The following is a 72,089-nucleotide window of genomic DNA, read 5'->3' on the forward strand; positions in this document are numbered from 1 at the left end:
AGGTTTATGGGGAAGAGTGGATGGATGTGAGTGGTAAAGTAGTGATAGGGAAGAGAGATTGAGGTGATTGGTGAAGAGTTTTGGGGAAGAGTGTTTATGGGATTGTGTGAAAAAGGGGTAAGAAGAAGTGAGTGGAGGTAGGTGGGGATCCTGTGGGGTCCACAGATCCTGAGGTGTTCAAGGAATTACAACCTTGCACCAAATTAGGCATGCAAAATGCCCTTGCACGCAACTCTGGGCGTTCAGCGCCAGATTGGTGCTTGTTCTGGGCGTTGAACGCCCATTTGTTGCCCATTTCTGGCGTTGAACGCCAGAACCATGCTTGTTTTGGGCGTTCAGCGCCAGCTCTTCTCCAGGGTGCAATTTTGGCGTTCAAACGCCCAGATGCTGCCCATTTTGGGCATTCAGCGCTAGAACCATGCTCTGTTCTGGCGTTGAACGCCAGTAAGGTCTTCCTCCAGGGTGTGATTTTTCTTCTGCTGTTTTTGATTCCATTTTCAATTTTTATATTTATTTTGTGACTCCACATGATCATGAACCTATAAAGACATATAACTAAGAAAAATATAGTTAGATAAATAAAAATTGGGTTGCCTTCCAACAAGCGCTTCTTTAATGTCAATAGCTTGACAGTGGGCTCTCATGGAGCCTCACAGATGTTCAGAGCATTGTTGATACTCTCCAACGCCAAACTTAGAGTTTGGATATGGGAGTTAAACACCAAACTTAGAGTTTGGTTGTGGCCTCCCTACACCAAACTTAGAGTTTGACTGTGGGGGCTCTGGTTGACTCTGCAATGAGAGAAGCTTACTGTGCTTCCTCTCCATGGGTACAGAGAGAGATCCTTGAGTTTTAAACATAAGGTTGTCCTTATTTAATTGAAGGATCAATTCTCCTCTGTCCACATCAATCACAGCTCTTGCTGTGGCTAGGAAGGGTCTTCCAAGGATGATGAATTCATCCTCATCCTTCCCAGTATCTAGGACTATGAAATCAGCAGGGATGTAAAGGCCTTCAACCTTTACTAACACGTCCTCTACTTGTCCATAAGCCTGTTTTCTTGAACTGTCTGCCATCTCTAATGAGATTTTAGTGGCTTGCACCCCATAGATTCCCAGTTTCTCTATTACAGAGAGGGGCATGAGGTTTATCCCTGAACCAAGGTCACACAAAGCCTTTTCAAAGGTCATGATGCCTATGGTACAAGGTATTAAGAACTTTTCAGGATCCTGTTTCTTCTGAGGCAATCTCAGTTGATCCAGATCACTTAGTTCATTGGTGAACAAGGGAGGTTCATCTTCCCAAGTCTCAATACCAAATAATTTGGCATTCAGCTTCATGATTGCACCAAGGTACTTGGTAACTTGCTCTTCAGTAACATCCTCATTCTCTTCAGAAGAAGAATACTCATCAGAGCTCATGAATGGCATAAGGAGGTTCAATGGAATCTCTATGGTCTCTAGATGAGTCTCAGATTCCTTTGGTTCCTTAGAGGGAAGCTCCTTATTGATCACTGGACGTCCCAGGAGGTCTTCCTCCTTGGGATTCACGTCTTCAACCTTCCTCCCAGGTTCGGCCATGGTAATCAATTCAATGGCCTTGCACTCTCCTTTTGGATTTTCTTCTGTATTGCTTGGAAGAGTACTAGGAGGGATTTCAGTGATCTTTTTACTCAGCTGGCCCACTTGTGCCTCCAAATTTCTAATGGATGACCTTGTTTCATTCATGAAACTCATAGTGGCCTTAGATAGATCAGAGACTAAGTTTGCTAAATTAGAGGTATTTTGTTTAGAGTTCTCTGTCTGTTGTTGAGTGGATGATGGAAAAGGTTTACTATTGTTAAACCTATTTCTTCCACCATTATTAAAGCCTTGTTGAGGCTTTTGATCATTCCATGAGAAATTTGGATGATTTCTCCATGATGGGTTATAGGTGTTTCCATAAGGTTCACCCATATAATTTACCTCTGCTATTGCAGGGTTTTCAGGATCATAAGCTTTTTCTTCAGAAGATGCCTCTTGAGTACTGTTTGATGCAGCTTGCATTCCATTCAGACTCTGAGAAATTATATTGACTTGCTGAGTCAATATTTTGTTCTGAGCCAATATGGCATTCAGAGTATCAATTTCAAGAACTCCTTTCTTCATAGGCATCCCATTACTCACAGGATTCCTCTCAGAAGTGTACATGAACTGGTTATTAGCAACCATGTCAATGAGTTCTTGAGCTTCTGCAGGCGTTTTCTTTAGGTGAATGGATCCACCTGCAGAAGTATCCAATGACATCTTAGCCAATTCAGATAGACCATCATAGAATATATCCAGGATGGTCCATTCTGAAAGCATGTCAGAAGGACACTTTTTGGTCAGTTGCTTGTATCTTTCCCAAGCTTCATAGAGGGATTCGCCTTCTTTCTGTCTGAAGGTTTGAACATCCACTCTAAGCTTGCTCAGCTTTTGAGGAGGAAAGAACTTGGCTAAGAAAGCCGTGACCAGCTTGTCCCAAGAGTTCAGGCTATCTCTGGGTTGAGAGTCCAACCACACTCTAGCTCTGTCTCTTACAGCAAAAGGGAAAAGCATGAGCCTGTAGACTTCAGGATCTACTCCATTAGTCTTAACAGTATCACATATCTGCAAGAATTCAGTTAAGAACTGAAAATGATCTTCAGATGGAAGTCCATGAAACTTGCAGTTCTGCTACATCAGAGAAACTAGCTGAGGTTTCAGCTCAAAGTTGTTTGCTCCAATGGCAGGAATGGAGATGCTTCTTCCATGTAAATTGGAATTAGGTGCAGTAAAGTCACCAAGCATTCTCCTTGCATTATTGTTGTTGGGTTCGGCTGCCATCTCCTTTACTTGTTCGAAATTTTCAATAAGGTTGTCTCTGGATTGTTGTAATTTAGCTTCTCTTAGTTTCCTCTTCAGAGTCCTTTCAGGTTCTGGATCAGCTTCAACAAGAATGCCTTTTTCCTTGTTCCTGCTCATAAGAAAGAGAAGAGAACAAGAAAAGAAGAGGAATCCTCTATGTCACAGTAAAGAGGTTCCTTATTGTTAGTAGAAGAAGAATGAAGAATCCAAACACAAGGGTAAGGATAGGAGCAGTGATGTGAGATGAAGAGAAGTGTTAGTAGATGAATAAATAATTAGAAGGAGATGAGGGAGAAGGATTTTCGAAAATTATTTTTTAAAAAGGGTTAGTGATTTTCGAAAATAGTTTTTGAAAAAAGGTTAGTTTTCAAAAATTAAAATCAAAAATTAAAATAATTAGTTAATTAAAAAGAAATTTTTGAAAAAGAGGGAAGATATTTTCGAAAATTAGAGAGAGAGAGAGAGTAAGTTAGGTAGTTTTGAAAAAGATAAGAAACAAACAAAAAGTTAGTTAGTTAGTTGAAACAAATTTGAAGACCAATTTTTGAAAAGATAAGAAGATATTTTTGAAAAGATATGATTGAAGTTAGTTTTGAAAAAGATTTGATTTTTAAAATCACAATTAATGACTTGATTTACAAGAAATCATAAGATATGATTCTGGAACTCAAAGTTTGAATCTTTCTTAACAAGCAAGTAACAAACTTGAAATTTTTGAATCAAAACATTAATTGATGATGTTATTTTCGAAAATTAGGAGACAAAGATAAGAAAAAGATTTTTGAAAAATATTTTTAAAATTTTTGAAAATAAATAAGAAAAATGAAGAAGATTTGATTTTTGAAAAAGATTTTGAAAAAGATAAGATTTTTAAATTGAAAATTTGATTTGACTCATAAAAACAACTAGATTTTAAAAATTTTTGAAAAAGTCAACTCAAATCTTCGAATTTGATGAGAGAAAAAGGGAAAGATATTTTTTTGATTTTTGAATTTTTAATGATGAGAGGGAAAAACATGAAAAAGACTCAATGCATGAAAATTTTGGATCAAAACAATGAATGCATGCAAAAATGCTATGAATGTCAAGATGAACACCAAGAATACTTTGAATGTCAAGATGAACATCAAGAACTTATTTTTGAAAAATTTTTAATGCAAAGAAAACATGCAAGACACCAAACTTAGAAATCTTTCAGTTTAGACTCTATGGATGCAAGGATGCATATGAAAAACAAGAAAAGACACAAAACATGAAAATATCAAGATCAAACAAGAAGACTTACCAAGAACAACTTGAAGATCATGAAGAACACCATGAATGCATGAATTTTTCGAAAAATGCAAGATGAACATGCAATTGACACCAAACTTTAAATCTGACTCAAGACTCAAACAAGAAACATGAAATATTTTTGAAATTTTATGATTTTATGATTTTTTTGTATTTTTATTTTATATTTTTCAAAAATCATTTGAAAAAGAAAAATAAGGATTCCAAAATTTTTAATATGAATTCCAGGAATCTTACAATCTTAATCTAAAGCTCCAATCTGAGGGTTAGACATGGCTTAATAGCCAGTCAAGCTTTAGCATGAATATGCGTGTAATTCATTCAATTTTTAGGCCAAAACCTTAGTCCAAAAGAATTTAGACATGGCTTTATAGCCAGCCATGCTTCATGAAACACTAGAATTCATTCTTAAAAATTCTGAAGAAAAATATATTTTTGAAAACATTTTTATTTTAAAATATTTTTTTTCGAAAACAAAGTAAAAATTTTTGAAAGATTTTTAAAAATTTTTTGAAAAGAAAACAAAAAGAAAATTACCTAATCTGAGCAACAGGATGTCAGTTGTCCAAACTCGAACAATCCCCGGCAACGGCGCCAAAAACTTGGTGCACGAAATTGTGATCATCAATGGTGCCATCAACATGGTACGCTCAATTGTAATCTCAACTTTTTATCACAACTTCGCACAACTAACCAGCAAGTGCACTGGGTCGTCCAAGTAATAAACCTTACGCGAGTAAGGGTCGATCCCACGGAGATTGTTGGTATGAAGCAAGCTATGGTCATCTTGTAAATCTCAATCAGGCGGATATAGAATGGTTATGGAGTTTTCGAATATTAATAATAAAATAGGGATAGAAATACTTATGTAAATCCTTGGTGAGAATTTCAGATAAATACATGGAGATGCTTTCGTCCCTCTAAACCTCTGCTTTTCTGCTGTCTTCATCCAATCAGTCTTACTCCTTTCTATGGCTGGCTTTATGTAAGGACATCACCGTTGTCAATGGCTACTTTTGATCCTCTCTGGAAAATGGTCCGATGCGCTGTCACTGCATGGCTAATCGTCTGGAGGCGTCACCCTTGCCAATGGCTGCATCCTATCCTCTTGTGAAAATGGTCCAAATGCTCTGTCACAGCATGGCTAATCATCTGAGGTTCTCGATCATACTGGAATAGGATTCACCCTCCTTTTGCGTCTGTCACTACGCCCAGAACTCGCGATTTTGAAGTCCGTCACAGTCATTCAATCCCAGAATCCTACTCGGAATACCACAGACAAGGTTTAGACTTTCCGGACTCTCATGAATGCCGCCATCAATCTAGCTTATACCACGAAGATTCTGATTAAGAGATCCAAGAGATACTCATTCAATCTAAAGTAGAACGAAAGTGGTTGTCAGGCACGTGTTCATAGGGAATGATGATGATTGTCACGTTCATCACATTCAGGTTGAAGTGCGAATGAATATCTTAGAAGCGGAATAAGTTGATTTGAATAGAAAAATAGTAGTACTTTGCATTAATCTTTGAGGAACAGCAGAGCTCCACACCTTAATCTATGGAGTGCAGAAACTCTACCGTTAAAAATACATAAGTGAAAGGTCCAGGCATGGCCGAATGGCCAGCCCCCATGATCTAAGAACTAGGTGTCCAAAGATAATCAAAGATGAACAATACAATAGTAAAAAGTTCTATTTATAATAAACTAGCTACTAGGGTTTACAGAAGTAAGTAATTGATGCATAAATCCACTTTCGGGGCCCACTTGGTGTGTGCATGGGCTGAGCTTGAATGTTACACGTGCAGAGGCTCTTTCTGGAGTTAAACGCTAGGTTGTAATGTATTTCTGGCGTTCAACTATGGTTTGTGACTTGTTTCTGGCGTTTAACTCTAGACAGCAGCGTAGAACTGGCGTTCAACGCCCTTTTACATCGTCTAAACGCGTTCAAAGTATAGACTATTATACATTGCTTGAAAGCCCTGGATGTCTGCTGTCCAACGCAATTGGAAGCGCGCCATTTTGAGTTTTGTAGCTCCAGAAAATCCACTTTGAGTGCAGGGAGGTCAGAATCTAACAGCATCAGCAGTCCTTCTTCAACCTCTGAATCTGATTTTTGCTCAAGTCCCTCAATTTCAGCCAGAAAATACCTGAAATCACAGAAAAACACACAAACTCATAGTAAAGTCCAGAAATATGAATTTAGCATAAAAGCTAATGAAAATATCCCTAAAAGTAACTAGATTATACTAAAAACATACTAAAAACAATGCCAAAAAGCGTATAAATTATCCGCTCATCAGCTATCCTGGCCTTGACTGCATCCCAATCAGATTTCATGAAGCGCATATCCTCCTCAGCTCTTTGATAGCCATCCAGCTGATCATATTTAGGCAGAAGCTTCAGAACATCCTCTATGGCCTCTTCAGTGACCAGAATCTGCTTCCCCCTAAGGTTCACTGCATCTAGGGAAGTTTTGAAGTAATTGCAGTAGAATTCCCTTACCCAAGATGCATTGACCTCAGTCAGGTTTCTCTCCAAGAAGAACCAGCCTCTTTGTTTGATTTGCTCAGAGGTGTATTGTTGGAGTTCTTCTGGGATTTTCAAAGTCCTCTCCAGGTACAGGTTCCTGGAGGTTGCAAACACCGGATATTTCAGCTCACAGTATCGGTTTGCAAATCTAAGGGGATCAGTGGCAGGGAGTAGCTGGTCAGCCTTCTCCTGCGGGATAAAGTGTTTCTCCCGCCAGGAGTCATCATGCATGATATCCAAGATGGACATGGAGGATTCTCCTCTTTTACGTTTGCCAGTAGTTGCCTTTGCTTTTCCTTTTCTTTGGCTGGCAGACATCCTGAAAAATAGAAAACCAGGATATAATAAAAACAGGAAAACAAATAGGCAAATAATCAAAAGAAACACAAGGTGGCAAATGAGCAATAGAAGAGGAAATTGAGTTAAGTAAATTTTGCATTTAAGGATTGTATAAGAGTTAGAATACTGAGAAAAAAAATGTAACAATCCAAAATGTACTTCCATTCAAGTTGATTAGAAAAAGTATCATTATGCCTTGGTTAGAATGTTAAAAAGAAAGTGAAAAACCAGAAGAGATGTTTTTAAGGGTTAGGTTTGGTTAGAATTAAAAAAAAAGAGTTTAGGAAGTTAAAATTAGGGAATAAAAATGGATTAGAGTAAGTGACATGAGGATCGATTTCTAAATAACGAGAATTCACAAATTAAAGCAACAGATAACTCAAATTCAAACAAGGAAGTTAGGGATGACTCAAATGAAAATAGCAAAAAGTGGAATTGAATCATCCAAGATGCAATTTATAAACCAGGAAATTAAAAAGAATAAGAAAGCTTGCCCTGTCATTCAGCAATTGATTTGGTAAAAGCTGATTAAAGCGGAGTTCAAGTTTGTCAAAACCAAAACAGGAATGAAAATCAAAACAATGTACAGAAATTTGGGCAGCATTCCGGCTAAAATTGGATGTTCCCAGAAAATAAATAGCAATTAGAATAGTTCATATGAATTAAAACAGATTCCAATTAAAGAGTATGAACAAGAAAGAACATTTGCAATAGTAGCATGAACTTGAAGAACAGCATATGAACATTACTAACACACAGCAACTGCAAAATTGCGAAAATTATAAAACAAGAAACACGAACAGCGCAATTAAACAGGCTTAAATCCACTAATCACATCCTAGGCTACCTAACAACCTAAAATCCACTACAACATGCATATCTAACTAGCCTAAATATGAACATAAACAGAAAAATATGAATTAACTACAAATGGATAGAAGGGTAGTGTTCGTCGGAACCTGGTAGGCGAATTAAGGAGAGTGGGGGCAGAGAGGTGGCTGGGGGATGGTGGCGGTTGCAGCTGGCGCGGCGGTTGGCGGTGGCACGGCGGGTGCTGTTCGGAGGCAGGGGCTTTGGGAAAGATAATGGGGGTAGAGGGGAGAGAAAGGGGAGGAAGGGAAGGGGGGCGTGGGTGGCGGATAGGGGGGCGCAGCTGGGACGGGGCGGCGGCGGTGGGTGGTGGTCGCAGAGGGGGGCAGTGGCGGTGGAGGGAGGAGGAAGAAGGAAGAAGAAGAAAGAAGGGGAAAGAGGAAGGGGGTGGCGTGGTGGCGGGGTCTGGGTGGTCGGCGGGATGGCGGCAGTAGGTGATGGTGGCTGGGTGGTGGTTGGGTGGTTGGAGAAGAAGAGAGGAAGGAGAAGGGGTTGGGGGGCGCGAATGGTAGGGTTCGCGTGACTGGGGGGGTTATAAATTTGAATCCACGCGATTGCGTGGGGCACGCAGTCGCGTGGTTGGGCTGAAATGGTTGTTGACGCGATCGCGTGAGTGGTGCGATCGCATGGAATAGCTAAAAGAGTGAATGACGCGATCGCCTGGGGCATGCAATTGCGTTGCTGGAAATTATGCTAAACGCACGATTCCAGCGTCGTTTCAGCGCAACTCTCTGTCTCCTTTTGGGATGTTGTGTAATCCATGCGACGCGATCGCGTCGCTCACGCTGTCGTGTGGGATTGATGTTGTGCAAGTGACGCGATCTCGTCAGGGACGCGATCGCGTGGGCATTTTGTGCAAAATACACAATGGCCGCACGATTCCAGCATAACTTTCTGGACGTTGGATGTTTACGCCGATCTCCAGATCACGCGGCCGCGTGAATGACGCGGGCGCGTGGGAAGTATTTTTTGCAACTTGACACGATCGCATGAATGATGCGGTCGCGTCGCGCACCCCTTTTTTTTTTTAACTGGTATGCAATTATGCAGTATGCAATGCGAATGAAGAATATTCAGGTTCAATTGAAAAGGAAATAAAAATAAATAACATGAAATAAAACTGAAAAAGAAACGACCATACCATGGTGGGTTGTCTCCCACCTAGCACTTTTAGTTAAAGTCCTTAAGTTGGACATTGGATGAGCTTCCTGCTATAGCGGTTTATGCTTAAACTCGTCCATAAATCTCCACCAATGCTTAGAATGCCAATAGCCTCCGGGATCCCAAACTAGGCATGTAAAGCTTCTGAGCAGCTTCAAATAGATTCTCAGGCTCCCGGGGTGACGAATGTCAGAATAGATTCCAGGATCCCAAACTTGGCTTTTAAATCCACCTTCGTCTTGATCTATATTTTTCCATCCGGGTGGTTTAGAAATTAGATTCTCACCAGAATAACCAAACATTTTTCGAGATCCATTTGATAGATTATGATGCCAATCCGCACACTTCGAGTTGAAGCATGGAACCTTATTGAACTTTGTGCACCAGCTCTGAGCACGAGCCATTTCCCTCTTACTCTTAAAGCCGCAGAGAGCTCTAAGCTGGCCATCTGTTTCAAGCAAAAAATATTCAAGTGGAAAAATAAAGCTAAAGGTTAAGGATTGTATCCACTTGAAGCTTGTATTGGGTGGTAATGGCCTTGGGATAGGTGGTTCCAGTGGTTCTATGAGTTCTACTCCCTTGTGCTCTTCTGTGAAATTCTTCACTTCTTTGAAAGATTCTTCAAATGTATCCATGTACTGATCAAAGCCTTCTATGTCTTCCTCATCACTTAAGTCATAAACTGGAGGTTGAGAAAAATCTACCTCCGTATCATCTTCGTACTCGCTTAGGGAAGATTCTTCGATCTCAGAGAATTCACTCGCGGATGCAAGTTCATTGCTTAGGGATTGTGCACTATCCTCCTTAGCATCAGTTGTAACGTCCTCGACAGAATTCTCCACAACTCTGGGTTCCCATGGAAGTTCAGCGTCTCCTAAGTCTTCAACCAACTCTTCTTCTTGTATAATGACAGCTTCCTCTACTTGTTCTAATACGAAGTCATGCTCTGTCTTGTCCACTGGAGTTTCTAATATCTCCTTCATGCTACGCCCTTCATTAGATTGTCCACATGGGGCTCTGGGAGGCCCTTGAATGTTCGAACGTCTAGAAGATAATTGACTTATTGCTTGCTCCAGTTGATGAAGGGTTGTTTGAAGTTGATCTACTGTTCCCTTGAGGCGAACTTCTGATTCTCGGTGTGATGGATTTGGACGTGGTACATTGGGAAGTGGTGGTGTTTGGGAGTAATTGGATTGGAATCGGGGTAAATAAGGATCATATGGTGGCGATTGATGAAAGGGAGCTTGTGAGTGTGGTGGTTCAAGGTTGCGTTGAGAGGATGGCCTATAAGCATAGGGTGGGGCTTGTTGGTAACTACAAGGTTGTCCACCATGTCTATTGCCTTGGTATGCATTGTAGAATGGTCTTTGTCCATGATATCTTGGAGGGTGTTGCTGCCTAAAGGGTTGATCAGATCCTCTTGGCTCCATCCATCTTTGATTGCTCTGACCTTGATGCATGTTCCTGTTATAACTTTCATTCCTTTCAACAATATTAGAACCAAACTCAAAGCGAGAGGGGTGAGAATTCATAGTAGCTAATGAAGATAAAATAAGAAAATAAAAACAAATAAACACGTAAAAGAAAAATATTTACAATAACCAATAATAAGGCACACGATTGCAATTCCCCACCAACGGCGCCATTTTGATGAGAGAACTTTTGCGTGGTCTAGAAATTTGCAGATAAATCCTCGTTGCAAGTATAGTTTCTAAACCAAAAAAAGTCCTTTCATACAAACGTTTTGGTTGTCACAAGTAACAAACCCCTTTAAAATTGATAACCGAGTATTTAAACCTCGGGTCGTCTTCTCAAGGAACTGCAGGGAAGTATATTCTTATTATTGGTTATGAAGATTGTAAATTGGGATTTTGAAGATGAGGAACAAGTGATTTAAATTGCAATTAAAGTAAGTAAAAGACTGTAAATTAAATAAACAACTGTAAAACACACTTTTGGCAAGGTATGAGAAATTAGAAGTCCTATCCTAGTTATCCTTATCAATGATAATGAAAATTGAATCTTAATTCCACTTAGTTAACCTTTTCTAGAGCAAAGGAAAGTCAAGTGACTAATTAGTTAGATCCTCAAATCCTAGTTAATCCCTAAGGAAAGATTGGGATTATTGAAGTTCAATTCAATTAGTAAAGATAACGATTATCAATCATGTTGAGTTTGATAACTCCTGAGTTACTGATTTCTTAACCAAGACCAAAAGGGGAAAAGTAAATCTACTGGAATAAAAATGTCTTCAGATTGGGGATAAAAGTAACATAAATAAAAGAAAGCAATATTAAACTAAAATACCTCAAATAACATTGATTCAATGAGTAATCTGTAACAGAGAAGAATTCATAATTAAATTGAGAACAAAATAAAAAGGAATATTGAACCTGGTAAAGAGATAATCCGGAAAGCGAATAAAATCCTAAATCTAAATCCTAAACCTAAAGAGAGAGGAGAGAATCTCCCTCTCAAAACTAAATCTAAATCATGAATACTAACTAATTGGAGACTCTCTTTTTGGATGCATTCCCCCACTTCATAAACTCTGGTCTATGCCTGCTGGGAGCGTTTTCTGCAATTTCTGGCGCGTGGCCTCTGTCACGCGTCCGTGTGGGTCACGCGGTCGCGTCATTCGGAGTTTTCCTTGTCACGCGATTGCTTCAGTCATGCGGCCGCGTCATATGTGTTCTGCTTGTGGCGCGCGATCGCGTCAGTCATGCGGTCGCGTCGCTGTTGATTCGCGCTGGCATGCGATTGTGTCGCCCATGCGATCGCGTGGATGCCAGTTTCTTCAAAAACTCCGTTTTGTGCTTTCCTTCCATTTTTGTATGTTTCCTTTCCATCCTTTAAGTCATTCTTGCCTTAGAAGATCTGAAACTACCCAACACACGAATCACGGCTTCGAATGGAAATAAAGGGTAATCAAAATAATTATTTTTAAGCATAGGAAACATGTTTTTCACATACATCACATAATAAGGAAGGGAAAGTAAAACCATGCAATTAATATGAATAAGTGGGTGAAGGATTGAATAAATCACTCAGATTAAGCACAAAATATATCATAAAATATGGGTTTATCAAACCCCCCTCCATAAAGTTGATGATCCTTGTGCCCATCCCATACTAAACCCCATCCACACCTTTCATCTACTCACCATTTCTATATATAAGAGATTCTTATTCTATACTCCCTTTCACATTCTAATTTCCATCCGTTACACTTCCCACTCTCGGCACCCAACTCCCTTTTTTTACCCATCAAAGACACACTCCCCACCTTCACATATCAACTCCTACTCATGGCGTCATCGAGCTCCAAGAGGCAAAAGAGGAAGGAACCGGTGGAGAGCATCCCTTTCGATGAAGGGAAATTCAAAACTGCATTCCATGAACTCGAATTCGAACAGATAAAACTCAAAAAGATATTGCCTGAGTTAACATTTCAGTTTAACGAGGATGAGTGCCCACAGATTTGAGAGAAGATTGAACAAAGAGGCTGGCAAAGGCTCACGAACCCAGAAGCAAGGATAAATGCAAACCTCATCAAAGAGTTCTATGCAAATGTGGTTAGAGAAGACAAAACCAAGGCCCCCACCTTCAAAAGTTATGTGAGAGGAACAGAGGTGGACTTTAGCCCCAATGCCATAACAAGGACTCTTCAGCTGAAATCGCCACATTTTGATGAGCCCAGTTATCATGTAAGAATAAGTAATGGCCCGGACAATGATGAACTTGAAGAAATTGTGAACGATATGTGTGTTATAGGATCTGACTGGGAAAGGTATTCGGATAGGAGACCCCGGTTCATCAGGAGAGGAGACCTCATCCCGGAAGCCAAGGGATGGTTTGAGCTCGTGAGGAGATCTATCCTCCCAGCCGTGAATAATTCGGAGGTTAACACTACTCGAGCTACTATGGTACATTGCTTAATAAAGGGTGGAGGCATCAATGTGCATGAGATTATAGCTGAGGGGATTCAAGAGTCAGCCGAGAAGAATGATCCAGGTGCTAGACTTTGGTACCCCAGCACCATCCTTAGACTGTGTATAAAAGCCAAGGTAGTCTTCGAGGACAGCAATCCAAGTTGGGTGAACCCTGGAAGGTCAGTCACGCTACAGCGAATAACTTATGTGGCATCTGCCCAACAACAAAGAAGGCCTCAAATAGGGAAAAGAACAGCACAAGAGGGACCTCACCGAGAAGAATCTCATCAAGAAGAATACCAGCAAGAAGAGTACTATGATCTAACCAACATCAACTTGAATCACATTTACGGAGCCATTGAGGAGCTAGCAAGAAGTTATATGGAGGGACAAGAACAACAACTACACATTCAAGCCCAAAGGATGGATCGTCAAGAAGAACTGCTTTCTAATTGGATGAATCAACAAGGGGAGTGGCAGAAACAGCAAATGGAACATTACTCCCAGCTCACTCAAGCCATCAATCAAGTGACTGAAAGGCAAGAGCGTCAAGACAAACGCCTTCAAGATCTCAACCAACGACAGCTAGCTCAGATAAAGGCATTCAATGAATTCAGCATTCTGAATGAAGGACGGCAACTACATAGGAAGGAGTTCAACATAAACACTCAACCCAAGTTGAACTATATGTCTGGTCATATGCATAATCTGCACTCTGCAATCCCTAGGTATGATGAAGTCCAAAAAGAGCTAACAGAACAAGAGGAAAGAAAGGTGAAACAGCAGAAGGACACATTGAAAAAGAAGATGGAAGATGCTGGCTTCTGGAAAAAGTTGATTGGAAAAGTCAAGGGAAGTGGGAGTTCAAGCACTCAAGAAAAACACAAAGGGGACAAAGAAGAGGGAGAACATGAGCACTCCCATGAGTAAAAGGTGGTGGAGTTCCCTCTTTGATGCACGGAAAACTTGTCTCTCAACAATTCTCCCTTCGGCAAGTGTACCGAATTTGTCGTCAAGTAAAAACTCACAATAGAGTGAGGTCGAATCCCACAGGGATTGATTGATCAAGCAACTTTAATTAGAAGAATGTTCTAGTTGAGCGAATCCAGAATTTGGGTTGAGAGTTGCAGAAAATAAAATGGCGGGAATGTAAATAACAGAAAAGTAAATGCTAGAATTAAAGGACTGGAAGTAAATGACTGAAAATAAATTGCAGAATTGTAAATGGAAATGGGGGATTTGCTCATAAAAGTAAATGGTAGAAATTAAAGAGAATGGGTAAGATTAGAGATAGGGAGTTCATTGGGCTTAGGAGATGTAGCAATTCTCCGGATCAAGTTCATTTTCATCTCTTCCTCAATCAATGCACTCATTGATCTCCTTGGCAATCTTAAGTGATTGAATTACAATTTCTTGCAATTCAGTCTCTTAAATCTTGATCAATAGCCAATTCTTTGGTCAATTGCTCATGAGAAGAGATGAAGTATGGTCACTGATTATACCACATGCATTTCCCAAATCAAGTATTGAGAGGGTTATAGTCAGATACCCATCCAAACCCAATTTGGTCCAGCATGAGAAAGCATTTCTAGCTTGATCACTTCATTCCTCTTTCAAGGTTCAAAAGAGATCCAAGTTTGAGTAGCTTCTCTTCCAAGATAACTACTCAATTGGATGAAGATCGAAAGCTTTCAAGTAAAATCAAGTGGAAAGATAGAAGAAGAATAATGAAAATTAGTATTGATCCATCAAATTACAACAGAGCTCCCTAACCTAATGAAAGGGGTTTAGTTGTTCATAGTTCTTGAAAATGAAAACAAAGATGGAGAATACATCATAAAACTAGAAATTGCAAAGAAAGTAAAATACAGAGAGTAGTTCTCTTTTTCCCAGCCTCCAGAACTCTTTCTCAATTCAAACCTACTCCTATATATACTACTCTTCTCAGCTTCTAGTATGATTCTTCAAGTCTTGGGCCTTTGGATCTTGAGTTTGAAGCAGTTCCTTTCTTTATTTGGGCTTGGCTTTACTTGCAGAGATAAAGTGCGAAGTGGGCGGAAACTTTAGTTCAGGACGTTAGGGGTGTTAATATTTAGTGAGAATATAAGTTCGAGAACGTTAGTGACATTTAACATTGTCACTAACGTTCCAATGCACCCCTTTGCCTCACGTTAAAACCCACGTTAACTAGGTTAACGTGGCTTTTAACGTTGCCTTGTTAACATTCGACAACGTTAGTGACACTCAACATTGTCACTAACGTTCCAATGTGCCCCTTCTTGCTTCACGTTAAAGCCCACGTTAACTATGTTAACGTGGCTTCTAACGTGGCCCTTGCCATCCTTCGAGAATGTTAGTGACATTCAACATTGTCACTAACGTTCCAATGTGCCCCTAGGTCTCACGTTAGAGTCCACGTTAACCTAGTTAACGTGGCCATCTTTAGCCATCCCAACGTTAGTGACAATGTTGAGTGTCACTAACGTTGGCTCATCCTTCATTCCTCATCGTTAGCTTCCACGTTAACCAAGTTAACGTGGAAGTTAACGTGACTCTTGGGGGTTGTGTGGTTGCTTCAACGTTAGTGACAATGTTGAGTGTCACTAACGTTGTCGACAACTCTTTATCCCTTACGTTAGTTCCCACGTTAACCAAGTTAACGTGGGAGTTAACGTGGTACTTTGCACCAAAGGCCAACGTTAGTGACAATGTTGAGTGTCACTAATGTTGGCTTCTCTTCCCCCTTTAACGTTAGAGGCCACGTTAACTAGGTTAACATGGCTTCTAACGTGGCCACTTATGAGTAATTGCCAACGTTAGTGATAATGTTAAGTGTCACTAACGTTGGCTCAACTTCTCTTCTCCATGTTAGAGTTCACGTTAACTTAGTTAACGTGACTCTCTAACGTGGGCATTGATGGCTTTTTGAGAGTGTTATTGGAAATCACTTTTCTCATCAATCTTGCAAGTTACCTCCCCTTTTCTTGCTTCCTTTTGGTCCTGAAATCAAGCAATAAAGTGCATCAAAACTCTAGTCCAAGTCATGAGTAATGCAACATAATATTTGTCACTAAACTTATGCAAAATCCTCAAGAAATTATGTAAAATGCAAAATGTATGCTTGAATCAAGGCATAAGTGAATATCTACCCAAAACTAGCTTATTTCCTAAAGAAATGCATGAAACTAACCTAAAAACAGTAAAGAAAAGGTCAGTGAAACTGGCCAAGATGCCCTGGCATCACATGCATGGAAAACTTGTCTCTCAACAATTCTCCCTTCGGCAAGTGTACCAAATTTGTCGTCAAGTAAAAACTCACAATAGAGTAAGGTCGAATCCCACAGGGATTGATTGATCAAGAAACTTTAATTAGAAGAATGTTCTAGTTGAGCGAATCCAGAATTTGGGTTGAGAGTTGCAGAAAATAAAATGGCGGGAATGTAAATAACAGAAAAGTAAATGCTAGAATTAAAGGACTGGAAGTAAATGACTGAAAATAAATTACAGAATTGTAAATAGGAATGGGGGATTTGCTCATAAAAGTAAATGGCAGAAATTAAAGAGAATGGGTAAGATTAGAGATGGGGAGTTCATTGGGCTTAGGAGATGTAGCAATTCTCCGGATCAAGTTCGTTTTCATCTCTTCCTCAATCAATGCACTCATTGATCTCCTTGGCAATCTTAAGTGATTGAATTACAATTTCTTGCAATTCAATCTCTCAAATCTTGATCAATATCCAATTCCTTGGTCAATTGCTCATGAGAAGAGATGAAGTATGGTCACTGATTATACCACATGCATTTCCCAAATCAAGTATTGAGAGGGTTATAGTCACATACCCATCCAAACCCAATTTGGTCCAGCATGAGAAAGCATTTCTAGCTTGATCTCTTCATTCCTCTTTCAAGGTTCAAAAGAGATCCAAGTTTGAGTAGCTTCTCTTCCAGGATAACTACTCAATTGGATGAAGATCGAAAGCTTTCAAGTAAAATCAAGAGGAAAGATAGAAGAAGAATAATGAAAATTAGTATTGATCCATCAAATTACAACAGAGCTCCCTAACCCAATGAAAGGGGTTTAGTTGTTCATAGCTCTTGAAAATGAAAACAAAGATGGAGAATACATCATAAAACTAGAAATTGCAAAGAAAGTAAAATACAGAGAGTAGTTATCTTTTTCCCAGCCTCCAAAACTCTTTCTCAATTCAAACCTACTCCTATATATACTACTCTTCTCAGCTTCTAGTATGATTCTTCAAGTCTTGGGCCTTTGGATCTTGAGTTTGAAGCAGTTCCTTTCTTTATTTGGGCTTGGCTTTACTTGCAGAGATAAAGTGCGAAGTGGGCGGAAACTTTAGTTCAGGACGTTAGGGGTGTTAATATTTAGTGAGAATATAAGTTCGAGAACGTTAGTGACATTTAACATTGTCACTAACGTTCCAATGGACCCCTTTGCCTCACGTTAAAACCCACGTTAACTAGGTTAACGTGGCTTTTAACGTTGCCTTGTTAACCTTCGAGAACGTTAGTGACACTCAACATTGTCACTAACGTTCCAATGTGCCCCTTCTTGCTTCACGTTAAAGCCCACGTTAACTAGGTTAACGTGGCTTCTAACGTGGCCCTTGCCATCCTTCGAGAACGTTAGTGACATTCAACATTGTCACTAATGTTCCAATGTGCCCCTAGGTCTCACGTTAGAGTCCACGTTAACCTAGTTAACGTGGCTTCTAACGTGGCCATCTTTAGCCATCCCAACGTTAGTGACAATGTTGAGTGTCACTAACGTTGGCTCATCCTTCGTTCCTCATCGTTAGCTTCCACGTTAACCAAGTTAACGTGGAAGTTAACGTGACTCTTGGGGGTTGTGTGGTTGCTTCAACGTTAGTGACAATGTTGAGTGTCAGTAACGTTGTTGACAACTCTTTATCCCTTACGTTAGTTCCCACGTTAACCAAGTTAACGTGGGAGTTAACGTGGTACTTTGCACCATAGGCCAACGTTAGTGACAATGTTGAGTGTCACTAACGTTGGCTTCTCTTCCCCCTTTAACGTTAGAGGCCACGTTAACTAGGTTAGAGGCCATGTTAACTAGGTTAACGTGGCTTCTAACGTGGCCACTTATGAGTAATTGCCAACGTTAGTGACAATGTTAAGTGTCACTAACGTTGGCTCAACTTCTCTTCTCCACGTTAGAGTTCACGTTAACTTAGTTAATGTGACTCTCTAACGTGGGCATTGATGGCTTTTTGAGAGTGTTATTGGCAATCACTTTTCTCATCAATCTTGCAAGTTACCTCCCCTTTTCTTGCTTCCTTTTGGTCCTTAAATCAAGCAATAAAGTGCATCAAAGCTCTAGTCCAAGTCATGAGTAATGCAACATAATATTTGTCACTAAACTTATGCAAAATCCTCATGAAATTATGTAAAATACACAATGTATGCTTGAATCAAGGCATAAGTGAATATCTACCCAAAACTAGCTTATTTCCTAAAGAAATGCATGAAACTAACCTAAAAACAGTAAAGAAAAGGTCAGTGAAACTGGCCAAGATGCCCTGGCATCACAACACCAAACTTAAAGCTTGCTTGTCCCTAAGCAAGTACTGGAACAAGAGAATGATGAATGGAATATCCAGAGAAGTGAGTCATTCACTACAAGAAAAATACCCATTCAACCACACTTTTTTTAAACTACATTTGAAAAGCGTAGCCTATTCTCTGTGTTGCCTTTTTATATGAGAAAAGGATACACAATTGTGGCATCATTTAAAAAGTGTAGCCTTAGGTATTTTAGAAATCACTAATAAAGCGTAGCCGTAGGTTAATATCTATAGGTTCACTTTTTGTATCAAAGGGGACGCTTTTAGAGAGTAGCCTATTCATTAAGTTTTGGGTGCGTTTTAAAAGCGATGCCTAATGTATGAGACCAAATCCTAAATTCCTAACACTTAGTGAAATTTTTATTCCTCTTTCAATTCTCTCCAAAAGCACACACACACACAGCACCTTCAATTGGAGGAACCCTCACCTTCGCCAATCCACCAGGCACACAATCCTCACCTTCGCCATTCTCACCTTCAACACACATCACCTACGACACTCATCACCTTCGCCTTCTCACCGTCGCTGTTGACCGTCGCCACCCAGTCACCACTCACCACATGGCTGCGCCACTCACCAGTCACCAGCTCACCACTCACAAGCTCACACTCTCATCCTCACTCACACACACACAAAAGAGGGAAAAATCAGAAAAGGGGAGAACAGGAAGAAGAAGAAAAGAAGAGAGGAGAGGGGAAGGAAGGAGAGGACGACACTGGCTAGGGCTCTGCCGCGCGGACCATCGTCGTTGCGTGCGCTGACCGTCGCCTCGCATTGCCATCTCGTGCACTCACCGTCGCCGCTCAGCATCATCGTCGCATGTGCTCACTCTCGCTGCTCAGCATCTTCGTCGTCGCTCAGCATCCTCATCGTCGCTCACCTGAGAAGGTATGTATTGATTTTCAGTTTGTTCTGTGAAATTTGGGAGGTTTTGGGTTCCAATTTTAGGGTTTTTAATTAGGGGTTGTAGCTTCTGGATATGACACTGATAAGAATTGGGGGTTTTACTGCATGAATGGTTTTAGCTTCCTGGTAGCCGAGAAGCATGTAGCGCAGAGCACTCGACTCCTTAGCTGATTAAGAGTCCTTGATCAAATTCTTGATCTCCTTCACAACATCCAAGTAATCTGAATCCGATAACCACAATCCATTAGTGAAAATTCGTCAGCTTTATCACAACAACACAAATTCAGCATTTTCTATATTGGGAGAGAATCACACAGAATAGAGGAATCGAGGCAGAGCACCTGAAAGAAAATAGGAGAAGTGCATGTAGAACATATGGTTGAGACAGCATACTTGTGCTCTCCATAGGAGGAAGGGTAAGAGAAGAGAGGATCCTGAATTGGATCCAAAGGGAAGATCTGAATAAGTATTTGGATTGAGAGAGAATGGTGTAGAGAGCGAGGAAAAGAGTTGTGAAGAGGTATACCAGAGAAAAACAGAGGAGCTTGGATTGGAAGATTAGAGGTTTGGTAGTGGTAAAGCCATTTTTTATGTGTTTTGATGTGAGAATGCAGACAGTAACTTGTGTCTTTGCTAGCTGCAAGCCTTCCAGGCAATGCTACTTTCTTCTTGACCTATGTGGCTCTCAAGTAAGATAATATTTCATGTTTCATTTATTTATTTACTATTATTCTTCTGGCAATGCTGATTAAGTCTATTTGTTATGTATGCTAAAGGGTGCATTAATGCAAACTTGATTTACAAATGGTGTTTCCATGATCTTGTTAGTTATCATCTTCTTATGAAGTTGGGTTGTGCATATGATTTAATGTACAACCAAATTAAATGACTTCTATTCTGTTTGTTAGATTTTTTTGTTGGCTATGGTCTTGAGCTGTCCCGGTTAGTTCCTCTTATTTTATTCCATTTGAAGAAAAAGTATCTTTGCAAGACTGATGCGGAGGTGAAAGAGGCTTGGGCTCCTAGAGATCTTGGTTATAGGACTAGAGTTCCTGGTGACATGCTCATCGTCACAATCGTTTTCTGCTATTCTGTGATTGCTCCTCTGATAGTCCCATTTGGTGCTCTATATTTTGGCCTCAGATGGCTTATACTAAGAAATCAGGTGAAGTTCTCATGATTCTATTTACCCATCCAGGATATTAATTGATCTGTGTCATTTTAATAGCTTGAAATCTCATGAATGAGTAGTGTCTTTTTATTATGCTGTAGTTGGTTTAAATTCATACCTAATTCAGATCCCTTCACTATTGAAAGTCTACATTTATCTTCCTTTTAAATAAATAAAAAAGGTAGACAGATCATGCACTTTGGATTCATTGATTAATACCAGATCATATATCTCGCCATAATCAGTTCAACATATTATTTCATTGTAAAGTCGTGTTTAACAGATCATATATGATTAATGTGAATGAAGAACACTAGGTTGAGTTGAATTGAATTGAATGATGGATAAGAGCATGTTAGCTAGTTTGGAATCACTTCCAGAAGCTTATCAGCAAAGAACGGCGTCCATGATGGAACAAGTTCAAATCCGTGATAGGCATCTCCTTTTCACTCTATTTGTTAACTAATTCCATGTGTTTTGAGTTGAGCTTCATGTTCCTAAATATTCCTATCATTGAATTCAGCATTTCAAAGTTTATTCTTTCTCTAAGACTGTGCCAACTGGAGTTAAAATTTGAGTGAAGCAAAAGGAACATATTTGTTCTTTATCTTACCTTTGATAAAGAATAGAATAGTGTCCTTATGTTTATCAATTTGCCTGGTTTTTATTTTTGACATTAACTCCACCTTAAACAATTTTGATACTCACACTTATTCACTTACTTAACATGTCAGGTGCTAATCAATGCCACTGCTGATCGAAACTGCGCGACATTATCGCAGGTCAGATATTGGCAATAGATTCTTCTGTTTTTTATTTATTTGGTCCAATTTATCAAAACCTTGCATGTTTTAATGTCACCCTATTTTGCTATACTCCTCTAATTTTCTTAGTGCCAACTGCTCTATCTACACATCATGTGTAATTGTAAAACAGATTTGCATAACAATCTTTTTATTCGTCGCTATCACTTTTTGGTACAGTAGCAATGGGGGAGAATATGGATCATGGTATTTTGTAATTTGACACAAGTTTCATGTGACTGATAAGGGTGAATGTGAATAAATATTTGTAGGCACATAAATTTACATAAGTACTTAACTTAAAAAGTGATGAATAAATATTTATTTGTTGGCAGAATATGTATAGGATTCTTTGACATTGATTCTTTCTATTCTACCATTTTTGAAATGCTTCAAAGTTGGTCTTTGGCATACATTTAATCATCATATAATTTATTTATTATGTCTAATTTGATTTATAAATCATATTTTTGCCTAATTATTCTTTATGGTTTTATCCTAACCTTAATTAATTGGTTTTATCAGGTTGCATCCAAAAAAAGTTCAGGAGAAGTTCCTTCAAGAGAGGATTAAGGTTGGTGGCAAAGCTGGTGCTCTTGGTGATTCTGTCACTGTCTCCCGTGAGAAGAACAAGAGAGGATTAAGGTTGGTGGCAAAGCTTAATTTTTTTCCCCTTAATTTTTCCTTTTCTAGTTCTTACATGCATTTGAAAAGATTTAGGTGCTCCAATTGAATATCTATAGTTTCTGTTTCATGATTTGTTAGTTTGTTTGTGAATATTTGAAATTTGGAATGCTCTGGCTGAGTTGATATTGTTGCTGATTTTGAACCTAAACTTTGGCTTTTGTTGTTGCATTTTCATTTGAATTTCTGGATATATTATAATCAGTTCATATATACAAAATCTACCAATATCATGGTTTTGCAGATTGACGAAGAGCTTCTTCAGGAAGTGGTTAATATGGGATTTGACAGAAATCAATTGGTTGAATCTTTATGCAACAGGATCCAAAATGAGGTCTGTGCCCTTCATTTCAGTCGGAATCAGTTGCGCTCAATGGGATAAGCCAAGAATTTACTTCAATATATGTTCAATTCAGTCGCAGATGTTAGGTGCTCTATTTGACATCAATTTGTTTTTTTCTCTTCTGATAGAAGATTAATAACTTTTATTAGAAGATACCTATGTAAGATACAATATTTTGGTTTTTTATAGTTTATTAGTAATAAATTCTAAGTGGTCTAATGTATATTTTAATATGGATATGTTTAATTTAGTGTGAGATGTATGAATACTCATTTATGATCATCCTAATATTTTTAGTTCATTATAAATATATTTTGTTAAAGGATAATTTTTATTATTTAAAGAATATTGTATGGTATTATTATGTATTTATTTTTATTTTATAATTTTTGACTAATTTAATAAAAAAAATAGGATTATATATATAATTATATTACTAAATATTAGGTTTTAGAAAAAAATTATTAGAATATATATATATAGAAAAAAAATAATGAGGGACCTAAGGCTACACTTATATACAGTAGCTATAGTATACAAAAAAAAAAAGAGGGACCTAAGGCTATGCTTATAAAAAGTAGCTATGATATTGGTGCACGAAATTGTGATCTCCAGGCTCGAACAAATCCTGGTAATGGCTCCAAAGCTTGGTGCTCTGATCTTAATTCATGATTGTCACAACTTCGATACAACTAACCAGCAAGTGCACTGGGTCATCCAAGTAATACCTTACGTGAGTAAGGGTCGAATCCCACGGAGATTGTTGGTATGAAGCAAGCTATGGTCACCTTGTAAATCTCAGTCAGGCAGATATAAAGTGATAATGGTGTTTTCGAATTTAATATAATAAAATAGGGATAGAGATACTTATGTAAATCATTGGTAGGAATTTCAGATAAGCGAATGGAGATGCTTTTCGTTCCTCTGAACCTCTGCTTTCCTGCTATCTTCATCCAATCAGTCTTACTCCTTTCCATGGCTGGCTTTATGCAAGGGCATCACCGTTGTCAGTGGCTACATCCTCTCCTCTCAGTGAATAATATGCTCACGCACCCTGTCACGGCACGGCTATTCATCTGTCGGTTCCCGATCATGCTGGAATAGGATTCACCCTCCTTTTGCGTCTGTCACTAACGCCCAACAATTGTGAGTTTGAAGCTCGTCACAGTCATTCAATCATTGAATCCTACTCAGAATACCACAGACAAGGTTTAGACCTTCCGGATTCTCTTGAATGCCGCCATCATTCTAGCTTATGCCACGAAGATTCTGGTTAGGAGATCTAAGAGATACTCATTCTAGCTTAATTCATGTAGAACAGAAGTGTTTGTCAGGCACGCATTCATAAGGGGGAAGGATGATGAGCGTCACACATAATCATCACCTTCATCACGTTCTTGGGTGCGAATGGATATCTTAGAAGAGAAATAAGAAGAATTGAATAGAAAACAGTAGTACTTTGCATTAATCTTTGAGGAACAGCAGAGCTCCACACCTTAATCTATGGAGTGTAGAAACTCTACCGTATGAAAATACATAAGTGAAGGTCCAGGCATGGCCGTGTGGCCAGCCCCCATGGTCTAAGAACAATGCGTTCCAAGATTGTCAAAAAGACTAGTAAGAGGTCCTATTTATAATAAACTAGTCACTAGGGTTTACATGAGTAAGTAATTGATGCATAAATCCACTTCCGGGGCCCACTTGGTGTGTGTTTGGGCTGAGCTTAAGTGTAGCACGTGCAGAGGCCATTTGTGGAGTTGAACGCCAGTTTCTGTGCCAGTTTGGGCGTTCAACTCTGGTTTTGGATCCTTTTCTGGCGCTGGACGCCAGTTTTGGGCAGAGAGCTGGCGTTGAACGCCAGTTTACGTCGTCAATTCTTGGCCAAAGTATGGACTATTATATATTGCTGGAAAGCCCTGGATGTCTACTTTCCAACGCAATTGGAAGCGCGCAATGTCGAGTTCTGTAGCTCCAGAAAATCCACTTTGAGTGCAGGGAGGTCAGAATCCAACAGCATCAGCAGTCCTTTTTCAACCTCTGAATCTGATTTCAGCTCAAGTCCCTCAATTTCAGCCAGAAAATACCTAAAATCACAGAAAAACACACAAACTCATAGTAAAGTCCAGAAATGTGAATTTAACATAAAAACTTATGAAAACATCCCTAAAAGTAACTAGATTCTACTAAAAACATACTAAAAACACTGCCAAAAAGCGTATAAATTATCCGCTCATCACAACACCAAACTTAAATTGTTGCTTGTCCCCAAGCAACTGAAAATCAAATAGGATAAAAAGAAGAGAATATACTATAAATTCCAAACTATCAATGAAACAGAGCTCCAATCATATGAGCGGGACTTATAGCTTTTTGCCTCTTGAATAGTTTTGGCATCTCACTTTATCCATTGAGGTTCAGAATGATTGGCATCTATAGGAACTTCAGATTTCGAATAGTGTTATTGACTCTCCTAGTTCAGTATGATGATTCTTGAACACAGCTTCTTTATGAGTCTTGGCCGTGGCCCTAAGCACTTTGTTTTCCAGTATTACCACCGGATACATAAATGCCACAGACACATAATTGGGTGAACCTTTTCAGATTGTGACTCAGCTTTGCTAAAGTCCCCAATTAGAGGTGTCCAGGGTTCTTAAGCACACTCTTTTTTTGCTTTGGACCTTGACTTTAACCGCTCAGTCTCAAGTTTTCACTTGACACCTACACGCCACAAGCACATGGTTAGGGACAGCTTGGTTTAGCCGCTTAGACCAGGATTTTATTCCTTTAGGCCCTCCTATCCACTGATGCTCAAAGCCTTGGGATCCTTTTTATTTGCCCTTGCCTTTTGGGTTTTAAGGGTTATTGGCTTTTTCTACTTGCTTTTTCTTTTTCTTTCTATTTTTTTTTTCGCCTATTTTTTTTTCTTTTTTTTTTCTGCAAGCTTTGTTTTTTTTTTTGCTGCTTTTTTCTTGCTTCAAGAATCATTTTTATGATTTTTCAGATTATCAAATAACATGTCTCCTAGTCATCATTCTTTCAAGAGCCAACATATTTAACATTCTTAAACAACAACTTTAAAAGACATATGCACTGTTCAAGCATACATTCAGAAAACAAGAAGCATTGTCACCACATCAATATAATTAAGCTAAGTTCAAGGATAAATTCGAAACTCATGTACTTCTTGTTCTTTTGAATTAAAACAGTTTTTATTTAAGAGAGGTGATGGATTCATAGGGCATTCATATCTTTAAAACAAAGTTACTAACTACTAATGATCATGTAGTGAAGACACAAACATAGATAAGCACATAACATAGAAAACGAAAAACAGAAGAAAGAAGAACAAGGAATGAATCCACCTTAGTGATGGTGGCGTTTCCTTCTTGAGGAACCAATGATGTCCTTGAGCTCTTCTATGTCTCTTCCTTGTCTTTGTTTCTCCTCCCTCATTGCTTTTTGATCTTCTCTTATTTCATGAAGCATGATGGAGTGCTCTTGATGTTCCACCCTTAGTTGCTTCCAATAATTGTGTGGAAGAAATTGTATCCCTTGAGGTATCACAGGGATCTCTTGATTTGCAGTCAAATGTTCTACCACTGAGCTATAGACCTTTGGTGGAAGCTTTTGTCTTCCCTTTCCTCCTTCTAGAGGTTTCTCTGGCCTTAGGTGCCATCAATGGTTATGGAAAAAACAAAAAAGCTATGCTTTTACCACACCAAACTTAGAATGTTGCTCGCCCTCGAGCAAAAGAAGAAAGAATAGAAGAATAAGAAGAAGATATTGAGGAGATGGATGGGAGTGTGTATTCGGCCATATGGGTGGGATTGGGTGGGAGAGAGATGTTGATGAATTTTGAAGGTAGTGGGTGTATGGATGTGAGTGGTAAATGGAAAACAGAAGGGATGATCATGAATGGAAAGAGAGATGATGAGGTAGGTGGGGATCCTGTGGGGTCCACAGATCCTGAGATGATCCTGTGGGGTCCACAGATCCTGAGGTGTCAAGGCATTTACATCCCTGCACCAATTTAGGCATGTAAAATGCCATTGCACACAACTCTGGCCGTTCAACGCCCCTTTGCTGCCATTTCTGGCGTTGAACGCCAGAACCATGCTTGTTCTGGGCGTTCAGCGCCAGGATGCTCCCATTCTGGGCGTTCAGCGCCAGAACTATGCTCTGTTCTGGCGTTTGAACGCCAGACAGATGCTCCTCCAGGGTGTGATTTTTCTTCTGCTGTTTTTGATTCCGTTTTCAATTATTTTGTTTATTTTGTGACTCCACATGATCATGAACCTAAGAAAACATGAAAAACAATAAAAATAAGAATTAGATAAACATTGGGTTGCCTCCCAACAAGCGCTTCTTTAATATCAATAGCTTAACAGTGGGCTCTCATGGAGCCTCACAGATGTGCAGAGCTTTGTTGAGACTCTCCAACACCAAACTTAGAGTTTGGTTGTGGCCTCCCAACACCAAACTTAGAGTTTGACTGTGGGGGCTCTGGTTGACTATGCTTTGAGAGAAGCTTTTCAAGCTTCCTCTCCATGGTTGTAGAGGGAGATCCTTGAGTTTTGAATACAAGGGAGTTCTCATTCCATTGAAGGACTATTTCACCTCTGTCAACATCAATCACAGCTCTTGCTGTGGCCAGGAAAGGTCTTCCTAGGATGATGGATTCATCCTCTTCCTTTCCAGTATCCAGGACTATGAAATCAGTAGGTATGTAAAGGCCCTCAACCTTTACTAATACATCTTCTACTTGTCCATAAGCCTGTCTTCTTGAGCTGTCTGCCATCTCTAGTGAGATTTTAGCAGCTTGCACCCCATAGATTCCCAGTTTCTCTATTACAGAGAGGGGCATGAGGTTTATTCCTGAACCAAGGTCACACAGAGCCTTAAAGATCATGGTGCCTATGGTACAGGGTATTATGAACTTTCCAAGATCCTGTCTCTTCTGAGGCAATGTCAGTTGATCCAGATCACTTAGTTCATTGATGAACAAGGGAGGTTCAACTTCCCAAGCATCAATGCAAAATAATTTGGCGTTCAGCTTCATGATTGCACCAAGAAACTTGGCAGTTTGCTCTTCAGTGACATCCTCATTCTCTTCAGAAGAGGAATACTCATCAGAGCTCATGAAGGGCATAAGGAGGTTCAATGGAATCTCTATGGTCTCTAGATGAGCCTCATAGTCCTTTGGTTCCTCAGAGGGAAGCTCCTTATTGATCACTGGACGTCCCAGGAGGTCTTCCTCCTTGGGATTTACGTCCTCTCCTCTCCTCACAGGTTCGGCCATGGCGCTTATGTCAATGGCCTTGCACTCTCCTTTTGGATTCTCTTCTGTATTGCTTGGGAGAGTACTAGGAGGGATTTCAGTGATCCTTTTACTCAGCTGGCCCACTTGTGCTTCCAAATTTCTAATGGAAGACCTTGTTTCATTCATGAAACTTATAGTGGCCTTAGATAGATCAGAGACTAGATTTGCTAAATTAGAAGCATTTTGTTCAGAGTTCTCTGTCTGTTGCTGAGTTGATGATGGAAAAGGTTTGCTATTGCTAAACCTGTTTCTTCCACCATTATTAAAGCCTTGTTGGGGCTTTTGATCCTTCCATGAGAAATTTGGATGATTTCTCCATGTTGAGTTATAGGTGTTTCCATAAGGTTCACCTAAGTAATTTACCTCTGCTATTGCAGGGTTCTCAGGATCATAGGCTTCTTCTTCAGAAGATGCCTCTTGAGTACTGTTGGATGCAGCTTGCATTCCATGCAGACTTTGAGAGATCATATTGACTTGCTGAGTCAATATTTTGTTCTGAGCCAATATGGCATTCAGAGTATCAACCTCAAGAACTCCCTTCTTCATAGGCGTCCCATTACTCACAGGATTCCTTTCAGAAGTGTACATGAACTGGTTATTAGCAACCATATCAATGAGTTCTTGAGCTTCTGCAGGCGTTTTCTTTAGGTGAATGGATCCACCTGCAGAGGTGTCCAGTGACATCTTTGATAGCTCAGATAAACCATCATAGAATATATCCAGGATGGTCCATTCTGAAAGCATGTCAGAAGGACAATTTTTGGTCAACTGTTTATATCTTTCCCAAGCTTCATAGAGGGATTCACTTTCTTTCTGTCTGAAGGTTTGAACATCAGCTCTAAGCTTGCTCAGCTTTTGAGGAGGAAAGTACTTGGCTAAGAAAGCCGTGACCAGCTTATCCCAAGAGTTCAGGCTGTCTTTAGGTTGAGAATCCAACCATAATCGAGCTCTGTCTCTTACAGCAAAAGGGAAAAGCATGAGCCTGTAGACTTCAGGATCTACTCCATTAGTCTTAACAGTATCACATATCTGCAAGAATTCAGTTAAGAACTGAAAAGGATCTTCAGATGGAAGTCCATGAAACTTGCAGTTCTGCTGCATCAGAGAAACTAATTGAGGTTTCAGCTCAAAGTTGTTTGCTCCAATGGCAGGAATGGAGATGCTTCTTCCATGTAAATTGGAATTAGGTGCAGTAAAGTCACCAAGCATCTTCCTTATATTATTATTATTTTCGGCTGCCATCTCCTCTGCCTGTTCAAAAATTTCTGAAAGGTTATCTCTGGATTGTTGTATTTTAGCTTCTCTTAATTTTCTCTTCAGAGTCCTTTCAGGTTCTGGATCTGCTTCCACAAGAATGTTCTTATCCTTGCTCCTGCTCATATGACAAGGAAGAATGGACAGAAAAATGATAATAATAATAGAGATCCTTTATACCACAGTATAGGGATCCCTTTGTGAGTGGAAGAGAAGGGGGAGACAAAGAATGTGATGTAAAGGAAGAAATGCAACTGTACGAATAGAAGAGATGTGAGATGAGATGTTAGGATATGAATGAATAATTAGAATGAGATGGGGGAGGAATAATTTTCGAAAATTATTTTGAAAAAGGGTTAGTGATTTTTGAAAATGGTTTTTGAAAATTGTTAGTATTTTTTTTTTCGAAAATTTTTGAAATCAAAAATAGAAAATAAAAATAATTAGTTAATTAAAAAGAAATTTTTGAAAAAGGGGGAGGTATTTTCGAAAATTAGAAAGGGAGAATTAGTTAGGTGGTTTTGAAAAAGTTAAGAAACAAACAAAAAGTTAGTTAGTTAGTTGAAACAAATTTTGAAAAGATAAGAAGTTAGGAGGTTAGAGAAGATATTTTGAAAAGATATTTTTGAAAAAGATAAGATAAGAAGATATTTTTGAAAAGATATGATAGAAATTAGTTTTTGAAAAAGATTTGATTTTTAAAATCACAATTAATGACTTGATTCATAAGAAATCACAAGATATGATTCTAGAACTTAAAGTTTGAATCTTTCTTAACAAGCAAGTAACAACTTCAAATTTTTGAATCAAAACATTAATTGATTATGTTATTTTCGAAAATTTGGTATAAAAATAAGAAAAAGATTTTTGAAAAATATTTTTGAAATTTTCGAAAATAACTAAGAAATTTGAAAAAGATTTGATTTAAAAAAAAAAAGATTTTGAGAAAGATAAGATTTTCAAATTGAAAATTTGATTTGACTCATAAGAAACAACTTGATTTTAAAAAAATTTTGAAAAAGTCAACTCAAATTTTCGAATTTGATGAGAGAAAAAGGGAAAGATATTTTTTTGATTTTTTGAATTTTTTATGAAAACATGAAAATTATGCAATGCATGAAATTTTTAGATCAAAACAATGAATGCATGCAAGAATGCTATGAATGTCAAGATGAACACCAAGAACACTTTGAATGTCATGATGAACATCAAGAACATATTTTTGAAAAATTTTTTTAATGCAAAGAAAACATGCAAGACACCAAACTTAGAATTCTTTAATGCTTAGGCACTAAGAATTCAAGAATGCATATGATAAACATGAAAAGACACAAAACAAAAAAATCATCAAGATCAAACAAGAAGACTTACCAAGAACGACTTGAAGATCATGAAGAACACTATGAATGCATGATATTTTCGAAAAAATGCAAGATGCATATGCAAGTGACACCAAACTTATGATATGACTCAAGACTCAAACAAGAAACAGAAAATATTTTTGATTTTTATGATTTTCTAAATTTTTTTTTTTGGATTTTTATTTTCGAAAATTATTTAGAAAGAAAGAAAAATAAGGATTCCAAAATTTTTAATATGAATTCCAGGAATCTTGCCATGTTAGTTGATGAGCGGATATTTTATACGCTTTTTGGGGATAATTTCATATAGTTTAGAGTATGATTTAGTTAGTTTTTAGTCTATTCCTAGTAGTTTTTAGGAAAAATTTATATTTCTGGACTTTACTATGAGTTGTGTATTTTTCTGTAATTTCAGGTATTTTTCTGGCTGAAATTGAAGGAGCTGAGCAAAAATTTGATTCAGGCTGAAAAAGGACTGCTGATGTTGTTGGATTCTGACCTCCCTGCACTCAAAGTGAATTTTCTGGAGCTACAGAACTCGAAATGGCATGCTTCTAAGTGCGTTGGAAAGTAGACATCCAGGGCTTTCCAGCAATATATAATAGTCCATACTTTGCACAAGGATAGATGACGTAAACTGGCGTTCAACGCCAGTTCTCTGCCCAATTCTGGCGTCCAGCGCCAGAAAAGGATCAAAAACTGGAGTTGAACGCCCAAACTGGCATAAAAACTGGCGTTCAACTCCACAAATGGCCTCTGCACGTGACTCACTTAAATCTCAGCCCCAGCACACACCAAGTGGGCCCCAGAAGTGGATATCTGAATCATCCATCATAGTCCACTCATATTTTGTAACCCTAGGCTACTAGTTTAGTATTTAAACAACTTTTAGAGACTTATTTTGTATCTCATGACATTTTAGATCTAAACTTTGTATTCTCTGACGGCATGAGTCTCTAAACCCCATTGTTGGGGGTGAGGAGCTCTGCTGTGTCTCGATGAATTAATGCAAGTATTTCTGTTTTCCATTCAAACACGCTTGTTCCTATCTAAGATGTTCATTCGCGCTTAACTGTGATGGAGGTGATGATCCGTGACATTCATCACCTTCCTCAAACCATGAACGCGTGCCTGACAACCACCTCCGTTCTATATACGATTGAATGAGTATCTCTTAGATTCCTTAATCAGAATCTTCGTGGTATAAGCTAGAACTGATGGCAGCATTCATGAGAATTCGGAAAGTCTAAACCTTGTCTGTGGTATTCCGAGTAGAATTCAAGGATGGAATGACTGTGACGAGCTTCAAACTCCTGAAGGCTGGGCGTTAGTGACAGACGCAAAAGGATAGTAAATCCTATTCCAACCGGATCGAGAACCAACCGGTGATTAGCCGTGCTGTGACAGAGCACGTGAGCGTAGTTTTCACTGGAAGGATGGAAGGTAGCCATTGACAACGGTGATCCACCAACACACAGCTTGCCATAGGGGGACGTGCGTGCGTGAACAAGAAGACAGAGGAAAGCAGAGATTCAGAAGACAAAGCATCTCCAAAACTCCAACATATTCTCCATTACTGCACAACAAGTAACTTTTAATTTATGCTCTACTGGTTACTCACAATTCAATTGATAAACATAATTGATTTCCTGACTAAGATTTACAAGATAACCATAGATTGCTTCAAACCAACAATCTCTGTGGGATTCGACCCTTACTCACGTAAGGTATTACTTGGACGACCCAGTGCACTTGCTGGTCATATGTGCGAAATTGTAAGAGAGTCACAATTTTGTGCACCAAGTTTTTGGCGCCGTTGCCGGGGATTGTTCGTGTTTGAACAACTGAAGGATTATTTTGTTGCTTAGATTAGGAAAAAAATCTTTCTTTTTGGTTTAGAGTCTTTTATTATTTATCCCTTGTTAAAACACTTTAAATTTATAGCTCAATTAGTTAGAACGTGGTGTTTATGTTCATGGTAATTGGCTATCATATTTTTTTAAAAATCTTTTAAAAAAAAATTATTAATTTTTTCTATTAAATCCTGTGCCAAACTTTAAGTTTGGTGTTTTCAAAAATAATCTTTCTTAAAATTTTCGAAAGTCCCATAACTCATTTGGCTAGAGCGTTAATCTGTGTTCTTGGTAATTGGGTTAGAATCTTTTATACTCTTTTCAAAACCTTCTTTTTCATAAATAATATTTTCTCTATTAAATTGTGTGCCAAACTTCAAGTTTGGTGTTTTCTTGTTGATTTCCCTTTGGTTTTCGAAAATTTTGGCTTGGTTTTCTAAAAATTTTAAGTTTGGTGTTCTTTCTTCATGTTCTTGTGTTCTTGTGAGTCTTCAAAGTGTTCTTGAGTTTTCCTTGTGTCTTGATCTTAAAATTTTTAAGTTTGGTGTTCCTTGGTGTTTTCCCTCCAAATTTTTCGAAAACAAGGAGCATTAGATCTAAAAATTTTAAATCTTGTACTATCTTATTGTTTTTCTCTCTCCTCACTAAATTCAAAAATATCTTTTCAAAATATCTCTTCTAACTTCCTAACTTCTTATCTTTTCAAAATTTGTTTCAACTACCTAACTAACTTTTTGTTTGTTTCTTAACTTTTTTCAAAACTATCTAACTAACTCTCTCTCTCTAATTTTCGAAAATATCCTCCCTCTTTTTCAAAAATTTCTGTTTTTTTTTAACTAATTAATTTTTAATTTTTTTTTACGAAAAAAATATATATATATATATATTTTTTATTTCAAAATTCAAATTCTTTTTAGTTATTTTATTTTATTTAAGTGTTTACTTCTTATAAAATAAAATAAATAAAAAGATAAATCAGTCCAAGTTATATCCATAGATCCATCATGGACATAAGTGGAAATGAACAGTCCAGGAGGACTCTGGGGTCATATTTTAACCCCTCTACTGCTTCATATGGGAGTAGCATATGCATACCCTCCATTGGAGTTAGTAGCTTTGAGTTGAATCCTCAACTCATTATCATGGTGCAGCAAAGTTGCCAGTATTCCGGTCTTCCACAGGAAGAACCTACAGAGTTTCTGGCACAATTTTTATAAATTGCTGACACAGTACATGATAAGGAAATAGATCAGGATGTCTACAGACTATTACTGTTTCCATTTGCTGTAAAAGATCAAGCTAAAAGGTGGTTGAATAACCAACCTAAGGCCAGCATAAGGACATGGAAACAGCTGACAGAAAAATTCCTGAATCAATATTTCCCTCCAAAAAGGATGACACAGCTAAGGCTGGACATCCAAGGCTTTAAACAAGGAGATAATGAATCTCTTTATGATGCCTGGGAGAGATACAGAGAGATGCTACGAAAATGCCCCTCTGAAATGTTTTCAGAGTGGGTTCAGTTAGACATCTTCTACTATGGGCTTGCAGAAGGAGCTCAGATGTCTTTAGATTACTCAGCTGGTGGATCTATCCACATGAGAAAGACAATTGAAGAGGCTCAAGAGCTCATTGATACAGTTGCCAGGAATCAGCATCTGTACCTAAGCAGCAACCCTTCCATGAATGAAGAGGTTAAAACAGTAACTGCTGAATTCAGTACTGTAAAACAAGCTGCTGAATTCAATCAGCAATTAGATTTTCTAACAAAACAGCTAGCTGAATTCAAAGACAGGTTACAGGAGACAAGGATAGCTAATATACATATGGACGAACAGTTTAAGCAAACAAAGCAGCAGCTATCAAAGCAAATAGCAGAAGAATGCCAAGCAGTTCAATTAAGAAGTGGGAAAACATTAAATACCCCACCTCAAGGCATCAAAAATTCAAGAAATGAGCGACCCACCAAAGATTCCCCTGAGGACAGTAAGAGCCCAGGGAAAAATAATTCTGGCACTAAAACGCCAGAAAATGGGTGGAAGGCTGGCGCTGAACGCCCAGACCATGCCCAAAACTGGCGTTCAGCGCCAGAAACAAGGCAGGATTGGCGTTCAACGCCAGAAATGGGCAAGAATCTGGCGTTGAACGCCCAAATGCTGCAGAATCCAGCGTTGAACGCCCAAAATGGGCACATTTCTGGCGTTCAGGCGCCAGGAACAGACAGTGAGTTGGCGTCTAACGTCACTCCAGCTTCTGACTCTGGTACTCAATTGCCAGTGAGGGATCAGACACACACAAGTGCTGATAACAACCCCTCTAAAAAGGCTTCTTTAACCACTAAGGTTGAGGAATATAAAGCCAAGATACCTTATCCTCAAAAACTCCGAAAAGAGGAGCAGGATAAGCAATTTGCTCGCTTTGCAGATTATCTAAGGACTCTTGAAATAAAGATTCCATTTGCAGAGGCACTTGAGCAAATACCTTCTTATGCCAAGTTCATTAAAGAGATCTTGAGTCATAAAAAGGAGTGGAGAGAAATAGAAAGAGTTCTCCTCACTGAAGAATGCAGTGCAGTCATTCTGAAAAGCTTTCCTGAAAAGCTTAAAGACCCTGGGAGTTTTCTGATTCCATGCATATTAGAAGGTGATTGCACCAAGACAGCTTTATGCGATCTTGGGGCAAGCATCAACCTAATACCTGCATCCACTATCAGGAAGCTTGGCTTAACTGAGGAAGTTAAACCAACCCGGATATGTCTCCAACTTGCTGATGGTTCCACTAAATACCCATCAGGCGTGATTGAGGACATGATTGTCAGAGTTGGGCCATTCGCCTTTCCCACTGACTTTGTTGTGCTGGAAATGGAGGAGCACAAGAGTGCTACTCTCATTCTAGGAAGACCCTTCCTAGCAACTGGACGATCCCTCATCGACGTCCAGCAGGGGGAAATAACCCTGAGAGTCAACAATGACGAGTTCAAGTTGAACGCTGTCAAAGCCATGCAGCATCCAGACACATCAACAGACTGCATGAAAGTTGACCTTATTGATTCTTTGGTAGAAGAGATCAACATGGCTGAGAGTCTCGAATCAGAGTTGGAAAACATCTTTAAAGATGTTCAGCCTGATTTGGAGGATTCAGGGGACATGAAAGAGCCTCTGAACTTTCTTCTGAAAGAGGAAAAACCTCCTAAACCAGAGCTCAAGCCACTGCCACCATCCTTGAAATATGCATTTCTAGGAGAAGGTGACACTTTTCCAGTGATCATAAGCTCTGCTTTAAATTCACAGGAAGAGGAAGCACTTATTCAAGTGCTAAGAGCACACAAGACAGCTCTTGGGTGGTCTATAGGTGACCTTAAGGGCATAAGCCCAGCTAGATGCATGCACAAAATCCTATTGGAGGATAATGCCAAACCAGTGGTTCAACCACAGAGGCGGCTAAATCCGGCCATGAAGGAAGTGGTGCAGAAAGAGGTCACCAAATTACTAGAGGCTGGGATTATTTATCCCATTTCTGATAGCCCCTGGGTTAGCCCTGTTCAAGTCGTCCCAAAAAAGGGAGGCATGACAGTGATTCATAATGAAAAAAATGAACTGGTTCCTACAAGAACAGTTACAGGGTGGCGCATGTGTATTGACTACAGAAGGCTCAATACAGCCACCAGAAAGGATCATTTTCCTTTACCATTCATAGACCAGATGCTAGAGAGACTAGCAGGTCATGATTATTACTGCTTTTTGGATGGCTATTCAGGCTATAACCAGATTGCAGTGGATCCCCAGGATCAAGAGAAAACAGCATTCACATGTCCATCTGGAGTGTTTGCTTATAGAAGGATGCCATTTGGGCTATGTAATGCGCCTGCAACCTTCCAGAGATGCATGCTCTCTATTTTCTCTGACATGGTGGAAAAATTTCTGGAAGTCTTCATGGATGACTTCTCAGTATATGGAGACTCATTCAGCTCCTGTCTTGATCACCTGAAACTTGTTCTGAAAAGATGCCAAGAGACCAACCTAGTTTTAAACTGGGAAAAGTGTCACTTTATGGTGACTGAAGGAATTGTTCTTGGGCATAAAATCTCAAACAATGGAATAGAGGTGGATCAAGCAAAAATAGAGGTAATTGAAAAATTACCACCACCTACCAATGTTAAGGCAATCAGAAGCTTTCTGGGGCATGCAGGATTCTATAGGAGGTTTATAAAGGATTTTTCAAAAATCGCAAAACCTCTAAGCAATCTGCTAGCCGCTGACACGCCATTTGTGTTTGACACAAAGTGCCTGCAGGCGTTTGAAACGCTGAAAGCTAAGCTGGTCACAGCACCAGTCATTTCTGCACCAGACTGGACATTACCATTTGAGCTAATGTGTGATGCCAGTGATCATGCCATTGGTGCAGTATTGGGACAGAGGCATGACAAGCTTCTGCATGTCATTTATTATGCCAGTCGCATTCTAAATGATGCCCAGAAAAATTACACAACCACAGAAAAAGAACTACTTGCAGTGGTTTACGCCATTGACAAGTTCAGATCATACTTAGTAGGATCAAAAGTGATTGTGTATACTGACCATGCTGCTCTTAAATATCTACTCACAAAGCAGGATTCAAAACCCAGGCTCATCAGATGGGTATTGCTTCTGCAAGAGTTTGATATAGAAATAAGAGACAGAAAAGGGACAGAGAACCAAGTGGATGATCATCTATCTCGGATAGAGCCAGTGGAAGGGACGCCCCTCCCTTCCCTTGAGATCTCTGAGACGTTTCCTGATGAGCATTTATTCGCCATTCAGGAAGCACCATGGTTTGCCGATATTGCAAACTATAAAGCTGCAAGGTTCATTCCCAAGGAGTACAACAGGATACAAAAGAAGAAATTAATTACTGATGCAAAGTACTACTTGTGGGATGAACCTTATCTCTTTAAGAGATGTGCAGACGGAATTATCCGTAGGTGTGTGCCTAGAGAAGAAGCACAGAGGATCCTGTGGCATTGCCACGGATCTCAATATGGAGGCCATTTCGGAGGTGAGCGAACAGCCACCAAGGTCCTCCAATGTGGCTTCTATTGGCCCACACTCTATAAAGATTCCCGAGAATTTGTACGTAAATGTGACAGTTGCCAAAGAGCTGGTAACCTGCCTCATGGTTACGCCATGCCTCAACAAGGAATCTTGGAAATTGAGTTATTTGACGTATGGGGAATTGACTTCATGGGACCTTTCCCACCATCATACTCAAACACTTATATTCTGGTGGCAGTTGACTATGTATCAAAATAGGTTGAGGCCATTGCCACACCCACTAATGATACTAAAACAGTGCTGAAGTTCCTCCAGAAACATATCTTTAGCAGGTTTGGTGTCCCTAGAGTGTTAATCAGTGATGGGGGCACTCACTTCTGCAATAAACAGCTTTACTCTGCCATGGTTCGGTATGGAATTCGCCACAAGGTGGCCATTCCATATCATCCACAAACCAATGGGCAGGCTGAAGTCTCTAACAGAGAATTAAAGAGAATCCTGGAACGGACAGTAAATACCCGTAGAAAGGATTGGGCAAGGAGCTTGGATGATACTCTGTGGGCTTACAGAACAGCATTCAAGACCCCTATAGGGACCTCTCCATACCTACTGGGTGATGCGCATAAACTTGTTATGCTACGATTTAGGAAATTGCACGATCGGCAAAATTCCTTCCGGCAAGTGCACCGGTTATCGTCAAGTAAAAACTCACAATAGAGTGAGGTCGAATCCCACAAGGATTGGTTGAGTGAGCAATTCGGATTAGAAGTATGTTCTAGTTGAGCGGAATCAAGATTTAGATGAGAATTGCGGAATGTAAAATTGCATGAATTAAAGAGCGAGAAGCTAAATTGCTGAAATTAAAAGGGATGGGGGTGATTGCATGAATTTAATTGCAGAATGTAAAGAGAAAGTGGTAGATCAGAATTGGGGAATTCATTGGGTGTTAGGAGATATTGAGATCTCCGAATCAAAACATTTTTATTCCTTCCTCAATCAATGCATTCATTGAATTTTGCTTGGCAATCTTATATGATTGGATCCCAATCCCTTGGCTCACCAATTCTCTCTAAAAACAAACAAATTCCCAATCCCTTGGTTTAAATGTTCATAAGAAGAGATGATGCTCGATCACTGATTATACCACACAGTTTCATGAACCACAATTTGGTAGAATTACATGTCACAATATCCATCCAAACCCCAATCCAATTCACTGTGAGAAAGCTTCTCTAGCATGAATCCTCCATTCCTTTCCCAAGGTTCCGAAGGATTCCAATTATGGGTAGTTTCTTTCCCAAGACAACTACCCAATGGAATTAGATCGAGAAGCTTTCTAACAAAATTCAAGAGAAAAGATTGAAGAAGAAGATAAAACTATTATTGATTCATTGAATTACAATAGAGCTCCCTAACCCAATGAAAGGGGTTTAGTGAGTCATAGCTCTGAATTCAATTACAAAACTAAAAGAAAATGATCCAAAGTTCTCTCCGTGTAAAAGTCCCCTCTCAGGGGCTGGATTCCCCTTCAATCCCCCCTCTTAATTGCAGAAACTAAGGCCTTTAAATAGGCTCCCTAAATTACAAAATGAAAATGAAATTAAAAGCAAATTACAATCAAATGAAAATAAACTATTCTAGATGATTCTTGTGGCCTTGATTTGGTGTTGTTGATGGGCCTTGCTTGCTTGAAGGGTAGAGTGACATAATTGATCCAAAAAGGATAATGATCCATTAAACTACACTCAAACGTTGCACCCCCCTTTCTTGAGTCGTCACTTTGTTCTCTTGTCAACCTTGCCAATTTGATGCCAAATATAAACTATTATACCTCGTTGGAAAGCTATGGATGTCAGCTTTCTAACGCAACTGGAAGCACCTCAATTGGATCTCTACAACTCGAGTTATACTCCATGGAAGGTGAAAAGGTCAGCTGGCCTGATTGCATGTTGGTACTATGCTCTTCTATGCACATTACGGGGCTGTTTTCTCCCTCAATTTTTAGTATCCACCATGCATGCCATATATGCTTGGAAAGCTCTAGATGTCTTCTTTCCAATTCATTTTGAATCACCTCATTTGGAGTTTTGTAGCTCAAGTTATTTATGTTTGAAGAAGGCATGGTCAAGCTGTTCCATATAACACGTTTAAGCTCCAGTTTAAGCTTAAACTGGAGCTTAAACGCTGGCACTCCCTGGAGGCACAAGCTCGAGCACGTTTAAGCTTCAGTTTAAGGTTAAACTGAAGCTTAAACGTGGAAATGGAAGAAGGCAACCCTGGAGTGTGGAATTGTCGAACACGTTTAAGCTTCAGTTTAAGGTTAAACTGAAGCTTAAACGTGGAAATGGAGGAAAGCCATCCTGGTTCATTTCTCAATTCTGGCGTTTAACCTCCAGTTTAAGGTTAAACTGGAGGTTAAACGTGGAAATGCTTCCTTGGTGAAATTCTCATTCTGGCGTTTAACTTCCAGTTTAAGGTTAAACTGGAGGTTAAACGCCAGTTCCAGCATTTCTTAGCCTTCATGATTCTGGCGTTTAAGCTCCAGTTTAGGCTTAAACTGGATCTTAAACTCCACATGTGATATTCAAGCTTCCTTTATTGATTTTGTTGCTTCCTTGCCTAGCCTCTTCTTCCCTGAAATCATCCAAACAATTGCATCAAAGTCTTGCAAAAATTCATGAGAATTCTTCCATTCATAGCTTTCAAGGAATATAACTAAAAACTCATGGAATTTGCATCAAAATCTTCATGTTGAATGATTTAAGACAAGCATGACTATTTGGCCCAAAATGATTACTTAAGGCTCTAGAAAATGCATAAAACAACTAAAAATAAAAGAAAAAGGCTAGTGAAACTAGCCTAAGATGCCTTGGCATCACAACACCAAACTTAATCCTTGCTTGTCCCCAAGCAAGTTCTGAATTATTGAGAAGAAAGAATGAAACAGAAAGTAAATTCATTAGCCATATCAGTAAGTAATTGACATTGATTAATGGGGTGTTCATGCAGAAAGTTGTTGCAGCATCACTTTATTGTTTCTTAGGTAAGAATGTCACTTTTTATGTTTCCACTAAAACACTGCTTATGGCCTCTTGTTATTCACATATCCTTGGCAAGTTTCTTTTCTTTGTTTTTCTTTTTCTTTGAGCTTATTTGCTCCTTGTTGCTCAGTGTCATGTGTTGCTCAAGCCTTTGGCATTTTCTTTTTCTTATTAGTGCACTACACATATCCACTACAGGCATTTTAGTTCACATTTCTTCTTGAGACATTGGTGCCCAGCACCTCTTTGTGTGACTAAATGTTTTGTATTTAGGTTGCTCTTGATAATGGACTTTTGGTTGATAATCCCGGGTTAGTTAACCCAAGTTACCAAGTGTTGAAACACTCCTCAGAACCTATTCATCCAAGCATATCCTTAATACATAAACACCACAGGCATTTGTCTCAGAAGTTCAAACCATTGGTGCCTAGCTTATTTTCTCAATTTTTTTTTGCTTTTTGGTTGCCCTTTTTCAGTGGCTTTTTCTTCTTCTTTTTCTTTCTTTTTCATGGCCAAAGACATTTATTCATCAAGATCCATAGACAGCATCCTAATTTCCACTAAAAGTGACAATTCTAACTTTATTTCTTAGTGAGCTGACTATTCAATCAAACATGCATACCAACACTTAATCTTATTTGATTTCTTACCAAATGGAATTGAGTTACTTTTGTTCAAACATTTCTTTTATTTTATGGAAACAGAACAAGCATGGCAAGCATTTGTTTAAGAAGATGAAGTTATCCAGACACTTAGACTATCACTTATTTGAAAATTAAACAAACAGACAAACAAAAACTGCAATGACTCAAACTTAAAGCAGGGGTGCATGCAAACTTCAAATATCAGCAATTCAAATTACAAGTAATTAAGTGACAATACAACCTTTTAGCATCTTCTTTGTTGTTCATCATCCTTCCTAGCCTTGGTGTTCTCTTTGATGATGATGTATATTCCTTCCATGAGATTGATTGTCTTCTTGCAAAGCTATTAGAAGTTGCTTGTTCCCCAAGCACTTTGAGAATTGGTTAGCATGCATGGATGTTTGTAGGCCTCTGAACTTAGATTGGTGTGTGAACACGAAACTTAGTTCCTTGCCATATGCAGCAATTGGGATCATATGCAGAAAACCTCATGTGCTTTTATTAAGAAAATAACTATGAACTAGAAAAAGAAACTATGAACTAGATATTAAACTATTGTTTAAGTAGTTTCCCTGATTGGTTGGAGCTAGTGACTAGTCATGCTGAGGTAGAAATGTGCTTTTAATGAAGTTTTTTGGTGGAACACCAAACTTAGAATCTCACATTCACCCTTGAATTATTTTGGTGTGCAACACCAAACTTAGCTCCTTGCAATACAGATAAATCTACTTAACTCTTTTATTGAAATAACTAGAAAAGAAAAACTACCTTTGGTTGGGTTGCCTCCCAACAAGCGCTTCTTTAACGTCATTAGCTTGACATGCTGTTCCTGACATTCTTCCTCTTCTTCCAGTTTGTTAAGAGGAATGACTTCAAGTGGATAAAGGAGCTAGTTAGTGCCCCTTGTTGTGAATGCTTCTTTCCAGCAAGCTTTCCCTTGTGATTGGCTTGAGTGAACTTGCTTGTTGGCTCAGGAGTTGGATTGTTCTTCGACCTTCTCTTCTTCATGGATATGATCCTTTGTTTCTCGGTCACAATCCTCATTTTGGTGCTTGTTTCTACTGCCTTCACATCCTTGATCTCAGAACTTGGTTGTTGTTGGACAGTTGGAGTATCCTGTTCATCAAAAGCTTCCTGAATTTGTGGTTCAATGAACCCTTCCTCTTTGCAACTCTCTGTGTCATTGGAGTGTGATCTCCCTTGATTGACTTTCTCCCTTTCTTGTTCTTCTGATTCCTCCCTTGGGTTTGCCATGGTATCACTAGAAGAATTGTGGGTAGGGATTTGCTTTGATAGATATCCAATTTGTACTTCTAGCTTTTGAATGGCAGCACCATGATTTTGTAAGTTGGATATCACTTCTTCCTTAAAGCTTTTCAAATCGGCCACATCTCTGCCCATAGTTGCAATCATTCCTTCTATCCTGTTTAATTGATCTTGAAATTGTTGGTTCGGATTGGGTTGATGAGGTTGATTATCTTGGCTGTGATATGGTGGCTGGGAGTATGTGTTTTGTGTGGGCTGATAGAGTCTTTGGTTGGAGTGTTGGTAGTGGTATGACTCTTGTGTGTAGTGGAATGAGTCTTGTGGATAGTGAAATGAATTGTATGAATTTGAGAAGGAATTTTGTGCTGAGAAATGCTCAAGTGATGAAGAATTTGGATATGTAAAACTAGGAGGTGAGGTTGGATAATTCAGAGGTGATGGCTCTTGATGAATGGGGTGTGAATAAGTGAAATCTCTTTGGTTTTGATCTTCCCAGCCACAACTTGAGTAGTGATCAAATTCACCAAAACATGGACCATTTTGTGGCTCTGGGAAGTACCCCGTTTCCTGTTCCTGATACTCCCACCCACCATGAGCATAATAACATGAATCATTCTGTGGTGGTGGAGAGTTTCTCATGAATTTTGATTGACCAAAAGATGATGGATACTCCTTTCTTTTTTGCAATGTGCTCAGTCTCAAACAATACTCATCCAAAGATAGTGGAAATTCCATAGTGAGGCAATATCACAAACAGCTAGTGGTTAGTATGCTAACAAGTGAATAAGCAAAGAAAACAAATTAAAATTTGCAGAAATTAGCAGTAATAAACTAAAACAAAAACTATTAACAAAAGAAAAGAAAAATTGCTCAATCTAGTTAACTTCCAATTGGAGAATTGTCAATCGAAAACCAATCCCCGGCAACGGCGCCATAAACTTGATGCGCATAAACTTATTATGCTACGATTTAGGAAATTGCACGATCGGCAAAATTCCTTCCGGCAAGTGCACCGGTTATCGTCAAGTAAAAACTCACAATAGAGTGAGGTCGAATCCCACAAGGATTGGTTGAGTGAGCAATTCGAATTAGAAGTATGTTCTAGTTGAGCGGAATCAAGATTTAGATGAGAATTGCGGAATGTAAAATTGCATGAATTAAAGAGCGAGAAGCTAAATTGCTGAAATTAAAAGGGATGGGGGTGATTGCATGAATTTAATTGTAGAATGTAAAGAGAAAGTGGTAGATCAGAAATGGGGAATTCATTGGGTGTTAGGAGATATTGAGATCTCCGAATCAAAACATTTTTATTCCTTCCTCAATCAATGCATTCATTGAATTTTGCTTGGCAATCTTATATGATTGGATCCCAATCCCTTGGCTCACCAATTCTCTCTAAAAACAAACAAATTCCCAATCCCTTGGTTTAAATGTTCATAAGAAGAGATGATGCTCGATCACTGATTATACCACACAGTTTCATGAACCACAATTTGGTAGAATTACATGTCACAATATCCATCCAAACCCCAATCCAATTCACTGTGAGAAAGCTTCTCTAGCATGAATCCTCCATTCCTTTCCCAAGGTTCCGAAGGATTCCAATTATGGGTAGTTTCTTTCCCAAGACAACTACCCAATGGAATTAGATCGAGAAGCTTTCTAACAAAATTCAAGAGAAAAGATTGAAGAAGAAGATAAAACTATTATTGATTCATTGAATTACAATAGAGCTCCCTAACCCAATGAAAGGGGTTTAGTGAGTCATAGCTCTGAATTCAATTACAAAACTAAAAGAAAATGATCCAAAGTTCTCTCCGTGTAAAAGTCCCCTCTCAGGGGCTGGATTCCCCTTCAATCCCCCCTCTTAATTGCAGAAACTAAGGCCTTTAAATAGGCTCCCTAAATTACAAAATGAAAATGAAATTAAAAGCAAATTACAATCAAATGAAAATAAACTATTCTAGATGATTCTTGTGGCCTTGATTTGGTGTTGTTGATGGGCCTTGCTTGCTTGAAGGGTAGAGTGACATAATTGATCCAAAAAGGATAATGATCCATTAAACTACACTCAAACGTTGCACCCCCCTTTCTTGAGTCGTCACTTTGTTCTCTTGTCAACCTTGCCAATTTGATGCCAAATATAAACTATTATACCTCGTTGGAAAGCTATGGATGTCAGCTTTCTAACGCAACTGGAAGCACCTCAATTGGATCTCTACAACTCGAGTTATACTCCATGGAAGGTGAAAAGGTCAGCTGGCCTGATTGCATGTTGGTACTATGCTCTTCTATGCACATTACGGGGCTGTTTTCTCCCTCAATTTTTAGTATCCACCATGCATGCCATATATGCTTGGAAAGCTCTAGATGTCTTCTTTCCAATTCATTTTGAATCACCTCATTTGGAGTTTTGTAGCTCAAGTTATTTATGTTTGAAGAAGGCATGGTCAAGCTGTTCCATATAACACGTTTAAGCTCCAGTTTAAGCTTAAACTGGAGCTTAAACGCTGGCACTCCCTGGAGGCACAAGCTCGAGCACGTTTAAGCTTCAGTTTAAGGTTAAACTGAAGCTTAAACGTGGAAATGGAAGAAGGCAACCCTGGAGTGTGGAATTGTCGAACACGTTTAAGCTTCAGTTTAAGGTTAAACTGAAGCTTAAACGTGGAAATGGAGGAAAGCCATCCTGGTTCATTTCTCAATTCTGGCGTTTAACCTCCAGTTTAAGGTTAAACTGGAGGTTAAACGTGGAAATGCTTCCTTGGTGAAATTCTCATTCTAGCGTTTAACTTCCAGTTTAAGGTTAAACTGGAGGTTAAACGCCAGTTCCAGCATTTCTTAGCCTTCATGATTCTGGCGTTTAAGCTCCAGTTTAGGCTTAAACTGGATCTTAAACTCCACATGTGATATTCAAGCTTCCTTTATTGATTTTGTTGCTTCCTTGCCTAGCCTCTTCTTCCCTGAAATCATCCAAACAATTGCATCAAAGTCTTGCAAAAATTCATGAGAATTCTTCCATTCATAGCTTTCAAGGAATATAACTAAAAACTCATGGAATTTGCATCAAAATCTTCATGTTGAATGATTTAAGACAAGCATGACTATTTGGCCCAAAATGATTACTTAAGGCTCTAGAAAATGCATAAAACAACTAAAAATAAAAGAAAAAGGCTAGTGAAACTAGCCTAAGATGCCTTGGCATCACAGGGCAACCAGATTCCTAAACTTTGATGCCAAATTAGCAGGAGAAAAACGATTGCTCCAGCTAAATGAGCTAGAGGAGTTCAGATTCACAGCTTTCGAAAATGCCAAGCTATATAAAGAAAAATAAAAAAAGTGGCATGACAGAAAGCTGTCATCTAGAATCTTTAAACCAGGACAGAAGGTTCTGTTGTTTAACTCTAGACTCAGGCTATTCCCCGGGAAACTGAAATCCCGGTGGAGGGGACCATACGTGATTACAAGTGTATCACCATATGGTTATGTGGAGCTTCAAGATATTGATTCTGATAAGAAGTTCATTGTCAATGGACAGAGAATCAAGCATTATCTAGAAGGCAACATTGAGCAAGAATGCTCAAGGCTGAAGCTAGATTAAAAGCTCAGCAAGGTCCAGCTAAGGACATTAAAGAAGCGCTTGTTGGGAGGCAACCCAATTTTTATTTACTTTCATGGTTTTTCATGTTTTATTAGGTTCATGATCATGTGGAGTCACAAAACAAATATTAAAAATTGAAAACGGAATCAAAAACAGCAGAAGAAAAATCACACCCTGGAGGAAGCACCTGTCTGGCGTTCAACGCCAGAACAGAGCATGGTTCTGGCGCTGAACGCCCAAAGTGGGCAACATCCTGGCGCTGAACGCCCAGAACAAGCATGGTTCTGGCATTCAACGCCAGAAATGGCTAGTAAATGGGCGTTGAACGCCCAAAATGGGCACCAACCTGGCGCTGAACGCCCAGAGTTGTGTGCAAGGGCATTTTGCATGCCCAAATTGGTGCAGGGATGTAAACGCCTTGACACCTCAAGATCTGTGGACCTCACAGGATCATTTCAAGATCTGTGGACCCCACAGGATCCCCACCTTCTCTCTTCTTTTGCTCGAGGGCGAGCAACATTCTAAGTTTGGTGTGGTAAAACAATTATGTGAAGGATCTATAGCTCAGTGGTAGAACATGTGGCTGCAAATCAAGAGATACCTCAGGGGATGCACTTCCCTCCACATAATTATTGGAAGCAACTGAGGATAGAAATGCCAAAAATCACTAGGAATCAAGCCACAAAGGCAAGGAAGAGACATAAAAGAGCTCAAGAACATCATTGGTGCCTCAAGAAGGAAATGCCATCATCACTAAGGTGGACTCGTTCCTTGTTCTTACTTTCTCTGTTTTTCGTTTTCTCTATGTTAAGTGCTTATCTATGTTTGTGTCTTCATTACATGATCATTAGTAGTAATTAGTATCTAGTTTTATTTTATCCTCAATTAAGTTATAGTCTATTTTTCTCATCATCAGCAAACATGAATAAAATAGTAGATCTTTTGAATAAGAGGCAATAAAATTTTGAGTTTTTAATAAGAAAAATTCTAATTAGTAACATGTGGTGGCAATGCTTCTTGTCTTCTGAATGAATGCTTGAACAGTGCATATGTCTTTTGAATTTGTTGTTTAAGACTGTTAAATATGTTGGCTCTTGAAAGAATGATGAACATGAGACATGTTATTGATAATCTGAAAAATCATAAAAATGATTCTTGAAGCAAGAAAAAGCAGCAAAGAACAAAGCTTGCAGAAAAAAAAAATAGAAAGAAAAAGAAAAAGCAAGCAGAAAAAGCCAAAAGCTCTTAAAACCAAGAGGCAAGAACAAAAAGCCAATAACCCTCAAAACCAAAAGGCAAGGGCAAATAAAAAGGATCCCAAGGCTTTGAGCATCAGTGGATAGGAGGGCCTAAAGGAATAAAATCCTGGTCTAAGCGGCTAAACCAAGCTGTCCCTAACCATGTGCTTGTGGCGTGCAGGTGTCAAGTGAAAACTTGAGACTGAGCGGTTAAAGTCCAGGTCCAAAGCAAAAAGAAGAGTGTGCTTAAGAACTCTGGACACCTCTAATTGGGGACTCTAGCAAGGCTGAGTCATAATCTGAAAAGGTTCACCCAACTATGTGTCTGTGGCATTTATGTATCCGGTGGTAATACTGGAAAACAAAGTGCTTAGGGCCACGGCCAAGACTCATAAGGAAGCTGTGTTCAAGAATCATCACACTGAACTAAGAGAATCAATAACACTATCTGAATTCTGAGTTCCTATAGATGCCAATCACTCTGAGCTTCAATGGATAAAGTGAGATGCCAAAACTGTTCAGAAGCAAAAAGCTACTAGTCCCGCTCATCTAGTTAGGATCTGAGCTTCAATCAAAAACTCTGAAATATTATTGCTTCTCAACCTATTAGTCTTCTATTTTATTTGTCTAGTTGCTTGAGGACAAGCAACAGTTTAAGTTTGGTGTTGTGATGAGCGGATATTTTATACGCTTTTTGGGGATAATTTCATATAGTTTAGAGTATGATTTAGTTAGTTTTTAGTCTATTCCTAGTAGTTTTTAGGAAAAATTCATATTTCTGGACTTTACTATGAGTTGTGTGTTTTTCTGTAATTTCAAGTATTTTTCTGGCTGAAATTGAAGGAGCTGAGCAAAAATCTGATTCAGGCTGAAAAAGGACTGCTGATGCTGTTGGATTCTGACCTCCCTGCACTCAAAGTGGATTTTCTGGAGCTACAGAACTCGAAATGGCATGCTTCCAAGTGCGTTAGAAAGTAGACATCCAGAGCTTTCCAGAAATATATAATAGTCCATACTTTGCACAAGGATAGACGACGTAAACTGGCGTTCAACGCCAGTTCTCTGCCCAATTCTGGCGTCCAGCGCCAGAAAAGGATCAAAAACTGGAGTTGAACGCCCAAACTGGCATAAAAACTGGCGTTCAACTCCACAAATGGCCTCTGCACGTGACTCACTTAAATCTCAGCCCCAGCACACACCAAGTGGGCCCCAGAAGTGGATATCTGCATCATCCATCATAGTCCACTCATATTTTGTAACCCTAGGCTACTAGTTTAGTATTTAAACAACTTTTAGAGACTTATTTTGTATCTCATGACATTTTAGATCTAAACTTTGTATTCTCTGACGGCATGAGTCTCTAAACCCCATTGTTGGGGGTGAGGAGCTCTGCTGTGTCTCGATGAATTAATGCAAGTATTTCTGTTTTCCATTCAAACACGCTTGTTCCTATCTAAGATGTTCATTCGCGCTTAACTGTGATGGAGGTGATGATCCGTGACATTCATCACCTTCCTCAAACCATGAACGCGTGCCTGACAACCACCTCCGTTCTATATACGATTGAATGAGTATCTCTTAGATTCCTTAATCAGAATCTTCGTGGTATAAGCTAGAACTGATGGCAGCATTCATGAGAATTTGGAAAGTCTAAACCTTGTCTGTGGTATTCCGAGTAGAATTCAAGGATTGAATGACTGTGACGAGCTTCAAACTCCTGAAGGCTGGGCGTTAGTGACAGACGCAAAAGGATAGTAAATCCTATTCCAACCGGATCGAGAACCAACCGGTGATTAGCCGTGCTGTGATAGAGCACGTGAGCGTAGTTTTCACTAGAAGGATGGAAGGTAGCCATTGACAACGGTGATCCACCAACACACAGCTTGCCATAGGGGGACGTGCATGCGTGAACAAGAAGACAGAGGAAAGCAGAGATTCAGAAGACAAAGCATCTCCAAAACTCCAACATATTCTCCATTACTGCACAACAAGTAACTTTTAATTTATGCTCTACTGGTTACTCACAATTCAATTGATAAACATAATTGATTTCCTGACTAAGATTTACAAGATAACCATAGATTGCTTCAAACCAACAATCTCTGTGGGATTCGACCCTTACTCACGTAAGGTATTACTTGGACGACCCAGTGCACTTGCTGGTCATATGTGCGAAATTGTAAGAGAGTCACAATTTTGTGCACCATTAGTCTAAAGCTTCAGTCCAGGAATTAGACATGGCTCACTAGCCAGCCAAGCTTTCAATGAAAGCTCTAGTCCAAAACACTAGACATGGCCAATGGCCAGCCAAGCTTTAGCATGTAGATCAGGAACAGTAGCAGGTGGATTAGCAACAACTAGCTTGTTCTTGATAACAAATTACTGCCTCAGTCCAAATAAATTTAGACATGGCTTTACAGCCAGCCAGGCTTCACATGCTTCATGAAAAACTAGAATTCATTCTTAAAAATCTTGAATAAATTTTTGAAAACATTTTTATTATTTTTTTTCGAAAACAAGAGAAAATTTTTTTGAAAATATTTTTGAAAGATTTTTGAAAAGAAAACGAAAAGAAAGTTACCCAATCTGAGCAACAAGATGAACCGTCAGTTGTCCAAACATTACTTGGTGCTGTTGCCGAATCAAAAGGGAATCTGGCACTGATGTTACCAGACCAAAAGCTTGCCGAAGACTCAAACAATCCCCGGCAACGGCGCCAAAAACTTGGTGCACGAAATTGTGATCTCCAGGCTCGAACAAATCCTGGTAATGGCTCCAAAGCTTGGTGCTCTGATCTTAATTCATGATTGTCACAACTTCGATACAACTAACCAGCAAGTGCACTGGGTCGTCCAAGTAATACCTTACGTGAGTAAGGGTCGAATCCCACAGAGATTGTTGGTATGAAGCAAGCTATGGTCACCTTGTAAATCTCAGTCAGGCAGATATAAAGTGATAATGGTGTTTTCGAATTTAATATAATAAAATAGGGATAGAGATACTTATGTAAATCATTGGTAGGAATTTCAGATAAGCGAATGGAGATGCTTTTCGTTCCTCTGAACCTCTGCTTTCCTGCTATCTTCATCCAATCAGTCTTACTCCTTTCCATGGCTGGCTTTATGCAAGGGCATCACCGTTGTCAGTGGCTACATCCCCTCCTCTCAGTGAATAATATGCTCACGCACCCTGTCACGGCACGGCTATTCATCTGTCGGTTCCCGATCATGCTGGAATAGGATTCACCCTCCTTTTGCGTCTGTCACTAACGCCCAACAATCGCGAGTTTGAAGCTCGTCACAGTCATTCAATCATTGAATCCTACTCAGAATACCACAGACAAGGTTTAGACCTTCCGGATTCTCTTGAATGCCGCCATCATTCTAGCTTACGCCACGAAGATTCTGGTTAGGAGATCTAAGAGATACTCATTCTAGCTTAATTCATGTAGAACAGAAGTGTTTGTCAGGCACGCATTCATAAGGGGGAAGGATGATGAGCGTCACACATAATCATCACCTTCATCACGTTCTTGGGTGCGAATGGATATCTTAGAAGAGAAATAAGAAGAATTGAATAGAAAACAGTAGTACTTTGCATTAATCTTTGAGGAACAGCAGAGCTCCACACCTTAATCTATGGAGTGTAGAAACTCTACCGTATGAAAATACATAAGTGAAGGTCCAGGCATGGCCGTGTGGCCAGCCCCCATGGTCTAAGAACAATGCATTCCAAGATTGTCAAAAAGACTAGTAAGAGGTCCTATTTATAATAAACTAGTCACTAGGGTTTACATGAGTAAGTAATTGATGCATAAATCCACTTCCGGGGCCCACTTGGTGTGTGTTTGGGCTGAGCTTAAGTGTAGCACGTGCAGAGGCCATTTGTGGAGTTGAACGCCAGTTTCTGTGCCAGTTTGGGCGTTCAACTCTGGTTTTGGAACCTTTTCTGGCGCTGGACGCCAGTTTTGGGCAGAGAGCTGGCGTTGAACACCAGTTTACGTCGTCAATTCTTGGCCAAAGTATGGACTATTATATATTGCTGGAAAGCCCTGGATGTCTACGTTCCAACGCAATTGGAAGCGCGCCATTTCGAGTTCTGTAGCTCCAGAAAATCCATTTTGAGTGCAGGGAGGTCAGAATCCAACAGCATGAGCAGTCCTTTTTCAACCTCTGAATCTGATTTCAGCTCAAGTCCCTCAATTTCAGCCAGAAAATACCTGAAATCACAGAAAAACACACAAACTCATAGTAAAGTCCAGAAACGTGAATTTAACATAAAAACTTATGAAAACATCCCTAAAAGTAACTAGATTCTACTAAAAACATACTAAAAACACTGCCAAAAAGCGTATAAATTATCCGCTCATCAGATATACAATGTGGCTACGCTTTACAAGTGATGCAGTAGCGTTGAAAAGCGTAGCCTATTCTGGAAAAATGAAAGCTGAAAAGCGTAGCCTTTGGTCCTGGACAGCATCAGTTGAAAAGCGTAGCCTATTCCCAAATGCCAAAAGCGTAGCCCTTGGTGCAGAAAAGCGTAGCCTTTGAGAATAGGCAACGGCCGAATAGGAATCACCCCAAAAAGCGTAGCCGTAGCCCAAAAAGCGTAGCCGTAGCCTAAGGCATCATTTTTTTTTCACTGTTGGCTACACTTTTCAAGTGTACCTGAATGGGTGTTTTTCTTGTAGTGATTCTTGTGGAAGTCATGTTACTGATTTTATGGTGGTTTCATGCATAGCAACTTAGGTTCATTCCATTACTGGCTTTCAGACCTTTATCATGTCCCTAAACACTTACTTTGTTTATATCCCATGAGACCTTTATTCATTGATCCTTTTATTGTTATTTCAAGGGTTGTTTGTGTTATTTAGGCTAAGTGCTCTGTAAGGGGGCAACTCTTTAATATAAGCTTTCAGCCAACACTCCCGAACCAGTTGGTTCAAGGTGCTAGGTATTGAGACACCCCTAAGGACTTACTCCCTCAAGTCTATCCCCCATACATACACACTACAGGCATTTAGTTTATTTATTTTCTCTTCTTGAGACCTTTGTGTCCAGCACATCTTTGGGGTACTAAATGTTTTGTAGTGAAGGTTACTCTTGATAGTGGACTTTCAGCTGATAATCCCGAGTTAGTTAACCCAAGTTACCAAGTGATAAGGCACCCCTAAGAGCTTATTCATCCAAGTAGATCCCTCACACAGGAGCACCACAGACACTTGCCTCAAGATTAAAACCATTGATGCTTAGCCTTATTGCTTACGCTTTTTCTTTTGTTTTTCACTTCAATTGTTCTTTCCCTTTTCTCTTATTAGGATCTTGTTATTAATTTAGTCTCATGAGTGTATCCAAAGCAAAGTATTCAGGATAGATAGTTGTCCTCCTAACCTTGTGGTTGAACCAACTTAGCTAACTTATGACTACCCCAAAGATTCATGAATGCACTTCCACAATATGAACTCCACTCTAGTCTTTTAAAAATAATCATTCTCTCTTCATTTAATTCAAAAGGAACAAGCATACAAGTAAGTTAAGTAAGGATGCCGTGACATAAAGACTAGCACACATAGACCTATTCAATACCACAAACTTAAAAGACATGATTGAAAAAGGTTTAAACAATAACATGGAAGCAAGTTCTATTTCACACAAGATCTTCCTTATTTAAGACATAGAGAAAGATGGAACAAAGAAGGAGCTCCACCACCTTTTACTGTTGTGGATGTCCATGCTCTTTTCCTTGCTTGTCCTCCTTGTTTCCTCTTGCATTTCCTCGCATCCGTGCCAATCTTGCTTGCTTCCAATCCTCAAGTGCCTTCCTCTGTGACTCATGACTCTCTTCCACCTTTTGTCTTTCCTTTCGTGCTAATTCATCCTTCATTTCGTCATACTTGGCTATTCCTGGATGCAATACCGGCAGCTGTCCCACTAAGTAGCCGAGCCTGGCTTGAGTGTTTATATGATGTCCTGTTTTGCTCATGTAAACTCCTTCTGCGAATGCCCTTTGCTCGTCCAATAGTTCTGCCTGTTCTATTTGTCTTCGATGCATCTCATGTATGTGTGTCCCTTGATGTGCTTGGATGTTGAGCCTTTGTTCCATCCTGTTGAATGCTTCTCCCCATTGTTGTCCTTGGCTTAGTTGCTGTTCCATCATTTGCCTTTGCCACTCACCTTGTTATGTCATCCATCTTGAAAGTGTTTCCTCTTGCTGCCCCATCATCTGTAGTTGAAGCTCTTTCTGTGCTCCTTGGCTTTCCAAATATTGTCTAGACAAGCCATCAATGGCCTCCTGCAATTGGTGCATGTCCAAGGTCTGTTATGCGTGACCCTCTGAGACTTGGCCTTCCACTACTTGAGGGGCTGTCCTCTTTTTTTGCTTCCGTTGAGGCAGGGGGGATGCTGCAGCATTCATCCTTCGGACTGTTATTGGAATGCCTTCCTTTATCCAAACGGGGTCCTCATCTTCAAAAACCACCCTAGCTTTCTTGCATATTCGGTAAATAGTGCTGGGGTAACCTAGTGTTCCTCTTGAGTCGCTTTTCTCTGCCATCTTTCTAATGCCTTGAGCTATGATCTCATGAACTTTGATTTTTCCTCCCTTGAGTATACAATGCACCATTGTTGCTCTCTCGAGATTCACCTCCGAGTTGTTTGCAGCTGGGAGAATAGACCTCCTCACTAGCTCAAACCACCCCTTAGCTTCAGGAGTGAGGTCTGTTCTCTTAATGAACTTTGGTTTATTTCCTGCACCCCTTTCCCAGTCAGCTCCTGGTACACAAATGTCTCGTAAAAGTTGGTCATAATTGGGGTTGTTGTCCAATCTTGAGTGATAACTTTCTTCTTCAAACGGTATGGACCGTAGCTTCAATGCCCTCATTACAGTCATGGGACCAAAATCCACCATTGTTCCTCTCACAAAGCTTGTATATGACTCATCTTTCTTATCAAATCTGATTGCATTTGCATAAAATTCTCTTATGAGATTTGCATTCACCTTAGTGACCGGGTCAGTGAGGAGCTCCCATCTTCTCCTTTCTACCTTCTCTGTGATTTCGGGGCATTCAGTCTTCTTAACTTGAAACCCCAGCTCATAGATGATTTCCTTATCAACCATCCACCCGTATTGCAATGCATGATGCAAGCTTCTAAATCTCTTCTCATCATATGGGTGTTCTTCCATGGGTTCATTTCCCTCCCTTCTCTTAGAACTTGAAGATGCCATGAATGATGATTAATATGTGAAGGTGGTAAGGTTGTGGAGACTTTTGGTTGTTTAGGGTTTTATAGCAGTTAAGAGAGTGAGGGGAGAAATGTTTATAATCGATAGAGGGTGTCTTGTACAGAAATGAAGAGTGGTGAAGGGTGTGTGATGACAATGAAGGGTAGTACGGACAAGGGTCGTTTATATAGAGAAGTTGTGAGGGAATGAAGGGTGTAGATTGATGAAATGGTCACTTGATGGACGGTTGGGGTTATGCATGGCTAGAAGACAAGGATCATCACTTTATGATGGGGATTGCTCGGTCTTCTAGGGTCCCAATTTTTTCAATGTATTCCCTTTTCATGCTTCTTTTCCTTTCCTATAAAGATTTGAAATAAGGAAATTAATATCATAAAAAAAATTTAAACTCTACGGCTAGAATAAAATGAAAGAAAGGATTTGATTGTTTATTTATGAATTCCAACTAACTAACTAACTATTGGTGGGTCCTTATATGCATTTTGGTGGCACCATGAGGTGACACCAAACTTAGTTTGGATCACTGTGATGGAGGTTTTGTGTTCAAAGCTCCCAAGACTAGCATGCATCTTGGTTTGCTTTGAACACCAAACTTGTTCCTCACTATATTCTGCATAAGAAGATTTCCACCAATTGTTTGTCAAGTTTGGATTGAAGCTCATAAAGATTGACTTATTCATTATCATCTGAAAGCATATAAAACATGGGTTGCCTCCCATGAAGCGCTTCTTTAGCGTCACTAGCTTGACATTTTTCCTTCATCATGGTGGTTGGTAGTGCTTAAAGTCCTCCCCTCTTGCTGTGGACTTGTATCCATTGGTTGGATCTATGATCTCCACATGTTCCAGGGAAAGAACTCTGTTGATAGTGAAGACCTTAGGTAACTGAGATGGTATAGTAGGGAGATTAGGGGGAATATCTGGGAAGTAAGCTGAGCAACTCTATCCCCTGGAGAGAAGTCTTTCGTAGGGATCTTCTTGTTCCTCCATTTCCTTGGTACCTTCTTCTTTGTTTCTTTTGAGGTTGCCTTTCCCTTGGTAACCTCTTTTTTCCAAGGAGTTGTGATGTTGTCTTCACATGCCTCTAGAGGTTTAGGTTCCTCCAACTTTTCTTTGAGCTGTGGCAATTGCTATTTTCTTTGTTCATCAATTGAGGGGGTTTCAGAATGAACTGGCTATGCTTCAGTGCTTGTCTCCTCTTTCAGTGTCTCCTTATCGTTTGTGCTTAGTTCCTTGTCCTCTTGATCTGTTTCTTGTGAGAGTTTGAAGACATTGAAGCTAAGTCGTTCATCATGGATTCTCAATATTAGCTCCCCTTTCTCTACATCGATAAGTGCTCTGGCTGTAGCTAGGAATGGTCTTCCCAATATGTTTGGGTGAGTGTGACTTTCTTCCATGTCCAGAATGACAAAGTCTGTTGGGAGAAAGTACTTCCCAACCTTTAGCAACACATTTTCCACCACTCCTATTGCTTGCTTTTGAGTTTTGTCAGCCAGTCTGACAATGACATCTGTGGGCATTATCTCATTGATCTGCAGCCTCTTCACCAGGGATAAGGGCAGTAAGTTGATGCTGGCCCCCAAATCACATAGTGCTCTGTCAAACATATTTTCACCTATGGGACAAGGGATATGAAAACTTCCTGGGTCTCTTCTTTTTGTAGGCAACTCAGGTTGAATAAGGGCACTACATTCCTTGTTCATCACTATAGTCTGCCCTCCCTTGAGTAAGCTTTTCCTGGGAAGAAGTTCCTTCATATACTTGATGAATGCAGGCATTTGTTGAATTGCCTTGATGAATGGTATGTTCACATGAAGAGATGCAAACAAGTCTAGGAACCTTGAGTATATTCTCTTTCCCACAGCACCACTGAGCAGTTAAGGAAAGGGTGCATAGAGCTTCAGCAACTCTTGTTGTGACATTTTTGGTTCTTTGTGATCTCTATCCTTCTCCTCTATTGAGTTGTCTTCAGGTTGTTCGAGAAGTTTGCCTTGCTTGTCTTCAGCCTCTTAATCACTTGTAGTGACCATTTTGCAATCTTCCCATCTTACTTTCTTTGCTTCTCCTTTGGGGTTTTTCTCCGTGTCACTTGGGAAGCTATCTGTAGGTTTGGGAATCTTCTCAGCTAAATATCCCACCTGGAATTCCAACTTCCTAATGGTCTCTCCCTGGTTCTTAATATTGGCTTGCACCTCCTGTTTGAACACCTTATTTTCTTGAATCTCTTGGCATATTTCTTCAAGTAAGGCTTCAATCTTAGAGAGCTTGTCATCAATTGATGAGTGGTTCGGAGCAGATGTGCTGTTTTGGTTTTGATAAGTGTGTAGAGAAGTGTTGTTGTGGGGGTGTTGAGATGTCCTCTGGGTGAATTGCTGGTGAGCTGCATTGTTGTTGGAGTTGTAATGTCTCTGGTCTTGGTTTTGATCTTGCTCACTTTCCCACCCAAAGTTTGGGTGGTTTCTCCATCCAGGGTTGTAAGTCTTGGAGTATGGATCATAGTTTTTCCTTGGTGAATTCCCAATGTAGTTGGCTTGCTCCTGACTCCCCTCTGCTTCTTCATTCACTCCTTCTTGGATTGTTGATGAAGATGAGATTGCTGCTACTTGGTTCCTCTCCATCTTCTTGGTGAGGTCAGCTAGCTGCTGGGTAATGAGCTTGTTTTGGGCCAACAGAGCATCTACATTGTTTAGCTCCATCACTCCTCTTGTGTTCCCTCTTTCGGAAGCATAGAAGTAGTCATTTTCTGCTACTGTTTCAATAACATCTATGGCTTCCTCAATGGTCTCTTTTTTTGTTCAAAGATCCTCCAGATGAATGGTCTCCGACCTTCTTTGATTCATAAGAGAGCCCTTCATAGAAAATGTGCAGCTGCACCCATTCGTTGAACATGTCAGGTGGACATCTCCTTGTTAAGTCCTTGAACCTCTCCCATGCTTCATACAGAGTCTCACCATCTTGTTGCCTGAAAGTTTGAACCTCAGCTCTCAGCCTATTGATTCGTTGAGGAGGGTAGAATCTTGCTAAGAATTTGTTCACCACATCCTTCCAAGTTGTCAAGCTCTCCCTTGGGAAGGATTTCAGCCACTTGGCTGCCTTGTCCTTGAGTGAGAAAGGAAATAAGAGCAGTATATAGGCGTCAGGATGAACACCATTAGATTTCACTGTGTCACATATTCTCAGGAAGGTGGTCAAATGTTGATTGGGGTCTTCTTGAACAGTTCCTCCAAACGATCAGTTGTTCTGAACAAGGGTGATGAGCTGTGGTTTAAGTTCAAAGTTGTTGGCATGGATTGTTGGCTTTTGGATGCTACTTCCACAATTGCCTGGGTTTGGATTGATGTAAGAGCCCAAAACTCTTCTATCCTCCCCAGTATGATTTGCTCCACCTCCTCTGCCATGGTTGTGAGTCTCTTCTTCATGATGATTTTCCATGTTTTCTTCCATGTTTGGTTCAAAGTATTCCTCAAAGTGTTCCTCCTCTTCTTCAGCACCAACTACACGTTTTTCTTTTGCCTCCCTCCTTAGTCTAAGGAAGGTTCTCTCAGGTTCAGAATCAAAGGAAGTTGAAGCCCCGCTTCTTCTCCCTGTCATACAACCAACAAGTACAAGCAAAGAAAATAGGTGCAGACAGTATTTGTGTCAGAATTACTGTTAGTTGTGGGTGATGCAATATATCAAACAGTTAGTGAGTTAGCAAATAGAATTGAAAAAAACAAAGAAAAACAAAAGAGTAGAGGGGGAAGGGAAGAAGTTTAACTAAAACAAAAAGTAAATCACTCAAATAGAAAATGAAATTCAAAAAATAAAAATGCTCAATCTAGTGATCTTCCAATTTAATCATTGTTGATGCACAATCAATCCCCGGCAACGGCGCCATAAACTTGATACATGGAAAACTTGTCTCTCAACAATTCTCCCTTCAGCAAGTGTACCGAATTTGTCGTCAAGTAAAAACTCACAATAGAGTGAGGTCGAATCCCACAGGGATTGATTGATCAAGCAACTTTAATTAGAAGAATGTTCTAGTTGAGCGAATCCAGAATTTGGGTTGAGAGTTGCAGAAAATAAAATGGCGGGAATGTAAATAACAGAAAAGTAAATGCTAGAATTAAAGGACTGGAAGTAAATGACTGAAAATAAATTGCAGAATTATAAATGGGAATGGGGGATTTGCTCATAAAAGTAAATGGCAGAAATTAAAGAGAATGGGTAAGATTAGAGATGGGGAGTTCATTGGGCTTAGGAGATGTAGCAATTCTCCGGATCAAGTTCATTTTCATCTCTTCCTCAATCAATGCACTCATCGATCTCCTTGGCAATCTTAAGTGATTGAATTACAATTTCTTGCAATTCAATCTCTCAAATCTTGATCAATAGCCAATTCCTTGGTCAATTGCTCATGAGAAGAGATAAAGTATGGTCACTAATTATACCACATGCATTTCCCAAATCAAGTATTGAGAGGGTTATAGTCACATACCCATCCAAACCCAATTTGGTCCAGCATGAGAAAGCATTTCTAGCTTGATCTCTTCATTCCTCTTTCAAGGTTCAAAAGAGATCCAAGTTTGAGTAGCTTCTCTTCCAGGATAACTACTCAATTGGATGAAGATCGAAAGCTTTCAAGTAAAATCAAGAGGAAAGATAGAAGAAGAATAATGAAAATTAGTATTGATCCATCAAATTACAACAGAGCTCCCTAACCCAATGAAAGGGGTTTAGTTGTTCATAGCTCTTGAAAATGAAAACAAAGATGGAGAATACATCATAAAACTAGAAATTGCAAAGAAAGTAAAATACAGAGAGTAGTTCTCTTTTTCCCAGCCTCCAGAACTCTTTCTCAATTCAAAGCTACTCCTATATATACTACTCTTCTCAGCTTCTAGTGTGATTCTTCAAGTCTTGGGCCTTTGGATCTTGAGTTTGAAGCAGTTTCTTTCTTTATTTGGGCTTGGCTTTACTTTCAGAGAGAAAGTGCGAAGTGGGCGGAGACTTTAGTTCAGGACGTTAGGGGTGTTAATATTTAGTGAGAATATAAGTTCGAGAACGTTAGTGACATTTAACATTGTCACTAACGTTCCAATGCACCCCTTTGCCTCACGTTAAAACCCACGTTAACTAGGTTAACGTGGCTTTTAACGTTGCCTTGTTAACCTTCGAGAACGTTAGTGACACTCAACATTGTCACTAACGTTCCAATGTGCCCCTTCTTGCTTTACGTTAAAGCCCACGTTAACTAGGTTAACGTGGCTTCTAACGTGGCCCTTGCCATCCTTCGAGAACGTTAGTGACATTCAACATTGTCACTAATGTTCCAATGTGCCCCTAGGTCTCACGTTAGAGTCCATGTTAACCTAGTTAACGTGGCTTCCAACGTGGCCATCTTTAGCCATCCCAACGTTAGTGACAATGTTGAGTGTCACTAACGTTGGCTCATCCTTCATTCCTCATCGTTAGCTTCCACGTTAACCAAGTTAACGTGGAAGTTAATGTGACTCTTGGAGGTTGTGTGGTTGCTTCAACGTTAGTGACAATGTTGAGTGTCACTAACGTTGTCGACAACTCTTTATCCCTTACATTAGTTCCCACGTTAACCAAGTTAACGTGGGAGTTAACGTGGTACTTTGCACCATAGGCCAATGTTAGTGACAATGTAGAGTGTCACTAACATTGGCTTCTCTTCCGCCTTTAACGTTAGAGGCCACGTTAACTAGGTTAACGTGGCTTCTAACGTGGCCACTTATGAGTAATTGCCAACGTTAGTGACAATGTTAAGTGTCACTAACGTTGGCTCAACTTCTCTTCTCCACGTTAGAGTTCACGTTAACTTAGTTAACGTGACTCTCTAACGTGGACATTGATGGCTTTTTGAGAGTGTTATTGAAAATCACTTTTCTCATCAATCTTGCAAGTTACCTCCCCTTTTCTTGCTTCCTTTTTGTCCTGAAATCAAGCAATAAAGTGCATCAGAGCTCTAGTCCAAGTCATGAGTAATGCAACATAATATTTGTCACTAAACTTATGCAAAATTCTCATGAAATTATGTAAAATGCACAATGTATGCTTGAATCAAGGCATAAGTGAATATCTACCCAAAAATAGCTTATTTCCTAAAGAAATGCATGAAACTAACCTAAAAACAGTAAAGAAAAGGTCAGTGAAACTGGCCAAGATGCCCTGCCATCACTCTTTGTTCCATCTTTTTCAAAGCTTTAAATAAGGAAAATCATGTATGAAATAGAACATGTTTCCATGGTAGTTTAGGATTTTAAATTCTCCCTTTAGGTTGTCATTGCTTAGGTCTATGCTTGCTAGTCCAATGTCACTACTGCATCTTCACCTTGCTTACTTGTATGCTTGCCCTTTTGAATCAAATAAAAAGAGAATGTATGCTATGAAAGACCAGAGTGAGGTTCATATTGTGGAGTAAGTTCCTAAGTTTGTGGTGTGGTAGATTAGCTAAGTTGGTTCACCAACAAGGTAGGAAGGCAACTATCTGTCCTGAAGTCATATGCTTGAAACACACCCCATGAGACCAGCTAAATAACAAGATCCTAATAAGAAAAAGGAAAAGAACAATAAGAGTTGAAAAAGAAAGAAAAGTAATAAGAAATAAGGCTAGACACCAAGGGCTTGAATCTTGAGGGATGTGTCTGTGGTGCTCTTGTACCAAGGATCTGCTTGGATGAATAAGTTCTTAGGAGTGCTTCATCACTTGGTAACTTGGGTTAACTAACCCGGGATTATCAACTGAAAATCCACTATCAAGAGCAACCTTGCTACAAAACATTTAGTAACCCAAAGAGGTGCTGGACACCAAGGCCTCAAAGAAAGAAAATAACAAACCATGTGCCTGTGGTGTGCATGTATGGGGGAGAGAGACTTGAGGGAGTAAGTCCTTAGGGGTGTTTCAACACCTAGCACCTTGAACCAACTGGTTCGGGAGTGTTGGCTGAAAGCTTATTTTAAAAAGTCGCCCCCTCACAGAACACTTAGCCTAAGGATGCAATAAACCTTGAAAAGACAAAGGGGTCAATAAATAAAAGTCTCAAAGGGTGCAATTAAGTAAGTATTCCAAGGCATGATAAAGGTCTGAAAGCCAGGAACCTAAGTTGCTATGCATGAAACCCCCATAAAACCAAGGACATGACTTCCACAATAATGATTCATTCCTCTTGTCATTTCATTCATCATTCTCATGTTCCAGTACTTGCTTAGGGACAAGCAAGCTTTAAGTTTGGTGTAGTGATGCCAGGGCATTTTGGCCAGTTTCACTGACCTTTTCTTTACTATTTTAGGGTAGTTTCATGCATTTTCTTAGGAAATAAACAAATTTTGGGTAGAATTTCACTTACATCTTGATTCAAGCAAACATTGTGAATTTTATATGATTTCATGAGAATTATGCATGAATTTAATGACAAATTGGATGACGCATGACTCATAACTTGGATTAGAGCTTTGATGCACTTTATTTGCTTGATTTCAGGACAAAGGAAGCCACGTTAGTAGCCACGTTAGTCTAACTAACGTGACCACTAACGTGGAATGGGAGCTAGCTTGCAACGTTAATGAGAAAAGTGATCGCCAATAACGTCTTCGAAGCCATCATAGCCCACGTTAATTACCACGTTAACTACATTAACGTGGTAGTTAACTTGGAGGAAGAGGAAGCTCCAAGCGTTAGTGGTAAAATTGAGTGCCACTAACGCTCCAAAAGGGCAATTGGCCACATTAAAAGTCACGTTAACTCAGTTAACGTGAACTCTAACGTGGAAGAGGAAGACAATGCCAACGTTAGTGACACTCACCTTTGTCACTAACGTTGGACTAAGTCCATATTGGCTACGTTAAGAGCCACGTTAACTTAGTTAACGTGAACTCTAACATGGAAGGAGCAAGGATGAGCCAACATTAGTGACACTCACCTTTGTCACTAACGTTGGAGATGGCAATCAACACCACGTTAGTGGTCACGTTAATGTAATTAACGTGAGGTACTAACGTGGGAAAGGGGCATTTGGGAGCATTAGTGAAAAAGGTAGGTGTCACTAACGCTCTCGAAGATTTGGCAAGCCTACGTTAATGGTCACGTTAACTATACTAACGTGAACTCTGTCGTAAGGAGAAAGGGGTACTCTCAACGTTATTGGGAAAGGTAAATCCCAGTAACGTTTGCGAAGGGCCAAGAGGCAACGTTAGTGATCACGTTAGTGCCACTAACGTTGAAGTTAACGTGGACCATTTTGGGTTAGGAACGTTAGTGAAAAAGGTGATTGTCACTAACGTTCTCGACCCTACATTTTAACTTAACGTTAACACCACTAACACCCTAAGATAAAGTCCATACCTACTGCACACTTTCTCTGCAAGTGAAGCTGAGCCCACTAAAGATGATAACTGCTTCAACTCAAGATGCAAAGGCCCATATCCAAGACTTGAAGAGCCAACTAGAAGATCAGAAGAGTAGTATAAATAGGAGTAGTTTTGAACTAGAAAAGAGCTTTTGGACTGAGAGGACTACTCTTTGTATAATTTTACTTTCTCTGCAACTTCTAGTTTTACTTTTCAGAATGCATTCTCCATCTTTGTTTTCCATTCCCAGAGCCATGAACAACTAAACCCCTTTCATTGGGTTAGGGAGCTCTGTTGTAATTTGATGGATCAATAATAGTTTTCATTATTCTTCTTCTTTCTTTTCTCTTGATTTTACTAGAAAGCTTTCAATCTTCATCCAATTGGGTAGTTGTCTTGGAAAAGAAGCTATTCATACTTCGATCTCTTCAGAACCTTGGAAGAGGAATGAAGAGATCATGCTAGAAATTCTTTCTCATGTTAGACCTAATTGGAGTCTGGATGGATATAGTGACATATAATCCTACCAACACTTTGATTTGGAAATACATGTAGTATAATCAGTGACCATACTTCATCTCTTCTCATGAGCAATTGGACCAAGGAATTGGCTATTGATCAAGATTTGAGAGATTGAACTACCAAGGAATTGGAGTTCAATCACTTAAGATTGCCAAGGAGATCAATGAATGCATTGATTGAGGAAGAGATGAAAATGAACTTGATCCAGAGAATGCAACATCTCCTAAGCCCAATGAATCCCCCATTTCTGATCTTACCCATTTTCTTTAACTTCTGCAATTTACTTTCATACTAAATTCCCCATTCCCCATTTAAGATTCTGCAATTTACTTTCTGTCATTTATATTCAGCTCTTTATTCGCAGCATTTACATTTTTTGCTATTTACTTTCCGCCATTTAATTTCCTGCAACTCTCACATCAAATTCTGCTTAGCTCAACTAGAACATTCCTCTAATTAAAGTTGATTGACCAATCAATCCCTGTGGGATTTGACCTCACTCTATTTTGAGTTTTTACTTGACAACAATTCGGTATACTTGCCGAGGGAAATTTGTTGAGAGACATGTTTCCGTGCATCAGGAATACTCGATTTACTGTCGGAATGCTACCCAAATTTCTAGAATTTTTTTTAAAACTTGCTACTTGGAATTGGAATTGAAATTTTTTGACATTGTTTTTTACTTGACTCACATCAAGTTCAATTCGTTGGTTATTTTGATTGGCATTTCCGTGTTTACTTTGTTTCCCGCTTATATGCATCATGCTTGGTGACCATGGGCATTGTTGATGAACCACTTTTCTATTATATGCTCTTTGTGCAACCTCATATTTCATCATCAATGACTGCATCACCTTCATGATTGTGGGTACACTTGTTCTTTATACACTTATTTGCACCTCTCTTGGTTAAATCCAATAATTGTCATGCCACTAATAAATGACTTAGTTTTCTAACTTTTGACCCTGTTAACATTCTAACCCTCATTTTAGTTTCTCACTAACACTTATATTCTTTTGGGCATGATAACTATGGGTGCTTAACACACAAGCATTCTGTTCTCATTGTATGATTTCTTGGTTGCATTTTTGATTGAATTATGCTTTTGTTTGCCTGCATTCCAAGTTTTCATTCTTTTTGACTCACTTCATGAACATGTCAATCTTCTTGCCTTTTGTATATGCTTCATGCCTTGCTTTATTTTCCTCTACGTGGCTTAATTGTTTATATCCTGTATCTCTGTTTTTCATGAAGGCCGATAGAGGAAAATCAAACGTTACTTCAAGAAAGCGCAAGAAACCTCAGGCCTCCACTCTTTCTCCTTACCATGACTATGCCAAGAACCCTCTTAATGAGGAGGACAAAGCTAACCAGCAGCTGCCGCCTACAGTGGCGTATAGGTTCGCTAACCTATACTACAAGCTCCGCTTTCCGACATACTGAAAGAAGAATCTGAATATAGAGAAGAAACTGGAAATCTCCACTGACGTGAGGCGAGCCATTCAGGTACGTATTCAGGGGATGGGCCTAGGCTTTATTGATAGGGAGCTAGGCAAGGTGAAGTCATCATGGGTGAAGAAATTTTACTTTAACTTCTTCAGACACACCCTTGATTCAGTCTACCTGCGAGGCGGTCAGATATTGGTTACGGAGGCGGCTATTGAGGATAGACTCCACTGTCTGTCTAGGACCGATGCTACAAATGCCATTGAGCAGGCGGAGATGGCAATCCATTGTATGACTTTTGATTATGATGCTCTGAGGGATGTTATTGCCACCTCGGATGCCCCTTGGGTGATGGATGCTGACAACAAGAAGCCCAAGGGGATGCATTTTGTTCATCTTTCTAGGGAGGCCAGGACGTGGCAGGAGATCTTTGCCCATTACATCATGCCGACTACCCACTTTACTGAAATTCCGGTGGACATGCTCGTCCTGATCGGATGTGTTATAGAGGGGAAGGAGGTATACTTTCCTCCACTGATCAGGAGATACATGTGGCAAGCACATGTCCGTGGCATACTTCTATTTCCCACTTTGGTCACCGAGATGATTCAGCTGGCCGGCGCCCCGTGGGAAGCGGATGATGAGACACCAGCCCCCGACCACAAAAAGGAGGAAGTGATTCCGTGGGGGACATGGGTGCATGAGAAACCCCGATCTCGGTGCCGCTCTGGAGCCAGAGCCAGAGCAGCAGCGGCACCTGGCCCTTCTTCTTCCACAGCCGCAGTAGGTCCATCATTACCAGCAGTACTGCTACCACCAACAGCACCCCAGCCGACCTATCTGTTAGTACAGTTTCAGTTCCGCTTCATGGAGCATAGCGAGCGCCGCATCATGCGACGTCTCGACAGAGTGGATCAGATGTTTATCGCACCGGGCGTCGAGTTGTCCCCTATTACTGACTCTCCTTCTTCAGAGAAGGAGGAGCACGAGGCAGAGCAGGCTTAGCAAGAGGCACCACCATAGACACAGGCTACCCCTGAGGCACAGCCGCCCCCAGAGGAGCCTCAGCCTCAGCCCCAACAGCCAGATACAACAGTTGACTCACCATGAGCCCGAGCAGTAGCATCGAGGACGATGCTCCATTCTAAGTGTGGGGAGGTCACCGTCATCGCCGTCGGTGGAGATGCCATTTTGGGTGTTGAGTTCAGACATTTATTGCTTATTTTGTATTATTTTTAATACTTTGTACTTTATTTTTACTACACCTTTTGGATTATTGTATATATTTGTTATTTTGATACTTTTATTTTAGTTGTTGTATTTTGCACCTTAGTTGGTAGACATTTCATGCTTTTAGTTAGAGTTGCTTTATGTAGTTGTTTTTGTCTTTGGCTGTGATTTGAAAATTGTGGATTATTAGAGCTTAGTTTACCCTTTTTACATAAGAAATTTGGTTTGATTTGGAAAAAGAAGGGATAAACTAAAGAAATTTTAAAATTTCTAAATCACAACATTGCAATTAGGATAAGCTTAGTCAAAACAATGAAAATTTTCAAAGAACTTATCTATAGGGAACCACCCCAATTGATTGGAAATTTTTGTGGAACTTGCTTGAATCATATATATTTTGTGAAGAATGTTTTTGAGCTAAGAGCACAAGCTTGTGAGATTTGAGCCTAATGATGTGGTTACATCTTATAACCACTTATCTTCCTTCTTGTGTGAATTATTCTCTCTCTATGATTGTGATCCTTGATTTACTTAATTCTATATGTCCATTATTCCTTGTATTCATGCATTTATATGATTGAGGCCATTGTTTCATTAGCTCACTTACCCAATTAGCCTACCTTTTACCTTCCATTGTTAGCCAATTTTGAGCCTATGCTTAACCCAATTGTTCTTTATTTTAGCACATTACAAGCCTAAAGCGAAAAACAATAAAAGTCCCTTATTTGGATCTTTGATTGGCTTAGGCTAGTGAGAGTGCTTATTATTCAAGTTTCGGGAGAATTGGGAACATTGGTGGGGATAAAAAGGTGCTTTGTATTAGAATATTTGGGGATTGGGTACATGTTCATGTATTAATCAAATGTTAACCCTTGTGCATTGATGCTCTTGGAAAGAAAGAAAAATGAGAAAACAAAAGAAAAAAAGAAAAATGTATGGAAAAGAAAAGAAAAGAAAAGAAATATAGAAAAAGAAAGAAAGAAAAGAAGAAAAGAAAGAAATAAAAAGGGGACAAAATGCCCCAAAGTGAAGTTCAATAAGAGCCAATGCATAAGTGTTGTGAAATGAAAAGAAAATGCATGAGTATGTGAAAAAAAAAAGTGAAGAATGGGTAGTTAGGTTAGAACTTAATTGTATAGGTTATCATAGGTTAGGTGGGAAAGTCTAGGTTAATCAAAGGTTCAAATTCTAGCCCACTTAACCATATATGATCCTACCTTGACCCTAGCCCCATTACAACCTTTGATAAAGACCTCATGGTAATTGTATGCATGCATTGAATAATTGTTGATTGTTAGATGAAGAACAAATCTTGGAAAGCATGATTAGGAGGGAAATTGAGTGAATCAACCTCTAAACACTTGAGTGACTAGAGCGGATACACATCCGGTGAGAGTTTGACTGCTCAATCACATGTTTTAATTTCACCATAATCATTCTTATTCATGCAAGTTTGTAAATCTTTTTGCTAATTCAATACAATTATGAGTTGGATTTGATTCCTATTCTTTTAGCCCTTGTGCTTGCATATATCTCTTGGAAGTTGATTTGTTTTGACCATGTGCTTGGATTCATAATAGGTAGTTGTATTTAGATAAGTTGCATGTAGCTTAGTTCCATTGAATAAATGTCATATCCCTTACTTCATTCTTGGTTTAGCATGAGAACATGCTAAGGTTTAAGTGTGGGGAGGTTGATAAACCCGCTTTTTAGGGTTTATCTTGTGCGAATTTAGAGTATTTTATCAACATTTCCTTACATTTATTCAATGAAATAGCATGGTTTTGTGATTCTCCCTTAATTTGTGCTTAGGTGTAAAAACATGCTTCTTAAACCTTGAATTAGCTAATTTTGATTCACCTTTGATTCCACTAGATGCCTTGATTGGTTTGTTAAGTGATTTTAGGTTGAAAAGGCTAGGAATGAATCAAAGGAGTGAAGAGGAAAGCATGCAAAGTGGAGAACACATGGAAAAGCTAAAGAATTGGATGAGCTCATAGACGTGCACGCGCAATGTACGCGCACACGTGGATCGCAGAACTTCAAGGGATGCGCACGCGTGCTGTACGCGTACACATTGGTGTCCGCACGTGATTTTAAAGTGAAAACGTGCCCAGCGAATTCTGAGAAGCTGTTGGACCCAATCTAAACCAACTTTGGCACCAAAACACTTAAAAGGACCAAGGATTGAAGCTGTTGGGCCCAATCTAAACAAACTAGCGAATGCTTTTGGTTAGTTTTAGAGAGAGAAGCTTAGATCTAGGTTTTAATTCATGCTTTCATCTACTTCTACTTTTCAATCTTTGTTGTTACATCTTGTTCTTCTATTCTTTTGTTGTAATTTCCTCTACTTTGTTTTTATACTTTGTTGTTGATCTACTCTTGTTTCTTTTATTTCCTTTCAATTCAATTTGAGGTAATTCAAGTTAATAATGTTCTTTTTGATTGTTGTTGTTAATTCTGTGCAATAATTGATGTTAGATTTCATTCTTATTGTCAATTTACTATGCTTCCCTTTTATACCTTCCAAGTGTTTGTCAAAATGCTTGAGAGGGTGTTAGAGTAGAATTTTGTGTTCTTGGCTTGGGAAGGTAACTTAGGAATTCTTGAGTTACTAATGTCCAAGTGATTGATAGTTGGTAGCCATTGACTCTAGCTCTCATTGATTCAATTAGTGAATAGCTAGGACTTATGGACTTGGATTGATATAGCTCATTTGACTTTCTTCTACTTGTTAGAGGATGACTTAGTGGGATTGATCCTTGCAATTATCATATTATGGTCAGTAATAAGGATAGAGACCCTTGACCACCAAACCTTGCCAAGACCTTTTTGTCATTTGATATCCATTGCCATTTACTTCTCTTGTTTCTTATCCAAAACCCCAAAATATACATGTCCATAGGCAATAACAAGAACACTACCCTGCAATTCCTTTGAGAGACGACCCGAGGTTTAAATACTTTGGTTATTAGAATAATTAGGGGTTATACTTGTGACAAACAAAATTTTTTTATGAAAGGACTCTTTGTTGTTTAGAGACTATACTTGAAATGAGATTTCATTTGTGAAATTCTAAACACACAAAAAACCATTCATCGCTTCCATTGGAAGATCGACATCAGTTCTTAGCTAAATTCTTACATATCTGTGATACTGTAGAGACTAATGGAGTAGATCCTGAAGTCTATAAGCTTATGCTCTTTCCCTTTGCTGCAAGCGACAAAGCTAAGATATGGTTGAATGCCCAACCTAGATAGAGTCTTGACTCTTGGGAAAAGCTGGTTAATGCTTTTCTGGCTAAATTCTTCCCCCTCAAAGGATGAGCAAGATTAGAGTGGAAGTTCAAACCTTCAGAAAAAGAGAAGGAGAATCCCTCTATGAAGCTTGGGAAAGATACAAGCAATTGATCAGGAGATGTCCTCCTGACATGCTCTCAGAATGGTCAATCATAGGCGTGTTCTATGATGGTTTGTCTGAGATGTCCAAAATCTCTTTGGACAACTCTACAGGTAGATCACTCCACTTGAAGAAAACACCTGCAGAAGCAAGAGAACTCATTGAAATGGTTGCAAATAACTAGTTCATGTACACTTCTGAAAGGAATCCTTTAAACCATGGGACCTCTCAGAAGAAAGGAGTTCATGAAGTTGATACTTTGAATGCAAACTACAACTGCAGTGCTCAAGAAGCTTCTCCTGACATAGAAGATTATGATTCTGATCAACCCACCATGGAGGAGGTGAATTACATGGGAGAACCCTATGGAAACACCTACAACCCTTCATGGAGGAACCATCCTAATCTTTCATGGAAAGATCAACAGAAACCTCAGCAAGGCTTCAATAACAATCAAGGTTGTAGGAACCAGAATGGGTTCAATAACAGACCACCATTCCAATCTTCTCAAGGGAATATGGAAACCTGTAAGCAGAGCCTCTCTAACTTAGTTACTCTTGATTTCAGCCTCTCTAAGACCACTCATAGTTTCATTAACGAAACAAGGTCATTCATTAGAAACTTAGAGGTACAAGTTGGTCAACTGAACAAGAGGATCCCTGAGATTCCTCCTGAAACTCTTCCCAGTAATAGTAATACTGAGGTTAATCCTAGAGAAGAGTGCAAGGACATAACCATGGAGGTAGAGGCCGAATTAGAGGAGAATGGGAAGGCGTTGAATGCCAGTGAAGAAGGCTTCACTGGGCATTCAACGCCCAATCTGTTAGCAAGCCTGGAGCTGAATGCTAGTGAGGAACCCATCATTGGGCATTCAACGCCCATCCTAACAGCAGAGCTGGTGTTGAACACCATACAGAGAGCACTGGCTAGGCGTTCAACACCCAAACACCCAGGCTTTCTGGTGTTGAACGCCAGTGAGGAAACTGACGTTAGGATTTTTGCCAGTAAAAAATGTCATAAAAATAGTCGCGTTGTAGATTTAGTCTCTAAACCGACAAAAATCCCTTCGTACAAACGTTTGGTTGTCACAAGTAACAAACCCCTTTGAAATTGATAACCGAGTATTCAAACCTCGGGTCGTCTTCTCAAGAAATTGCAGGGAAGTATGTTCTTATTATTGGTTATGAAGATTGTAAATTGGGGGTTTTGGATGTTTGGGCAATGCGCACAGGTATATTTTCGAGCAATTAAAATAAATAAGTAACTGTAAAATAAACTCTTGGCAAGGTATGAGAACCGGAAATCCTGTCCTTATTATCCTTATCAGATGTGATGAGAATTGGATTTTAATCCCACTTAGTTAAGTCAAGTGGACTAATTAGCTTGATTCTCAAGTCCTAGTCAACTCCTGTAGAGAGACTAGTGTTAAAGCAATCCTAGCTAAAGCAAAATCTGCCAATTTCAACCACTCCTGAGTTTGACAACTCAAGTGTTACCAATTACCTAACCAAAGCCAAAAGGAAGAAAATCTACTTGAATGAAAATAATTTGGATAAACACAGAGCATTAATAAATTAAAGAGAGCAATCATAAGTCTGAAATACCTCAAATTATATTAAATAAAATATTCAAATCATAACATGAAAAAGTTCATAAATTAAATTGGAAAAATAAATAAAAATAAAGAACATGGGATTGAGAGTCACTCCTAAAACTAAGAGAAATCCTAAATCCTAATCCTAAGAGAGAGGAGAGAACCTCTCTCTCTAAAAACTACATCTACTCCTAAAATTGTGAATGTGAAAGCCTCTAATCTGTGTTTTCTGGGCCGCAAACTGGGTCAAAAACAGTCCAGAATTCGCTGGGTTCAAATTTTGCCACGCTGGTTTTTCGTCACTGCGACGCAGCCACATGGATCACGCGGTCGCGTTGCCTAGCGTCATGGAAACAATATAATATTATATATCAAATTGAAGCACTAGACGTTAGCTTTCCAACGCAACTAGAACCGCGTCGTTTGGACCTCTGTAGCTAAAGTTATAGCCGTTTGAGTGCAAAGAGGTCAGGCTGGACAGCTTAGCAATTTCTCCAACTTATTGTATTCCTTCCACTTTTGCATGCTTCCTTTCCATTCTCCAAGCCATTCCTGCCCTGTAATCTCTGAAATCACTTAACACACATATCAAGGCATCTAATGGTAATAAGAGAGGATTAATATTAGCAAATATAAGTCCAAAGAAACATGTTTTCAATCAAAGCACATAATTAGGAATGCAAATGTAAAACCATGCAAATAGTATGAATAAGTGGGTAAAGAGTAGATAAAAACCACTCAATTGAGCACAAGATAAACCATAAAATAGTAGTTTATCAACCTCCCCACACTTAAACACTAGCATGTCCTCATGCTAAGCTCAAGAGAAACTATAAAGAAATGAAGAGGAATGATAGAATGCATGAAATGCAACCTATCTATATGAATGCAACTACATGCAAAAAATGTTTCTACCTACTTGGTTAAAAGTAAATAAGCTCTTTAAGACAAACATAAACCAGATTTCACTAATTCAAATCATACAATAAAAAGCAAGTAAACTTGTAAGAAGACAGCTCATGAAAGCAGGGAACATAGAATCAAGCATTGAACCCTCACTGGTAGTGTGTATCACTCTAATCTCTCAAGTGTATAGGGTTATTCACTCTACTCTTCTCTAGTCATGCTTTCTAAACCTTGTTCTTCATCTAACCAATCAACAATATTTAATATACCAATGCAAACGTCATG

General features: G+C 39.4%; 2 non-coding genes across 2 annotated transcripts; both read left to right on the forward strand.

Moving 5' to 3' along the window:
• Positions 1-28,564: 28,564 nt before the first annotated feature.
• On the forward strand, positions 28,565-28,672 carry LOC148580053 (small nucleolar RNA R71). Its single transcript, XR_015896995.1, has one exon. It is a non-coding gene; the product is annotated as a small nucleolar RNA R71 (small nucleolar RNA).
• A 28,567-nt stretch (positions 28,673-57,239) lies between these two features.
• Positions 57,240-57,343, forward strand: LOC148580054 (small nucleolar RNA R71). The gene has a single exon (XR_015899446.1). It is a non-coding gene; the product is annotated as a small nucleolar RNA R71 (small nucleolar RNA).
• Positions 57,344-72,089: the final 14,746 nt, after the last annotated feature.

This window comes from Arachis ipaensis, chromosome B10, assembly GCF_059453495.1.
Source record: "Arachis ipaensis isolate K30076 ecotype BB chromosome B10, ASM5945349v1, whole genome shotgun sequence".
NCBI lineage: Eukaryota > Viridiplantae > Streptophyta > Magnoliopsida > Fabales > Fabaceae > Arachis > Arachis ipaensis.